Source organism: Prosopis cineraria, unplaced genomic scaffold (genome assembly GCF_029017545.1).
Source record: "Prosopis cineraria cultivar Desert tree isolate PC_DT_omini unplaced genomic scaffold, ASM2901754v1 PC8, whole genome shotgun sequence".
NCBI classification, from domain to species: Eukaryota; Viridiplantae; Streptophyta; class Magnoliopsida; order Fabales; family Fabaceae; genus Prosopis; species Prosopis cineraria.
Window position 1 is genome coordinate 22,077,892 of NW_026555339.1, and position 60,948 is coordinate 22,138,839.

The 60,948-nt window shown below is 29.8% G+C and overlaps 4 protein-coding genes across 4 annotated transcripts; 3 read left to right on the top strand and 1 right to left on the bottom strand.

Moving 5' to 3' along the window:
- Positions 1-23,880: 23,880 nt before the first annotated feature.
- On the bottom strand, positions 23,881-30,511 carry LOC129317695 (triacylglycerol lipase 2-like). Its single transcript, XM_054962046.1, has 9 exons — positions 30,347-30,511; positions 29,054-29,161; positions 28,783-28,923; positions 27,655-27,765; positions 26,627-26,770; positions 26,458-26,498; positions 25,637-25,716; positions 24,956-25,051; positions 23,881-24,200 (listed from the first exon to the last, which is right to left on the bottom strand). Exons 1-9 carry the CDS (start codon positions 30,509-30,511, stop codon positions 23,881-23,883), a joined length of 1,206 nt encoding a protein of 401 aa, XP_054818021.1.
- An 8,209-nt stretch (positions 30,512-38,720) lies between these two features.
- LOC129317749 (glycine-rich protein-like) lies at positions 38,721-39,701 on the top strand. Its single transcript, XM_054962117.1, has 2 exons — positions 38,721-38,834; positions 39,219-39,701. Exons 1-2 carry the CDS (start codon positions 38,732-38,734, stop codon positions 39,458-39,460), a joined length of 345 nt encoding a protein of 114 aa, XP_054818092.1. The 5' UTR covers positions 38,721-38,731; the 3' UTR covers positions 39,461-39,701.
- Positions 39,702-52,636: 12,935 nt separating this feature from the next.
- LOC129317050 (glycine-rich cell wall structural protein-like) lies at positions 52,637-54,225 on the top strand. Its single transcript, XM_054961376.1, has 2 exons — positions 52,637-52,773; positions 53,655-54,225. Exons 1-2 carry the CDS (start codon positions 52,665-52,667, stop codon positions 53,957-53,959), a joined length of 414 nt encoding a protein of 137 aa, XP_054817351.1. The 5' UTR covers positions 52,637-52,664; the 3' UTR covers positions 53,960-54,225.
- Positions 54,226-58,878: 4,653 nt separating this feature from the next.
- On the top strand, positions 58,879-60,698 carry LOC129317829 (glycine-rich protein 3 short isoform-like). The gene is made up of 2 exons (XM_054962219.1): positions 58,879-59,005; positions 59,974-60,698. The coding sequence occupies exons 1-2, from the start codon at positions 58,897-58,899 to the stop codon at positions 60,246-60,248; spliced, it is 384 nt and encodes a 127-aa protein (XP_054818194.1). The 5' UTR covers positions 58,879-58,896; the 3' UTR covers positions 60,249-60,698.
- Positions 60,699-60,948: the final 250 nt, after the last annotated feature.

Below are 60,948 nucleotides of genomic sequence, written 5' to 3' on the forward strand. Positions count from 1 at the left end.
GTAAATTCACAAGTCACTTTTGTATCTTTATATGTGATCTTAGAATGTTTTAAAAGTAATTTTCTTTCATACTAGGAAACAATTTATTCCTAAGTGAGGTTCTTTATTTCCCAACTAACAATAATAATATTGTCATGCCATGATAGTGATTTCAATAGTGTGACATTATCAAAGCATATATACTAGCACATATTTAAACCTAAAATAAATATCAGCATTATACTACACTAGTTTCAGAACATATACACTATATTTGCATTCATTTTTACACAAAAAAAAATCCCACCTACCTAAATGTTAGTTGTGCAGTCAGCTTCTCAAAAAAATACTTAAATTGTAGACCTATCTACATAACTTGTCACCACCATAAGTAAAAAAAAAATAAAATATGGTGTGAGTGTCTATACAAAAAGTCATCAACAACAAAGAACACTAAATAAATAAAAACCAAATATATTTTAATTTCAAACTAATTAATTATATGCATCTTGTATTCACCCCTTTTCAATCCCTATATTAGATTGGGATTTCTACATCTATTCTTGATATGTTCAGCCTGATTATATCTTGAGCAATGATACTCCTACTAGCAATGATACCATTCTCGACAAACTCTTCATGATTTTTGCCTTGTCTAATAAATTTAGAAATTGATCTCCCACCTTTATAGATTATCCTCCCTTGTGAATCTTTTACAAAATATCCTTGAATGTGAAAATAACAAAATATTTTTGCTATTGAAATACTTGCCATATTGGAAAGAAACCTGAAACAACCAAAAGCAATATACAAATTTATTACGTCATAGCAATCCTTCTAGTAATTCCAACTATAACTTCAACAATTTAACATCCATACTACATCTTTCAACATTTGCGTACTTTTTATTACAAAAAAGAAAAAATTTATGGCATTTATCCTATACACCACAAACAATCACAATGATATGATAACAAAGATAGAGAAGAGAGAAAAATGTAAAAGTCAAGAAAAAAAAGCAATGCCTATACTTATAGATCACTAAGAGAGGAGGAGATGATGACCAAAATGACGATCCATTCCATTGAAGACTAGGAATGAAGGCGACGAGAGTAGCGAGTAAGGTATGGGAGAAGATTTTTTGCATTTAGTAGCAAGTAGAGTACAATCCACTCCACTAAAGATTTTTCCCATATGCAATTAATTTTTAATATTTAATAGAGGGCAATTTTGTAAAGTTATTTATGTTTTTTCTTCCAAGTAAGGACAATGGTCCTTTATTGGGATTTTAATATTTTATGATCCTCAATTGAAATTAATAACCTTAGAGGTCCTCAATTGTCATTTTACCAAAAGAAAATATGGCAATGAAAGGTGACAGAAGAGGCAATATATGGACAATAGAATTTGATAAGTAGATGTGGGAGGATACGACAGAACCACAAAAAAGGCTTTTCAAGTCACTTTTTTAGGTCATTTCACGTCCCTATTATTGGGGACATAGGTCAGGGCAACTTGGAAAGTTGACTCATCCACTTCACTTTTATGAGAGATATAGATAATATAAACCATGTTGCTTTTAATAAGGAGAGACGTGATTTCTTCATAAATCACATCTCTTTTGGATAAAAAGAGCATGATTTCTTCAAAAACCAAGTCACTTTTATTTGTAAAAATTACATGGTTAATATAAACTCTATCCTTTTTCATAAAAGTAGTGTTGTTTTTTTTGGTAAATAGCTAATTAGTATTTTTCTTTACATCCAATTGAACCTACAAATTTTCATAACAGCAACGGCCTAACATATACAACCTAAGTGTCCAACAAATAATAGCAACAACAACATAAGCATATAGCTTATCTATTCAAGTGTTAAATATTTACAATAAAAGTCCAAAAAACTACAACAATATACTAAGTAGAGGTTTTAATCATATAACTTTTCTAATAAATCCAGCCAATATAATGAACAAACTATAAAATATGGACTATATAAATAGCTCTTGAAGAAGTTGACATGTCAAACTATTTTAAATGTCATTTATTTCTTCACTAGTGTAGGGGTACTCATTATCAAAAAGTTGCAAATTTTTATAAGATTTTCATTAGATTTGGCAAAATTGCAAACCCTCTATACTCCCTCTCTAAATTTTTGTTGGGATTAAACTACATACCCGTTGTAAATTATCATTAGTATCAGATTGAATAAGCTCGTACATATGACGAACAATATAGTATTTGTGCTCTATACTCCCTATTTGTTGATAGCACTAGACAAATCAAAATCAAATGATAAGTATTAAAAAAAGCATATATGGAATAATTGTGGATGATGGGCCTTTTTTGGTTTGATTTTTTGGTGGGCGGCAGCTTCCCCCCATTATTTGATATATCCTTAATGAACTGTAATGAAAATTTAAATAAAAAATAAGATATTAAAATAATTTAAATATATATTTAGTTTTAGTCAGATTCTTGCCCATAGAATAAAACTAATATATCTCGTGCAAATACAGGCAGACAACACAAAAGGACTAATGGTACCTACAACATATAAGAAATATAATCAATATATGAAAACAAGAAAAGTATTACTAAACTAAATATATATACATAAATATAAACAACATTCCCTTCAAGTATTAAGGCCAAATAACATGGTAATTTTTTTTAATAGTATTGCCTACATATCTCATCCTATCATAGATATTGTTGTGAGTCAGCATCACAAAGGCTAGATGAAGAAACCTATTAGTGGAAGGAGATAAAAAATTTATAAAATATAAATTAAAATGAAAGAAAATGAGATAAAACATAAATAATAAATTTACAAGACTGATAACATGGCTCAGGACATATCTAGCTCCCTCATCAATAGGAATTTTAAGATATCTTTCTTATCAATTACAAAGGGATATGATCTATCTGCACCCATAATTCCTTTATGCATCGTGAATTCAATTGACTTTGTCATTGCTTTGAAAAATTTATATAATTATGGCAAATAAGGGTAGTCCCTAGGATCCTAATGACACAATAAATAAGTACAAGTTAAATAAGTTAACTAAAATAAAAAATTAAAGAATAATAGGTGGCTTTTTACCATTGAAATTGTTATCTCCATGTCAACAAGTCTTTTAGGCCATAGAATGAAGTAACTTAGGGCTTGGCTTAAATTTACAACCTCATCAGTGAGGAATGACATTGTCACATGAGGCTCAAGAATAACCTTAACCGTCACATGACTTGGTCATCTAAAATATTTAGATGATGGATTGTTTCCCCGAGCATGTATACCCATGCTATAGCAACAACTTGTATTTTAGGTTTATCTGAATAAGGAAAACAAGGACTTTTATCATCTATTTAGGGACTAAAGGCATTCATTGTCATCTTTAGTGGATTATGGCTATCTTTCATGCTTTAAAGCATGAGAGAAGTTTGAAGAAATAAATGAAGAAGTTAACCACAATAAAGGAAAAATAGACAAGATCAAATATTTAACTAAATAAAAATAATTGAAACCCTGGGGTCCCTGCTACTTGATTCCTTGCTTAGTTCTTTGCATAGTTCCCATGTTGGAGACTATGGATCGAAACTCTTCAAGAAGCTACTCATAGAACAACACATGATCATACTTGTACTTTTGAACAACTTCCTCCCTAACCCTTTCTAGAAGCTCATCAAGCTTGACTCTAAATACAACTTCTAAGCCTCATGGTGTTGGTATGAAGTATTGCTTAAGACTGACTCCTTTTCTTATCCTTTTAACATGATGTCACACCCCAAAAATAGAGGGTGATTGACATAGGTGTGAACTACATCATATATCCCTGTAAACCTTAATTTGAACGTTCAATCCATTTCCTTGTAAAAACTTTAACAGTTTTATGAAAATTTTGGTAGAACCTCCCTTATAAATAGGATCTCTCAAAAATTTAACAGTACGAGAATGTTCACAAATTATCATATATATCAGAAGCTTAGCTCCTTCTAATCAGCAAATAGCATATATATGTGTGTGTGTTTGTGTGTGTGTGTGAATATAAAATCTTACCTATAGTCTATGTGGAGCATCTAACCATACTTTTCAACATAAGTATATAGGCATTTATAATTACATAAAAGAGAGGGATTTTAATCAATTCTCCACCTAGCACATCTAAAGATCCTCAGGGTTGGCAGGATAATTAGCGTCAACTAAGGTATCTGAGACCAATAATAATTTTTCAGTGAACAATGTCCCAACAATAAACAATAAAACATAAATAAAATGAAAAGTTTGAAATAGTTATGAATGTTAAAAAGGCAACAATTAATGTAAAAGTTTAATAAACTTCATAATAAAATGAATCTATAAATTTCAAATAAAATCTCAAATCATTGAACTATCATAGAAAATGATAATATCATTTATAAACAAATTACTAAATAAAAACTAATGGAATATAAATTATTAAATAATTGAAATCATAATTATAGGGACTTATCAGAAAAATTAACAAATGTGGACACACAGTTTACGAGGGTAAATAACCAAACGCGGCTTATACCTTGAAACAAATATGGATACACAGTCTACGAGGGTAAGTAACCAAACGCAGCCGAAGCCACGAAACAAACGTGGGCGCACAGTTCATGAGGGTAATGCTAATCAAACATGACTCGAAGCCATGAACACAAACGCAGGTACGAGATCCACGGATAACAAACGTGAGAATAAAGCTCATGAAAATCAAATTAACTAGTCATTGACCATGGCGCGCCAAGGGCTAACGGAACTGCTATTAGCAACCAGTGTTCTGCATAAAGTTTCCTTCAAATTCATTTTCAAACATTCGAGAAATCATCACTTTCAAAATAAAATTTTCATTTTCAATGTCAAACTCGCATGAATCATTTTTACATAGCAATTCAATAATTTTCAGAATGAAATCCCATAATTAGAATCCAAACTTGTATTCACTGATTAACTAAAATTATCAAATTTGATAAAAATAATTCCATGAAATAAAGTAATTTAATCTAAAATATATATAATAATCACATTGTTCTTGTGAAAAGAATTTTCATAAAAATGTAATGTTTTAATAAAGGAATTTTATTGAAATATTAGTTGGGACGCTATCGACTTACCTGAAATTTCTAGAATTCAATAATTTGCATCTCTATGACAATTAAAGTTCTCATCCTGCGAATCTCCTATAAATTAATTTAAGATGTTTAAATAAACTATCTATAATTTCAATTACTTCCTCCCAATGTCTCTACTATCAAAATTTGCTATAGTAAATTTGAAATTTTAAGAGTAAACTTTACACATAAAGATCTCTCAAAAGCCCTAGCTCAATACTTTATCAAAATACCATCTTCCCTTAATCTTTTTGTCAAACACCAACCATGCATCATTTCCAACCTACTCATGAGGTCTTTTTTAAAATTCTAATCTCTTATCACAAATTTCATCCACAATCATTTCTTACCAAGTATTCAAATAGTTTGATACACTCAAATGTCCTTTGAAATCTTCAACTTAATTTTATAGAGCAACAATACTCAGTTTGAACATACCAAAAACCTTACATACACTAATTTAATTTTTAATTTTTTTCAAGCTCAATTTAATTCTTCCTCTTTGATTCCATCTTCCAAAATTCTTTAATATAGAAATAAATATGTAAATCAGTTTCTTAAGTTCAATTTCTTCATTGAATAAATCAATCTTAACTTTAGAAAATTAAATCATCATCGTCCCCATTTCACATAGCAACACTAAATTAGAAGATTTAGCTCCAATCTTAACTTCTTTCCTTCCCACATAATCACAATAACAGCCCCAAAGGGAGAAATTTCAATTTCAATCATCCATATTTAAAACAACTCAGCTTTCCAAATTGTAGTGCTCCAACATAGTTAAATCTTTCTATACCCAAAAACAATTCCTAACTCTACCTGGTTCACGACCAGCAGAAGAAAGAAGTAATCTTTTTCCACTTTATTTCACCATTCTGACCCAAAACTACACGCATATAGCAAAGAAAAGAGAGTGAAGCTTCTCACCTTAGGCAACCGATGGCACACGCAAAGGGAAGAGGAAAAATAGAACCTTCATCCGAATAAGGGAGGAAGAAAATAGCATTAAATTGTTCTCCAACTCACGAATCTATTCTTCTACAATATCAAGTCAGCTCTACACTTACTCAACAATCATGAACAGAAATAATGGAGGTAGAATGATGTTCATCCATAAGAAATGAAGCAAAAAGGAGGTAAAAGCATACTGACCAACACTAATAACACGAACAATGGCTTGGCTTCCTCATCGGCAACAGGAAAGAATGAAGAAGGAAGAGAAGAAATCAAAGATGGTAGAGGGAGACGGAGGTCAAATTGCAAATCGATTCTAAAAATTTCTCTCCTTTCCCTACTGTTAAAGCCTCGTCTGAAATAAGAAAGAGAAGAAACAAAAATAAATCTAATAAGAGAGGGGTATATTAGTAGTTTCTTAAAGCTGAAATGAAAAAAAAATCAACTCCCTTTTTATGTTTTAGCATATTCAAACTTTGGACCTAAGGGAGGAATTATGCATGCACTTCTACTACGCTAACACTCATTATTGTCATAATTGTTCTAAACCTAAATAAAATACACCCTAAAAAATTTATTATGTGTTTATTTTTATTTTATTTATCTAACCAGGATAATTTGACTTTCCAATTGCTATCTCCAAGATATCCATTCTTTCACTAGATTGAAATGAACCTTAGAAAGCTTGTTCCTTAAGTGAATCTTGCAACATACAATTAATAGAAAGCATGAAATCTAAAATTTAATTTAATTTGTTTAGTATAATTACTTATAGTCTTTGCAGCAACTTTAGCTGTCTCTGGATTGATATACTAGCCTTTCTTGATCCTTACCTCCTTCCATTCTCTTTGATGAGTTGGAAGAGGCGGGGAATTAACAGCAATGTTGGGATTTGATCTTGCAACTTCCTCTAATTCCTTTAAATCAACTTCCATAAGCTTCTTATTCAACTTCCAATATCCCCCTGAGGACAAGTAATGTTGATATTTATTCTTAGATTGTCTCTCTTTGTTCAATGCACTTAATTTCTATGATTAAATGAATATAAATTCAAATGTAGATTTAAAAAAATAAACTGAGTCAGTGATTGATTCTATCAAAATTTATCTAAAATTCAAGATCTTCTTGTGACCTCACAAATTATGTCCAAGTCTCTTGATCAATAAAATTGTATTCCTAACATGGATCCTCATTCTTCCTTTCTCCTTGAATGTATTCCCTACTATGTGTTGACTTAAAATCTTTCCATCGATCACGTATTTGTTGAAGCCAATAATTCTTTATCTCAAGGGTAGAAGGGAAATCATATGTAAGCTGTAAGGTATAATATTTATAAATTAAGTTGGTAACATCTAACATAACTAAAATGATAGAATAAAAATAAAAATTTGTATACCAAAATGTCATTCCAAATCATGTCCTTCATAACTTGTAGTACTTCCTTCCATTTATAGTACTAGATGCCAACCTTGGATCAGGCCATAAGGCCTATATAACTTATGAACTTATCTACTTCTGGACCAAGTAGTCTTCTGTCATCATGAAAATCCAAATGTACCCTCTCTATAGTACTTTGACATAAAGCTAGCTCCTTCAACTTTGTACCACCTTTACCCCTTCTATTTTCAGATACGTTGGATGTAACATCCCAAAAATTTTAAGACTCGGATTTATTTTAAAAATAAAATAAAATATTTATAATTAAATTAAAATTTAGAATAATTTAATAGAGGTCTAGAGTTTGAATTTTTCTAAGTAAAAGTTAGATTTTATTTTATTTTTAATTATGGAAAAAATTACCAAAGTTGACCTAGGCTTTTGTGCTATAATAAAAAATGTGGGGCCCTTTCTTGTAATTTTCTCCAAAATATTTTAAGATCAATTTTAAGAGGAAACAATACGCAGAAATGCAGAAATAGAACAAAGAAACAAACACACAAGAGAGAGAGAGAGAGGAAGAAGAGAGGAGAAAGAGAGGGAGTTAGGCTTAGATCTAAGAGGTTTTATGATCGTTGCGAGCTCAGCTACACGATAGCTAAACTTTTTACTTTAATCATCTTCCCTCCCTCTTGATTTTCTTTAATTGTTGGAAGAGAGAATTTTTGGATTTTGATCTCAAAGGCTTTATTCTTGTAAGCTTTTATTTTTTTGGATTCTAAGAAGGATGTTTTGAGTTTCTATATAGTGATCTAATATTTTGAGTAGATAATTGGATGAAAAGAGGTGTTTTGGGCACAAATTAAACCCTAAGAGATTAGGTTTTACTCCTCAATGGTTTAAGCTTATTGATTTAGTTATAATTTTGCTATTTGAGCCTAATAAGATTTAAATTAAGATTTGGTTTTCATTATAAGGGCTAATGGTGAAAGTTGGTGACACTAAGTGAAGGTTTTTAATTGATTAAAAATTATAAAAATTGGAAATTAGCCTAGTGATGGGTAATAAATGGTTTTGCTGGTTAAGTGATACTATGTGAATGGTTGGTTTAATATATGACCATTAAGATGGATTATGACTCATTAACTTAAGTTATGTGGTATGAGTTATAGTCTTCATTAATGCTATTTGTCATGATAAGTGATGTGGATCACTTATATGTTGTAGGGAGTTATTGGTGGAACTTATTGAGAAGTTAAAGAATAAGCCAAGTCCTATTTTGTATAAAAGGAACCCTTTTGGTATCAAAGGGTTAAGGTAACAAGGAAATTTATATTTCTTATTACTTTATTTTAGCTATTTTTGAATAAATATTACTAGCTATCATGCATTACATGTTTTAAAAGATTAAATGTGCTTTATAAGGGATTATGGGGTACTACTTTGATTATAGTGCAAATATATTTTTCTAATTATTTAACAATAATGTTTTTATGGAAAAGAGATTTGTGTGCATGTATTGTAATCATAAAGAATAAAAGTTGCATTTAAGGAAGTGTAATTAAGTAAGGTACCTTAGATAGGCTAAGGAACTGTTTAAGGGAAATTTATAAATGTTATACTACTTTAGAGTGTTGAAGTGGTCAATACTTAGGAAAGGTGGACACGAATAAAAGGCATGATCTCAGTGGGAGTTCAATAATGAGAAGGTGTAGACTTTTGATATTCTATGGCATACTACCAGTACTCAGTATTGCCTTACGTATTATGGGCTTAGTGTACTAAAGTGATTAGTGTATTGAGTATTCGACACCTCTCAGTGGGAGAGGGAATCTAACATATGAAGTGTGAGGTTGAGTGCCTAGGCCAAGGTAGCCCTCATATAGGGAGTAAGTCGGGCTGGCTCTGGGAGGGAGTTAGCTTTGACTGCTCAAGATTCATGTCAAAGGGGCATAGACAGTTTAGTGGATTAGATCATGCCTTAGATTATGTTTTATGCCTGTGGAGGTACAAGTGGGTATAAGGTTTATCTGCAAGTTAAAGAGTGCCAAGGGCATTCTGTTGGTCATGAAAGGCTGTACCGGCCTATGTCATACATTCATGCATTTTAAATGGTTAAATTAAATACTATGTTGAATTTATTATTCATTCATTCGATTATGACTTACTTTATAATAATCAATATAGATTTCTATGTTACTGAGATTGTGGTTGTCTCACCCCTTTCTTTTCAATATTCCCAGGTCCAGGCAAAGGAACCAGTGGAGGACGAGGAAAGGAGTAGAGCTAGGTATTGTTTGTGAATTGTAAATAACTGTAACCCCTTTCTTTTAAGCAAATCTATTTGTAATGTATTTAGGATTAGAGTGCCAGTAGGATATGATTATGTATATGTGTGTGAGTATATGTGGATTGTATGGCTTGTGTATGAATTTTTGTTTGCTTGTAGACTTGTGGCTAGGAAACTTGGCTATGGTGTGTGGTTTTGATAGATTTTTATTTAGTAAACCAAGTTTTCACTACAAGTAAATATTTATTTTGGTATATATGTGATTCCACAAGCAAATGCAAAGTGGTTGCATTACAAATGGTGTACTATAAACAAACATACACCTTAGATAGAGAGAGTGGGTGTGTGGGCCCCACAGAGATCTCTAAGCCAAGTGAAAATGTTTAGCGTGTGTATTCATATATGTATATGATATTTGGAATAATTTTTAGCTACTCTTGTGTGATTTGTGCATTTTGGGAGTTTAGGGTCCATTTTGAGAAATGGCACCCGGGTGGTCAAATTTTGGTATAAAAGATTTTTATATTATTTAAATATTCTATCAGGTATTTTTAGTCCTATTTGATGTGTCGAAAGTATTCCCACAAATTTGTGACCATTAAGATGAGATTTGGACAATTTTGAAAATGATTTTTACCAAAAAACAATACTTTTGCATCTGGACATCCAAATCTTAATCCGACCATTAGATTTCTCTAAAATTTGGGTCACAAGTAAAAACTTTTATAAGCTTCATGTGGGATTTGGAATTACATTGATTGGATACCGGACAGAGAAATAGCACACTTTGGAATTTGGTCCAAAGGAGTTGTCATGACAGCAACATTGATGATGTTGCAACATGCACGAAATTCAATTTGTCCGTTGGATCTTTTCAGAATTTGGTATGCTAATAATACTATTTAAAAGTAACATGTGAGGTTTGGAATCGCTGCAATCAGAGGTTAGATGATGAAATGGTGCACCTCGGAAGTTAGTCCGTTAGTGCTATCATGATAGCAAAAATGACCAAACTTTTAACATGTCTAATTTTTAATCTGACCGTTGGATGTTTTTGAAATTTAGTACACTTATAGGACCCTTTGAATGTGACATGCGAGCTTTAAATTTTCTTCGATTGGGGACAGGATGATAAAACGGTGCCTCCCGAAAGTTGGCCCGGGAGGGCTGTCATGACAACAATATAATGCTATCATGACATCATCTTTTTACCTCACTTTCACCTAGCTTGCTTTCGTGCTCTATAGGAAAAACCTTCACAATGATCATCTCTAACTGCATATTCATCATTGACCAAATCTACTTCAATTGATCTAGGTGGAATTATAGTCAAAGGCATAGTTTCATCAAGATTGAAACTTGTGTCATCATCCTCCACTTCAACAATCTGTGTTTTACCTTACAATACAGTGGAGTACTATTTATTTACTAGATTAGTGACATAAAACACTTTTTTTTCCTAACTTGTTAAAATGAAGGGCTTGTTTTTGAAACCAACCCTATCAAGATCAACTAAAATAAATCCAAATTCTTTAACTATTTCAATAGCATTAAAGTAAGCTTACTTACATTTGAAAATAGGTACTTTGAATTTGGTGTAGTTCACTTCTTATATCTCTTCAATCACTCTGTAACTAAAAAAATGTATCGCTTCTACTTCTGCCATTATTCCACTATTTTGCATAACACCTTTATCATCTTGAGCTTTTATGTAGAAGGAATATCCCTTTATATTATATCCGCCTCAACACACAACCTTAAAATGAGGTCCCTCAACTAACCATGTTATTATATCAGACATACTAGTCTCGTTTATAACTATTTCCTTTAACCACCTTTTAAAAGTTTTATTGTACTTATTGGTCAATTACATCTCATTTTTTATTAGGTACTTATTTTTCAACAACTTTTTATGCACGTCTAAATAAGGTTAGGCTTCTTTCATGTTATTCAAGATGTACAAATGTGCTTGCAATGCTTTTTCACAAGACATACAATTCATTTGACTCCAATAGCCTTTAACCCTTTTAGATATGCAATACAAAATTCAATAGCCTCTTCACCCACATATTGTTCAATAATTAATGTTTTAAGTTGGTATGGGTTCTTGGAATACCCTTTCAAAATTTTTATATATCACTCAAACAAGTACATCCACCTTAGATAAATAGAATTGTAAAGCCTTACTTCCCCAATCAAACAAATTGTTAAATATATCATGATGTCAAAAATGTTAGAGAAAAGTGCATCTCTAATTGGCACAAAATAATATAAGCCTCATTTTCTAATTGATCCAACTTATCAATATCAATTACTTTACTACAAATAGCATTGAAGAACATACACAATCTAGTTATAATACGTCTCACATTGTAAAGCCTTAAAATATATATATTAAAAAAATTATATTAATATTAATATTAATTATAACATTTTTATGTATTTATTTCAAAATTTTATAGATCTTAAAAAAAAAGTGTAGCCTAGTGATATATGTGGCAGCAAATCATTTATTAGGTTCTTGTAATTACTCAAAAAAAATTTAAGTAAAATTAAAATATGTAATAGTACCTTTTTAACAGTATTGTATTTGTTTCGTGGACATATTCAATAAGAAAAAAGGGTCGGTTTAGTAGAAATTAGATTAAGCAGATACTTATTTAGGTGGTCCCCTGATCGAACTTTCTAGATATTAAAAGTGATTTTTTTAACCTCAAATTCCATTTTTGTCCTTTTGCAATAAAAAAGTAATGAATAAATAAGAGGAGGTGAGGAATTTCAGAACACACGCACGCACCACCGGCCATTTCTTTCTTCGCTTCCTTCTGAAATTTCGAACATTCAAGAGCCAGGAAGAATTACCTCCTCTCCCTCCATTTTTCGGTGCTAATCCCAGCTACCGTCGCCGGCGTGGTTCTTTGTTGCCGCCGTTGGAGAGTTGTACTAGTTAGGATCTCCCTTCTGTGAGTTCTTCTTCCCCATCTCGGTTCTATTTTCTCTAGTTAGTGTTGCCATCGATCACTGCTGTGGAGGCTGCGGGTGGTCTGGAACTTCCTCCTTACTCTTTCTCGATCCGTATATCACTGTAGGTACTGCTCTTGCAGCATAGCTTCTTCTTCCTCTGCTTTTCGTTGATTTCTCCTTCCCCTCCATTTTTGTCAGTGCTGCACATTCATGGCTGGAACTTCCAACTATTCTTTCAGTTAAGTTTGTGCGTGTGAATATGTTGTGAAATTTGCCTTCACTGCTGTGCGCGCGCACGCGCGTTTAATTAGTGTAGCTTGTGGTTGGTTTCTTTTCTCAGTTTGCTGCCATGTGAAATGTGAGGAGATGAGAATCTGGATTCTCTTGAGCTAATACTGATTTATTCAAAGAAGAATATGGAACTTAGGGAGCTGAATTATTTATTTATCCATATTAGAGAATTTCGAGAAATGGAACAAATGGGAAGAAATTTGGATTAAGCTTGAAAAATTTATGCATATAAGGTGTTTGACATAATGGCCATTAGAAGCTTTGTTTTTTTTAAAAAATAATAAAAATAAAAATAGTGATTCTTGTGAGGGATATGTCTAAATTGAGTGTTGTTGCTCTATGAATTTAATTTGAAAATTCCAAAGGTAAGTTGAGTATGAAAGTAAGATCAAATTACTTGAATTCTTAAGAAATATATGATTGTTGACAAATAATGTGATAATAGCTTTCAATGCTACAAAGCTCTTTTGAATGAATTGAAAAATTTGTTACGTCAATAAAGAAATGTTCGTGTACATTATGGATTCTAATGTTTTAAATTTATAATCGTTGTGTGTGTGCGTGTGCGTGTGCGTGTGTTAATGTTGGAAGAAGGTTTTTAGCATTGTTATAAGTATATTAAGTCCCTAATACACTCTATATTCAGGGAGTTGGGAAGAAAGATAAAAATCAATTAATGTGGTAAGAGGAGAACCTTGTACTTTGAGAACATTTCAGGTAAGTGGATAGCATCCCAACTGATTTTTTTAATCAAAATTTCATTTACTAAAATATTATATTTTTCTAAAAATTATTTTTATAGCATTAATGGGATTGTTGAATATTTGTTGATTAACATTACTTTATTTTGAGAAATTAGCTTTATCAAATTTAAAATGTTATTTGATCAATTAAGTCAAGTTTGAACTTTGATTATGAGATTTTTATTTTATCAAATATTGGATTGATACAGAGAATGATTCATGCGAGTTTGATGTTGAAAATTTTCTTTATCCAATAAATGCAAGTATGAGTATCAGATATGAAATTTGATTCTGGAAAGTTTTAATGCTTAAAAGTATTCATGCGAGTTTGATTTTGAGAATGAGAACTGTATCTTGAAAGTGATGATTTTCTCGCATGTTTGAAAATGGTTTTAAAAAAGGGATTTTATACAGAACACTGGTTGCTAACGGCAGTTCTGTTAGCCTTTGGCACGCCATGGTACACCTAGCTAGCAGAGTGTTTATAGGAGGTGCTAGCCCTGTGCGATGGCCAACGCATGTGGAACGAAGGGATGGTTATTCGTGAGCATAGTACTCACGTTCGTTTCATGGCTTCACGCTGCGTTTGGTTAGCGATACCCTCGTGGACTGTGTGTCCACGTTTGTTTCGTGGCTTCGGCTACGTTTGGTTACTTACCCTCGTGGATTGTGTGTCCACATTTGTATTCATGGCATAAGCCGCGTTCGGTTATTTATCTTCATGGACTGTGTGTCCACGTTTGTTTATTATTCTAATAAGTCCCTAAAAATTTGTGAATTTGACTATTTGGTGATTTTATATTTCATTAGTTTTATCTAGTAAATTATTTATAACCATTTATTTCATTTATGTGTTTTCTGAAAATCAAGTGATAAAAACATTTGTTATGATATTTCGATGGTTTAAGATTTTATTTAAAAATTTTATAGAGTCATTTTATTTTGAAGTTTATTAAATTTTTATGAAAATTGTTGTCTGTTTAACTTACATGATTATTTCAAACTTTTCTTTTTATTCATGTTAAATTATTTATTGTTGGGACGTTATTCACTAGAAAATTATTTTGGTCTCAGACACCTGAGCTGACGTGGATCTTTCTGCTGATCCTCGAGCGCTTATAGACATGTGGAGGGTTGATTGAAATTTTTCTTTTGATGTAATTATAAATTTTTATATATCTGATTTTTATTTTATTTTGAAAAGTACGATTAGGTGCTCCACATAAGCTATAACTAGGAACTTTTATTTTTATATATATGCTGTCTGTCGGCTAGAAGGAGCCAAGTTCTTGATTTATTTGATATTTTGACTGCATCAATATACTGTAGAAATTTTGAGAGATTTTATTTACAGGAGGGGTTTTGTTGAAATTTTTATGAACATGTTGAAACTTTATTATAATTATTAGTGTCAAAAGTGTTATAATTTCAATATAAATCTGAATTAATTTTAGAAATAGAGTGAATTTATGATTTAAGGCTTACAAGGATATGTGAAACGGTTCACATCCCGTGTCGGTCACTCTCCAAATTTTGGGGCGTGTCACACATCATCTTTCATAGTGCCTCGAGTAGCCACTAGTAAAAGTTATTGCATCAACATATGATAATCATTAGACTTCAAGCCTATTAATTTCAAATGTACCATTGAGACAAATCTACTAACATTTGAAGAATACTTTTGTGGCACCTTAATACAGTGCAAACATTCACATACTTTTCTCGTCTTTGGATAATATGTACATTGTTGATGGCAAATATCCTCTCTTCCTTTCTTCTCTTTGTGTATATAAGCCTTTTCTTATTTCTATTTTAGCTAAGTCCATTCTAGCATTTATTCCATCCTTAGTCTTACCACTTATGCGCAAGAGCATACCAACAAGACTATCACATACATTTTTCTCCACATAAATCACACCATGACTATACCTTACACCTAGACTCCACCAATATGGAAGATAAAAAATCTGGACTACTTTTTCCACAAATTCTTCTCACTTGCATGTTTTTATACTCACTAAAGATAACATTTATTCTTTCCACATGTTGATAAACTTTCTCTCTAGTCAAGGCCTTGGGAGCCATTTCATACTCCTGTGAGCCATTAAAAGGCTTCTTTATTTTATGGTAAGGGTGAAACCGATCAAGAAATCTTGGGTGACCAAGGTAAACTATTTTTCTTCTATACTTAATTTGGTAGTAGTGTGTGCCTTCTTGACATATAGGACATGTAATGTTCCCTTTGACACTACATCTTAACAAGTTTTCATATGCAGGAAATTCATTTATTATGGTGAAAATCATGATATACAACTTGAAGTGCTCTTACTTATAAGCATCAAATATATCTATACCTTCCTCCTATGCACTTTTTAGTCATCAATCAAAGGTGCCAACTAGATATCAATATCATTTTCAAGCTGTTTTGGTCCCAAAATCATTAAAGACAATATTATGTACTTGCGCTTCATACACAGCCAAGGAAGTAGGTTGTAAATAGCCAATAAAACTGGCCATGCACTATGTGTGCAACTAAGATTACCATATGGGTTGATTCCATCGATATAGAGTCCAACCTTAAGGTTTCTTGGATCACTACCAAATTCAAGAAACATGTGATCTATTATCTTCCATTGAGGAGAATTAGCTGTATATCATATGTAACAGTCACACCCCCCGAGCCCACTGCTGCGAGTGGTGGACTGGGCCGTAACCACCTCACGGCAACCCAGCCGGCTTTCCTCCTGGTAGTTCAGGAGTTATTCCCCGCACCCACTGCGCTAAGGGAGCCTTCTCAGGTTCGATCCTCCAACCTCTCCTACATAGCGAAGTTGAGGCTGAACCTGGTACCATTGAGTCAACTGACTCAATGGTACCAGGTTCAGCCTCAACTTCGCTATGTAGGAGAGGTTGGAGGATCGAACCTGAGAAGGCTCCCTTAGCGCAGTGGGTGCGGGGAATAACTCCTGAACTACCAGGAGGAAAGCCGGCTGGGTTGCCGTGAGGTGGTTACGGCCCAGTCCACCACTCGCAGCAGTGGGCTCGGGGGGTGTGATTGTTACATCATAGTTTCCTATCAAATATCTTATCATCAAAATATCATATGGAATTCTTTGCTTCTGTTGGATTAGGAAACAACATTGAAATTGTGGCATCATAGGAAGATACCATAATATCTTCGCAAGAGCAACTTTAGTTATGATCTTATTACTATTAGCGCCATCATCTATCTTCACTTTGTAGCATGAGGTCTTATATTTCAAACACTTATGTAGCTCTTCATACTAATTTTATGCATAGTATGTAGTCATTAAGACAAACATGTATTCTTTTATAATCCATACTTATTGGGCACAAGATTTTCTTGGCCTCTTACATACATTTCAAAAGAAAATTGTAGGTTAGAAGATTTTACTCAAAAATTCAAGTCACTCTATGAAGCTCAAATCAGTCTACCTATTTCTTGATTTTAAGTTAACCAATCCCAACATAGCTATTAAGAGTGTAAAATTAGTACACTTTAGGTATAAGGATTTCTCTGCATCACTACTCAAGTTGTCATATACATGTGATTGTGTAAATGATGCCATCCCAATATCACAAATCATATATCATATATTCTATCATCTCAATAATTTACAATTGGCTCATTCTGGGGCATAAAAGTTGTTTTTGCTTCCCCATACCATATCCATATTGTATACCTCAAATTTATTCCATCAAAATTAAATGCTCTTTTATTTCATTAATATCCAATTCAATCTTATTCATGTAGCTGATACAAGGACAACAATACTTTCTATTTTTATTAAAAATATTTCTTCTAGCAAATTCAAGGAACTGGTCCACACCTTTGATATTCCTCACTCGTTCTCTTAGCATACATTCAACTACGATCCATTCTATTTTTGCATAATCAATCATCATAAAATCCATCAAATTAGTAATTCTCTAACTTGCATGAACATATTAACATTAGAAAAAATTCGACCGAGTTTCCCTTAAAAATGAGATATCTCCAAATTTCAACAACAATAAATTGAATACTTCAACAAGTTCAATTAATCAAATATCAAATTTAAACCTAACTAGAAACAATATAGAATAAAAAAATTCAGTAGAGTTTCCCCTTAAAAATGAGACTTCTCAAAATTTCAACAACATTAAATTAAGCATTTCAACTAGTCCAAATCATCAAATATCAAATTAGAGCATAAATGGATCAATATTAAATTATCCTTGCATTAGAGATATAACATTTTTCCAAAGCTAAGCAACATTAATTTTCTCAAAATGGTATAAATAAATTCATAATAATTTTTTTAAAGCTAAGCAAACATGTACAAATATTTAGAAAGGACTTGGTCCACCAAATAAAGTAATAATATACTAATTGTTATATTTCAACGACTTAATCAATAATTGGAGAAAAAAGATTAGGGACTTAAAATTGTATTATCTCTTTACTAATTACTATATTGGAGAAATAGTATGGGGGAACTGCTAGATTAATTATATATATAATGCAGGTTTATCATATCATTTGCAAAAATAATCCGAATATCAATTCAACCTAGGATAGCAATTATTTGAAGGGTTCCAGCAAAGAAGTGCTTCAATATTACTCAGTATGTAGGCAGAAGAAATCAAAATGAAGAGGGCAGAATTGCACACCATTCAATTAGGAGTAAAAGACAGGGAATACTTATTTAAAAAATGAAGAGTACACAAGTAAAAGATAGGAAATAGTTTCTGTTAACAGAAAAAGATAAAAAGATCATTCTTGCTTTACATATTACCAAATAAAAAATAAGAAAATAAATTTTCTACAGCTAAAACACACCGTAAAGGCATCGTGTGCCCAATAAAACCTTTCAACACCATATAAACATGAAAGTTCATATATTGAACAAACCTAAAAAACTAAGTTTTGTCACATGCATTTTTGTCAATCTTTTAATCGCACAGAGACATGAGAAATTGTAATAATGAAACCAATATCTGGATTTTAAAGCTAAAAATTTGAAAGAATTAGTTGAGAGAGGAAAGGTAAAGACTTCACTATTAGAAACTGATATTTGAGATCACATCATTCCAAATCCCTAATAATAGTAAAAAAAAATATACATATTGGATTAATAACATTACCCACAAGGTGATAAGCTTCTGTGATCAAACGATAAACAAATTTCCTAGTAAGAAATAAATTCCACCTCATGATATGATGGATGTATAAATTTCTCTATAATTCAAGAAGAAGTCAACTATGCAAGAAGGGGTGTGTTGGAGATATTCATAAAATAAATCTTGGCAATAATACTCAAATAACAAAGAGCCATGCCAATAGAAATCAACAAAAAAGAAAATAAGTCACAAGCTCATAGGTTAAAAATTGAAATTCCCCTTAAATAACTCACCCAAATGCAAGTTCTTCAAAGAAAGATAATCTCCACAACCAAATGATTGGTACTAGGGCACTAGCCTTGCCGAGACAAGGAGGAGATGTAAAAAGAGGAGACGATCTCTCAGCGTTAACTTTTGGTGGTCGAGAAGAGGAGGAGAGGAGAAAAGAGGTCCTTCAAGGAGGAGAGATCTTGCCATCAATCTTTGGCTGCCAAGAAGAAGAGGAAGAGAGGAGAGGAGCTTCCGGTGAGCTCTGGCCGAGAAGAAGAGCAAACGCTGGCGGAAGGGGAAAACCTAAAAGTGGGGTTTTTGATTGTCGAGTGAAAGTAAAATCTGATCTGGGTTGACTTGTGACGTGAATATCCATGTCATTTTTGCAATATAAGCGATGTGGAATAAAGAATATTCATGTCGCTGTTACTTTTCTTTTCTTTTCTTTTTTTTTTGTTTGGATGACGTGGATTATAGTTAATAAATTAATTATAGTAATTTTTTCAGCTTGCATATCCGCACCTCTTTTTTCCTTTTGAGCAACGTGTAATTCATACATTAATTGTAGTAATTTTTTTTTCCTTCAATATCCATGTCTCTTTTTTCCGCTAGTGGATTATAATTAATAAATTAATTATAGTAATTTATTTGCTTCAATAACCACATCGCTTTTTTCTTTTTGAGTGACATGGATTATAATTAATAAATTATTTATAGTAATTTTTTTAGCTTGAATATCCACGTCTCTTTTTACCGTACAAGCGACATTGATTATAATTAATAAATTAATTATAGTAGTTTTTGTGCTTGAATATCCAGGTCGTTTTTTTCCTTTTGAGTGACATGGATTATGGTTAATAAATTAATTATAGTGATTTTAAGCTTGAATATCCACATCGATTTTACTGTTTAAACGATGTGGATAATTTTCCATGTCATTCATACTAAAATCGACGTGGAATATACTTAGTAAATTAATTGTTTTAATTATTTTTTAGATGAAATTAATATCTACGTCACTTTAAATGAAAGTGAAGTCTATATCTTTTCCTATTTTATATTTAATTGCAAAATTGCCGCTATGACTATTTTTTACTTCACTTTTCTAAAAAGTGACATTCATTGGGAGTAGTAAAAGTATTTTCTGTAGCAGTGAGGGAGTTTGGAACATTATTGGTTGTTGGTTTATAATTGAATGGATATATATATATATATATACCGATTATTAATTGTTGGTTTATTGTATTGATTTTAATATAGGGCATTAGTAATTAATTCATGGCTCTCAAAATAGATTAGTTAAAACTTTAACTTTTTAAAAGAAATTATATCCTTCCAATTTTATCCTCATTAAATACTTTATATAAGTACTTTGATAGTGATAATTAAAATTTTAATGCATTATTTTTTTAAAAAGAGTAACAAATGAAAAAGGAGTATAATTAAAAAAATAATTATAAAAGTTACTCCCTATATTTTGGACCAAATAAAGCTTTTAGAAGATGCTCTATATGATGATCTGGAGAGAGTATTTGTGCAAGATTTTATAACATAATTGAAATTTACCTCCAAATCGAGCGAAAATTCACTATATTTAGCTTTCAAAATAAATCTAAACAATATTTTGTTCAATTTTATAAGTTATTGTCCATATATATGAAATATCTCATTTTATAAGTTTTACTACATGCGTATTAAAACTCAAATAGCTATTTTGTTTATGATCTTATTACTCTATATACTATTGATAGTATAATTCATCTAAAAAATTAAAGTTAATTTAAAAAGTATAGGAGTAAAAAATACTCCCTCCGATTCAAAATATAAGCAATTTTTAGGAAAAAGTCACATACCAATAAAATCTGTATTCCAATATAAATATATATTATTTTTCATTTTTATCCCTAGTTCAAATTACTAAAGCACTTTATGATGAGTGAAAAATACACTTACACAAATATCTATGTTAATAAATATAAGGGATAAAATGGTAAGAAAAATTTACATATACTAGATTGCTTATATTTTGAACCAAAGTTAGCTAAGGAAAAATACTTATATTTTGAACCAGAAGAAGTATGTTATAAAATGATAGCATAAGAATATTACGTAACTTCTCATTTTATTCTTATAAAAATTATTTAATAATGAAAAAATATTTATATAATTAATGTTATATATTTTTGTTTTCAATAAATAAAGACATGAATTTTTACATATTATTTATTATTATCTAACATTATCTTATTATATTATATTTTGTAGCTGCCCATGCTACTTTATCCCCTTGACTTGTGGCTTCAAGGTGGATTCCTTTGATAAGCTCCACCATGGATGGCTCTGTAGCACCTGTTATCTGGTCCGAATTCCACAATCTGTTCGAGATAAATGCTGCCACTGGTAACTCTACATTAATTACCGCATCCGCTTGGCTTTGAGTAGATACTTATCAGCCCCTGGAACCCATGAATCCTTCCATACTTGAATAAAACTGCCATTTCCCACCTGCCAGTAGAGGTGGTCCTGCCAAAATTCCCTGCCAGCTAATAAACTTTCCCACACCCATGAGGCTTTGGGTCCTTTCTTGGCATTCAGAAAAGAAGTATTGGGGAAGTAAATGCTCTTTAAAAGGGGGATTGGTTTCAGTGCTTAGCACACTGATGAGCACAATGTTGCTTAGCGCTGCACTGAAATCTGGACCATTCAGATTTTAATCTAAATGGTCCAGGTTTAAAATACTATTATATTTTATATTTATTAAAATAAAAATTAAAAAAATTATAAAATAATTCTAATAATTTTTTAATTTTTAATATGGTCTAAATTTAATTTAAAAGGCCCAATTTAATATTAAGAGTTTTATAATTGATATACATTGACTATCTAGATGTACTTTGCACCGTCCAAATTAATACCAGATTAGATCTAGACGGTGTAGAGTACATCCGGATAGTTAATGTATATCAATTATAAAACTCTTAATATTAAATTGAGCCCTCCAAAATAAATCTAGATTATATTAAAAATAAAAAATTATTTTATAATTTTTATTTTAATAAATTTAAAATATAATAGTACTTTAAATCTAAACCAAAAATCTGAATGTTCCAAAATTTAGTGCAGTGCTGAGCACTATCGTGCTCATCAGTTCACTGAACACTGAAACTAATTCCCTTTAAAAAGCAGACGCAAAGACAATCAGGGTATTTAAGCACTCTCCATGCAGTTTTTGCAAGTAATGCATCATTGAAACCCATAAAATCCTCAAATCCTATAGGCCTCCTTCATCTTTTGATTTAATCATGCCCTTCCATGCCTTCCAATGTTTTTTTCCCGAATCCCCGAATTACCCCAAAAGAAATTAGATAACGGACGATCTAGTGCTATACAAGTTTTCTTAATTTGGAAATTTAAAGCAGGACGTTGGGAAAATATCCCCTTCCTTCTCAACCATATCATCTTCCTTCTTAACCCATCCCCCCTCTTCATTCCTTAATTTCACCATCATATTTCGTTGCCTGCGGATAGCCGTAGTCCTATGAAAAAACTTCGTGTTCATATCCCCTACTTTTAGCTAGTTAGTCCGTGACCTCTGCCACCAACATATTTCTTCTTGTTTCCAAAGCCTCCCCAGCTCATCTGTCAAAGATTCAATATTTCGTTTGCTTTCACTCGTGTACACCCCAGCCTTAAGGGTCTCGATCTTATTATTGATGATTTCAGAGATCAAACAGCGATTATTTGGGAAAGTTCTCTTGCTCCGTTCAACTAGCTTTTGTCTGCACTCATTCAACCAATTAATAGAATCTTGGACTTCGTGAAGGGCACGATTGAAGATATACTGATAGCTGCGAATGACCTCCATTTACTCAGGATGTGTAACCCAATTGGCTTCAAACTTGACAATACGAGGCGTTTTACTGTCTTGATAACACAGATTCACCACCAACAAATGGTGAACCGAAGCTAAAGGCTCCACGTGGAAGACAAGGGCTTTCGGGAAAGTTTCTTTGATTTCAAGATTTACCAATGCTCGATCAAACTTTTCTTTAGTATGGTCAGAACCAATCCGCTGATTACACCATGTAAATCTCTAGCCCTTTACCTCCAATTCCATCAAGTGACAATCTGAAACAAACTGCTGAAGATTAATACCTCCTAGTTTATCATTTTGTGAAAGCAACTCGTTGGAATCTCCTACGCATAACCATGGGGTAGTAATCGAGCGCGCCATGTCCCTGGTTTGATTCCGCACTCGTAACCTTTTAGATTCTCTTGGTGGCCGATAAATGAACGAAATGAATTCTAGAACTTCCCACATAGTCGAAAAACATCATGTCACGTTCTTAGAGCTGCTTATACAGGTAGACGTGATTGAAGAACGCCACCATAGATCCAACCCGCCTGAGCGTCCCACTGGATCCACATACCAGCCCTCCTCAAATTCACATTGCCGACAAATTCGCTCCAGGTACGTACTGCCTTTTGTTCATTGTCTCCATGAGGAAACTTCATGTATAAATTAAAAATATTAAGATAATTCGTAACTTCATGGTGGGTGATTCCCGCATAAATTAAAATTTAAATCAAGTACTAGTTACTTGTTCCTCACAAACACAAACAATTTTTTAACTTTATTATGAATGTATGTACATACATTGTAATTTATAAAGAAAAAAAATTAACTTTAAACTACGTCGGCATAAAATAAGCTTTGAAAGTTCATTTAAATAATCGTAGCAGTAAAATACTGATCAGTTTTGATTGAAAAACGTCATCAGAGGCTCATAAACGACTTCTTTTGCATTGTTAGCCAAAATGAAATCAGCATGAGCATAGTCTTCGTTAAAAACCACCATAAGCTTATCTTGATCATGGTTTTTGAGTTCGTCCAGCAAAACCTGCACGCCTCCGACATCTGATAGAATGTCGTTTTTCCCGTAGCTGAGGAAGAGAGGCAAGTCGTTTGGAATGCTGGTCATGTCATACACAGGAGGCCTGGATTGTCCATAATGTTGATTGTTTTGTATTGGATTTCCATAGTCATACTTCGCTATCCTTCCTGTTCTGACCACTGTTTATATACAATCCAAACACAAACAAGTGAAACGACATAGAAATGATTGTTGTGTTAGGTAGGAAAAACTTATGTAGTGTGAAAATTCACATGCATAATCATGCTATTAATTTTGGTTTTTTAATTTGCTTTTTTAAAAATAAGTTTCCCTAATTAAGAGGCCATTAGCATTTAGAATTGAATTAATAAAAAATGATATAATTGAGAAAGAGATATCTAATAAAAACATAACATTCAAATGGCATTAAATATAACTTGATTCTTTTATTAGATATCAAGAATGGCCTCTTATAAAAATATAAGAAATTAAATAAGTATTCTATTATAAAAATAAAGTCATTAAAACTAATGATACATAATACTTTATTTGATTGAATTGATATAATTCCATTAGATGGAGCATTGATGACGTGGTGCACTGAGCCTACCTAAGAATTTCTCATATTTTTATTCAATAAAAAAGAAATGATAATACCTGATTGTGATGATAAAAAATATTATTAAAAAAGTTCAATTAAATAAAGCATTGTCATCACAAACATATAGATAGCACATATTGAACCCAAAAAAAAAAAACAAGAAGACGGAAAATAAAGAAAGAAAAAGGAAAAAAAAAATTATCACATCTTGTCCAAGAAGTTATGAATTGAAATTCTGAACTAATAATTCCATTGGCAACATACTTAATTAGCATTAGGAACATGCAATGATATAGTGATTCTATTTGCATTTATAAAATGAACAAGGCTTACTTTGAGAATAATGGATCAAGTTCATGGTTGCCGTTGGCTGAAGGTCACGGAATAACAAGACTTCTAGAGTTGTAGAATTAAAGCAACAGTTTGGGCCTAAAATTTGAGAGTAATTGGTATCAAAATAATAATAGGAAAAATTGCATTGAAGTTCCACATAAAGAAATATAAATGCAATTTAATTCAATTATTAATGAACCTTATAGTAATTAATTTTTTTATATGAAACTTGGTTGTAATTTTTCCCAAATAATATAATGCATTTACACACGAGCAGAAACTTACCAAAAGAAAAAAAATATTTGGCCGGTTTGATTTTGTTTATAAAACATGTTTTTCTATTTTTTCCCTTAAAATTTATTTGGGTAAATGTTTTGAATTTAAATATTTTCAAAATTATTTTATTTTGAATTTAAAAAATAAAAACAACTTATAGTTATCTTCACTTTATTAAAAGTTATTATTAATCATTAGCGACCACATCTTTCGACTAATTTTTTTAACTCTAAAATTATTTTCAATTTAATATAATCAAACAAATTTTCCTTCTGAAAAACAATTCCAAAAATGTATTACAAAATAGCATTAAAAAAATAAAAAAATGGGAACACGATCAAATATAGGCTCATTATACATTCTGTGTTTGACAACTTGGTAGTATTTTATATAGTTATACTGTACCTGTTAAAAGAGTCAATATGTTAGAGCAATCGATGCCTGTAACAGTGCAGAAAACCTCTAGAAGTTGGGCTGCTTCTTGACTGTAGATATCAGTGTTGAAAGTCATTACAAAATATTCTAGATGTAATATGCATTACTTTGGTCAAATAGGTGTCATGCAAATAATTAAGAAAGTTGGACATGTGTGTAGATAGGGTTAAAAGACAATTATACCCTTAAATTATAGTTACAGGAGTTAGAATCCTGAACTTATTTTTTGTGTAATATTTTCTTTTAATATTTAAAAATGGTAACTAATGGGATTGGGTTTAACCGGAAAAACTAGTCCATCACATGATGGAGAACTAAAGTTTGAATTCTTGTTGAGAAAGATGCTCACATTTAATGCCCTAGCATTGCTCAAGTAGGATTGTCCCCAATAGAAAAATATCTATGAGCAATAAAACAAAAGGGTACATTAATGTTGCACGGCCTTACTATTAACAAAACCTAATTTTTACTCTAAATTGACTAGAAAATTTTGAAAAGTAATTTTAAAAATTACAGAAAAGGATCCAAAAATAAAAATACATATAAAAAATTTATACTCCTTTTTTAAATTGTTATATTCATTTTTTATGATTTTTTAGTCAAGTAACAATCAAATATAATATTTGTTAATAATAAGGATGATATTGTACCGTTTTCAAATATTGAAAGGAAATATTATGTTAAAAATAAATTTAGGATCACAGAAGCTCCTAAATATATAGTTTAAGGACAAAATCACTAATCTTATATATATATATATATATAATTTTTATGTATTTAGTTTTGACTACCTTCTTGGAAGGAACTCGCGAAGGTTGAGCCAATATAGAGCCTACAAATATTGAAAAAAAGAAAAAAAAAAGCACATGTCAAGTTAATTGTTTATAATGTAATGATGAAATCTATATCTTGAGATAGAGAAAAAATAAGGAGCATTATACATGAAGAAGAGTGAGTTACATTAGCTAGAAAGGCATTTGCAGCAAATTGTAGTAATGGCGAAGGGATATGATTGAGATGAGCAATGGGACTAAGTAAAGCCGCAGATCTGATTATGTTTACCAATTCCTTTTGTGAGAATGCAGCCAAGGCTATCACTGTCCCCTGAAATTTACTTAATAATAATTATTATTCCAACTTATATTCATAAAGAAAAAATGCTGGAATAATGAAACTTTTAAGTTTCTCAAATTTGACTTAGCTATCGATATTTAGTCTCTCAAGTTTAATTTTAATCTATTTGGTCAATTAAGTTTGTTTCAATTATCAATTTGATCTATTAAATTTGTTTTAATTATAAATTTGGTCTTTATTGTTTAAAGAGGAGGTTATAAAGTTATATTTTACTAACAAGGATAACATAATATTGATGGAAGCCATGTAGACTAATGAAAAGAGCATAGTTGTTTAGGTAATTTAAATTTTAGGAAACAAATTGATAAAAATTAAACTTGAAGGATCAAATTAATAATTGAGACAAATTTAAAAGAATAAAAGCTTCATAATCCTTGGAAAAAAAGCTGAAAAATAAAATAACAAAATGAAATAACAAAAACATTGTAAGGGATGAGATTGACAAAAATTAAACTAATTTAAGGACTAATTTATTCTTATTTGGTTGTATATGCATGTCAAGATATCAATGTACTTTGTATATTAGATTAATTTGCAAGTCAATTTGTATTTTACAATTTAAAAAACTAACATGATAATTTCAGAAAAATGTAAAGGACCTGCTTAATCAAAATTAAACTTAAGGGATCAAATAGATGATTGATACAAATTATAGGGTCTGAGTTTTATTATAAAAAATGTTTGGTAAAAACTATGTATTTAGGATTCTTGTACGGTCTATGTAAATATCTACTAAAACAAATACATCTCTCACAGTTCAATGTTCCAACACATAAAAATATGTGTGTCTGAACTTTATTTATTGTGACAAAATTTGAATAATTGAAATGGGGAAAAATAATTAAGATACTAACCTGGGAATGCCCTGTATAATATATTTTTTGCCCAGTGTGGTTGTACACGTAATGAACTAAAGCATGAAGATCATAAGAGGACAATTCTTCCCATGACCACTCCCAATAGGCCTAAATATTTTAGGAGAACATAAATAAACAAGTAGTATATCAATAAAACATGATACCTAATTACAAAGCTTAAATTTATTGTGTTTGAATCTGAGATTTGAATTTAAATTTGCATTTGAAACAAATATCTTATTTAGATGTAAAAAGTATATGGATATCAATTGTTATAATTTTTTAATTTTAAATTCCCTCATATCTTATTTATTTAAAATTTCAATTATTTTAATTCTCTCATTTTTTCTTCTTGTACGTTTTTACTATTGATGTGGATTTATTATTTTCGTCTCATTTCCTACCAGTTAAAAAAAAAAATAGATACGATCATCACTTTTAATTTTTTATTGTGCTTCGAATATCAACTCATTTGATTTCTTCTTCCTTTGAAATTTTTTACATTATCTAAAAAAAATATTTTAAATATATAGGTATTTTAAGTATGATATTCTAAATTTAAAATTCAAATTTAAATCTATCGATCCAAGTGCTACATAAATTATCTTAGGGAAAAAGTATTTGTGTGATCATACTTTGCATTAATACTTTCTATTCCTTTATAATAAGGGTAGAATGACAATAAAGTTTGAAGGGAACCAATTAATTCTGCTTAAATCCTAACTAATTTCAGAATATTAACAAACTTCCATGTATTGTTTTGACAAATCTGATTGTAAAGAAGTTGACTTAAATACCCTTAAGTTAAACATATAATTAAAATTTAAAAAATAAGTTACAAATTTATTAATTCAAAATTGTAAAATTGGGAGTCAAAGTTGCAAATCATGTTCCTTGTTAAAGTTGAGATAACAAGTTGCAAATGCATGAGAGAATGAAATTGCAAAATGTTACCAAGGGTATTTTAGATTTTTCCCAATATATCAAAATGTTACTTAAGGATCAAATTGATATTCTAAAATTGATTGGGACTTTGATTAAATAAATTAATCCCTTGGAACTTATCTATCATTCTCCCTATATTTATTGAATTTTATTATATATATATATATAAAAGAAAATTACCCTATCAATTGGAGAAAGAGATGTGTGGGCACTGCTATATCTGGTGCCACGTGTATTGCCAAGCCACACATCAAACCCATTGTCGGATAAGATAAATGCCAATGATTCATCAGGAGAGCTGAGAAGCCATGATACTGCATCCTAAAGCGCCACAAAACACAGCATAATTTTTAATTAAAGTAATTAATAAAGATGATGATAGATATGCACATTAATAAATTAAAATAAGAAAATAAAAAATATTTTGCATCGAATAATTAATTAAGCTTACAACAAAGAGGCCATGTTGTAATAGAACAGGTGGCTTATCTGCTTTTTTACCAGATCGTCCTTCTGGAATCCTCTGTAAGCTCAAGATGTAACCATCCTTTGTGGTCACCTGAATCAGCAGATATATTTGAACGTATGACTTTGTAAGTAAAGTTGATAAGTATACTGGACACTCAACAAGGTTCTTATATTGACAATGAAATTTATACCCATAACTTTATAGGTTAGTATTTATTAGCTAACAAGTCATGGTTTAGCTAGCTTATAGTGTTATGCAAAAGTTTGTTATACAAATCAACATGGTGATTTTCAAAGGGAAAATTAATCTACAGGTTCTACTTTTCACCAATTTTGAATTAGGTTCTTATAGCTTATTTTATTTTAATTAAAAATTGATTTGATACTTTTATCTGAAAATTTTAAAAGAAAATTTGATTTGATACAATAATGTTTACATTTTCTTAATTTTTTCATGAAAATTCTAATATATATATATATATATATAAAAGTTATTTAGAAAATATAATTTAATTATATAAATTTGGAGTTACAAAAATTATGCAATTAATTCCAAAGTTATATAATCTTTTAATAAGAATATAAAAGTGCATAATTTTATTTTTTAAAAGAAAAAATTCAAATATTTTAAATTGTAGGATTAATATATTTAATTGACAAAACTATGAGGATTTAATTAAAATAAAATAAACTATAAGGATATAATTCAAAATTAAAAAAAACTATAATGACTACCAAATTAATTTTTCCCTTTTTTAAAACATATGTAATGGATGATGACTAGAGCTTGAAAAATAACTTTTTTTTAACATATTTATAGTAAAAACTTCACTGAACTATAATTGAAAATTAATTATTTAGGATGTGTTAAAAATAAAATAACACTTTAAACAAGGAAGTTAATTAAGATTATGAATGGCTTTGAATTTCTTTTCAGGTTTCTCACAATATATCTGTAATCACCCATTGCTGCTGTTATATATTAATTAATTATGGGCCTAGGACCACCACCAGATTACCAATCCATCTCCCCCCCCCCCCCTCCAAATGTCAAATTTTATATCAAGTATATTTGATTATTGTCAAATTTATCAAAATAACTTAATCGAATTAGTCAAATATATCCAAAACTTTATATATTTCTCCTAATCTATTTTCTAATTACTAGGCGTAAGATTTTTTTTCTGATCTAATATGCGCAACATGACTAAAATCCCATGCATTAATAGAAGAATAAAGGGAACACTAATTATAATAATAAAATAATAAATTAAACCTTGTGTTCTTCGCATGTGTAGCCTTGTGTCTCTACCATTGATTTGCAAATACCATCACTAGAACTTGAGGCAAATGCAGGAAGTGATTCAATTCCTTGTGCAGCTGAAATGTAGAACATGAATATTATCAAAAGCAAAGTTAATAATATATTACTATTAGCCATATTTACTAAATGTATGGCGATATATGCTTCATGAAATGCACAAAAAATGAAACATTTTATAGTACTCAAATTGTAGCATGCACCATATGTAAGGACATCAGTAATAATAATGCTGATGTTGTTTCAACCAACAATAAGTTATTGGGAACGTTTAACGATGAAGCGTTATTAGATGATTAATTAATCTGGTTTACTAACTGAAACACAAATATTTAACGAACAATTTATTCAAAATTTAATATAACGCATATTTATCAACCAGCAGTGGCACTTAAATTTGTGTAAAACTGCACGTGGTTGTATAAATTTTATTTAAGAATGCCTGCTTATTTACTTTTTTTCCTTCTAATAATTCTTTTGAAATATTATATGAATTTATAATTTTGTTCTTTTTGTTTTTGACCGGCAAGGAAACTTCATATCATTTAAGAGACAAAACGTAAAGCATGCACCATAAGGACATTAATGTTGATGTTTCAGTCAACAATAAGTTATTGAAACGTTTAAGGATGAGGCGTTGATTATTAGATGATTAATTAAGTTGATTTCATAAATGAGCCACTTATTTAATGAAAAATTTATTCAAAATTAAAATAACGCATACTCCTGTATGAACCCCACACTTTGTGAAAAACTGCATGTGGTGGTATGAATTTTATGGGATAAAATGCATAAAACTTCTCTAAATTTTAGGGCAGTTGAATATAACCTCATTCACTTTTAAGTATTTAAAATTAACTCTCAAAGCATTTAATTTTATTTTTCAAAACCCCTACTGTTAATTAATTATGTTATATTATTTATAAAGTTTGCCATGTTTGATTAAGAAAAGCCACATAGAAACTTATGTGGCATTTTATGTAAGCAAATAATAAATTTATAAAATTTATATTATTTTTTAAATATTTAATTTTGTATTAATTTTATCCATGTTTTTTATTATCAACAATACATAATTTTTCTGTATTAAAGGATAAACTTTTATTTATATAATTCTTATCAATGATAACTTTTAGATTTTTTATTTGTTGAATATAAAAACCTATTTTAATTGATAAAGAATAATAAAATTATATTTTTCTATTAAATTATATTAATAATTAATAATGAGAACAAAGCCGCTCAACTAAAAAAAAAAATGAAAGCATTACCTTGGATGTTAAAAGTAAAAATTATAAGTTTGCCCCTCTTTAAAATTGTGGTAACAAATAAACAAAAATATTTTCTATACCATGTGGCATGTGTATTTTATTAATATGACTTGACAAACTTTTTTAATAACAAAGTTAACTAATGATAGGAGCTTTGTAAAATAAAGTTGAAGGTTAGGTGAGTTAATTTTAAATGTTTAAAAGTGAGAGGGTCATTTAGTTAACAATGCCCCTTATTTATTTATTTTTCTTTTTATACTTTTGGAATATTATATAAATTTATAATTTTATGCTATAAATAAATAATACTCTCTCCATTAAAAAATATAAGACATTTTTAACTGAATCTCACCCCTAATAAAGTAGTTATTTACTTTCAAACTAACTATATCTTTTTATATTTACCCCTATTAAACACTCCATAATAAATATAAATTCATTATCAATAGGGGCACTTTAAAAAAAATAATTGTTATACCTCGAAAGACTAAAAATACTTTATATTTTTTAACATCGAACTTCTTAAAAAATGTCTTACATTTTTAAACGAAAGGAGTAATATTTTCTTTCCCAGATGATGTGGATCCTCTATCAAGTCTCAAAATCAAGATTCACTTCTTTTTGTCAAATTGTGTTAGCTCCTTCACCATATGGCATTTTTGGTAAAATATTTTATTGTTTGTAGTATTTTTTTGTCAACAAATCTCATCTATTCTACATATTCCAATTTGGGCTTTGGGGCCACAATATTGATATCTGTCCACCTCTATTCCAATTTTTGGTGAATTTCCTTTTCCTAACCCAGTCACATTCTAGAAATTTTTTTGCACGGATTTGGCGTATTAGATCATCCAAATATTATCTAATAAAAATATGTCATATTACATCAATTCAATCAAATAAAATATTATACATTATTAACATTTTTGATGAATTTATTTTTAAAATAGAGTGCTTGTTTAATTTTTTATCTTTTCTCTTTCTATCATTATCAATGACGAAATCAATTTATATTCACAACAATCTAATATGACATATTTTTATTAAATAGATTATATGAATGATGTGGTACAACAAATGCATGTAGAAATTTTTTGACAAAACATGAATGACATGGTGCACCAATTTGTCCATGCAAAAATTTCTCGCCCGTAGAAAATAATCTCAATTCATACTATATTTGGTAAAGTGTCTGTCTAGCTAGAAATATCAGTATATCACATTGAGGCTTGAGCAATCTCAAATGATGATTAAGACGATTGCATTGTAATAGTGGTTTATATCGAATTCATTCATACATTATCTTCAACAGTCATTTAATGCCCATTTATTTTGGTTCTGCCACTTGCTGTAATCTGCATATTCAGAAACCGTACGTATTAACGAAGCATGGTACGTAGCATGATTGATTGTCGAGATTGACTTTAATTTAGGGATGGACTAGAATATTTTGGAATTTGTTTTATTTTAACATAATTATAGGTGTAAATTTTTATATTTGTATTCAACATAACTGCAAGAAGATTTTTAGAGAAAATGACAAATAAATCTCTTCAAAATAAGCAGATGATAAATCAGTGTAAGGAAATGGGGTAATTATATATTTTGAAGTTGCTAAGGACTTACCTGACATAGTCCCTAAGAAGAGAGAATAATTTTTTTTTTGGTTACATTTATAAGTCACCCATTAAATATTAGTTAGAGAAAGTATGCTATTAAATTATGTTAGGTAGAAAAAGAAAATTTTTAGATCCTTAGTTCTATTAAAATATTTTGAAAGGAGTATATGAGATTAGAAGAGTAATTTTCTGGGAAATTACATTATTGAACATCAGCAAAATATTAAAAGGCGTCTCTATTAAAATCTAAAATGAATTTGTTAATTATAAAGGTGAAATTGTTAATATAGAAAGCACAACTATTAGTTTAGTTATACAATAATAAGTACTATGTTCTTATATTAACAACTTCAATTTCATGATTAAGAACTTTAATTTATGGACTAACAACAAACGCTAACCATAGTTTCAGTTTAGTCATGCAATAATAACTATCATTCCTATATTAACAACTATACATTTGTTATTAACAATTTTAGTTTACATTTTAACAATTATGTTTTCCATTATGTTTTTCATATGCATGTATTTGTTTTAAATCTTTCTCTTGTAAAGTAATGTACAAATTTAAAATTATTTTTTTTTAGAAACTATGTAGTGTGTGTATATAATTTCTTTTGCCAATTATATATACGCACATACTCCTAAGGCCTTATTGTGTTCTTCATACTCTAACTTATATTTAATCGTCATCATTCTATTTTTTTTTTCCATTCCCTATCATTCTATTTCTTTTCATTATTTATTTTTCCACAAACCAAACGACTCCTTATTGATTGAAAACCAGGATTGCATAAATAATACTTTCATTAGGGAAATTTTAGTTGCATTTTAGAAAACTAATCAAAATCAATTGCCTTTCTGTTTATTCACACTCTTATAATGATTCTAAATCAATTGAAATCCAATCCACTAAGGGATTCAACCTAAGTTGCACCATATACTATATTATGATAGACACTTAGTTTAATTTACTGCATATACAACTAGTTCATTTAAATTAACAAAGAAAGTTGATGTGTAAGCTTGAAAGTTGCCTAAAAATGAAATCTTGAACTGGCTTCGATGATGTGTTAAGAGAAATTGTTAACGCATTAAAATGGAAGCAGAGAATAATGGTAGTTCAAGGGTATTTTAACATGATAGCACACTTATGTTAACAGGTTAATCTGGCCAAGGCTATGGAGAAAGTTTTCAAAATAGACATTTTAACGTTTTAGCAAGAATAGGTTCACTAGTGCTAAATATAATTTTAATAACATAACTTTTGCAATAATTGTATAAAGAATTCGTAAATATGGTGTAAAAAGAGAGTGTCATTTTGACATGATAAAGGGTTATGTTAATACGTTAAAATTCTTCCAAAGCCAAAATAACTTAAGAATGAGGCATCTCAACATGTTAAAAAAAAAAAAGATAACGAGTTTGTAAAACAATTAAGTTTTAAAATCATTTTATACCCAACTTAATTACTAAAACACTTTATGAGAATGATTTTTAATATGCAAATGAAAATTTTTCTAATAATCTTTTACAAGAGATACTAAATAAAAAATATTCTGAAAGACCTAAGTCTTCAATATTGTAAGCTTTTTTATCTCTTAATCTTAGGGTTTTGTCATAAGATAGTGAATTTTTTTTTTTTTTTGGTTACTCAAGGTATCCACTGTCGGTAGCAGTAACTAATCGCTTCGTCACGGGATCTCTCACAAGAAAACAAACGGCTGGCTATAAAGTGTTCTCCATTCACATGAGTGAAGAATCAAACCCCTCACCACATGCTTAAGGGACAAAGTGAGATAGCCACTATGCTACACTCACATAGTTATAAGATAGTGAATATGATCCTTCATAGAAACAACACTTTCTCATATTTTATTATTATTAAAATAAGGATACTCAACAGACGCCTCATCTTCATGGGCCATGCATGCCTCTTTTCTTATTGGGCCTTGCTCATATTTTAAGCTACGTTTTCTTCCCCAGAATATTTTAAGCTAACTTCAAACACCTTTATTATATCAGTACTCTCAATTTTACAAAGATACTCCCTCCTATATATATATATATATATATATATATTCCTTTCCTACAACAAGGTAACTAATTCATGTTTTATAAAAATGTTAGCTGAAACCTTATTTTTCTAAAAATGTCTATATCTTTACATTTTTACTTGAGTTTCCTAATAATGCATTGATGTCAACTAGGGCAGGGCCTAAGGCCTAAACTAGCTAGCTCTATTAAGCCCAATTATATTTCAGGGCTCCATTTTGTTCATTTTGGCTCCGGCCCTTAGGATCTTGGCCTTATATTTTTTTTCTCATTTTCCAATTTAAAAATCTAAAAAAAACATATTTAAAGTATCAAAAAAGTTATTACACATAACATTAAATTTAAAAAAACAAGTTTGAGTCAATATACATGACAACAAATTTAAATCTAAAAAAATAACATAAAAAGAATCATCGACAACAACAAGACTTTGCTAGCATCTTTAATTAAATATTGGTAATTTTTATTATCATTAATATTAATATAATTTCATCCTTCTCCTCGTAAAAGCCTCATCAATGACAAAGATATTAAGCTTTTCATATATTCCTTCTTCATCCTTATGAAATAAGGCTAGGGTTTTAAAATTAATGTATTATTTAATTTTTTCAATAATAAAATTAAAAAAAGGCCCCTTTAAGCATGAATTAATGTATTTTCTTGGGCTATGGGCCAACCCTAATTGATGACTCTAGTAATGCATGCATAATCTTTAAATATAGAGCATTTAAAGGCAAGATTTTTTTTTTAAGCAAGGGTTATGAAAAAAAAAATTTATCCAATGCCTTTTATTTTAGACCAAGGGGTGTTTTCTAGAAAGTGACTTATATTGTAGTTCTGAAGGAATAGGATGCTTTCTAGAAGTTTGTTTTGTCCCTAAATATAAGGGGTGTCTTGATAATTTTGAACGATTGGAAAATTTTACCCTTAATGTCTTAAAAAGGAAAAGATATATTAATTATGTACTCACCTACTAGCATGATATTAATTGTGACATTATTAAAGGAAAAAATGAATCATTATTGTAGTTTTATGTGCTGTCAACTAAAGAACACATTTTTATTGACAACTAGGATTTAGTTAAAAACATTTAACATATAGAGAGGAGAGAGTAAATTAATTGCTACTTTTCAACAAGGCTATATTCAAAAGTAAGTTAGAAATTTAGCACATTAATTACTTCTGTTAATTATTGTGCAAAAACGTATTGTGGAGGGACTGATCTTGATTTGAGAGTTGATACAGAGACGGATTCACCGGGGCAAGCAAGTTTCAAACAAAAAAAAAAAAGGTTAAATTTACATGCTTTTTATCTGTTAAAAATATTAAATAATTTTAGGCCCCAATATAATGTAATTTTGCATTTGGCCCTCATAAAGTTGGTTCTACTCTCTTTGATCCTATTTATTAGTTACTTCTAACATTTTTATTGGAATTCAAAAAAAAAACGTTAATGTCTAAAATTAAATAAGTTTTCAACTTTATCTCTATTAAATATATATACTTTAAAATAAAATACTTTAATATTTAATGAATTTTTCAATATTTAATAGGGATAAAATGATAAAGATATATCATTATAATTGAGATATTTTTTAAATAGGACCAAATCAAACAATCTATTTACCTTACGAACAGGAGGAGATCCGTCTTGATACAACTTCACATTTCATGTAATATACTCCCTCCATCCTTATATATATAAAAAAAATATTTTAAAATGTTTTTATTACTAAATATAAGGAATTATTAATATATTTTTTAATGAATGAATCATTATATCTTTATTAAATTGAAAAGAAAAGAAGATAAATATTCTTATTAATTTACTTTGAAAAAGTATATTTATTTTTATTTACAATAATTAAGAAATTTTTATTAAAATATTAATATACTTTTAATTAAATAATTAAATTTTATTAATTTATGTGATTTGATTAAAAATATTTTATATATAGTGATAGAAACAGTAATTTTTTTATGTGCTTCGGGCAAAACAAAGTTGTTTATATTGCATTCGCATCGGTCATCCCTATCTTTTCATTTGTTAGTCATTAAATACTCCATAATGTTGGTTCTGCCACTTGGAAGCAGATAATATTCTGTTATTCAGAAGCATTAATAGCGAAGCATGGGACAATTTTATTGATTGATCTCAAAATAGACTTTGGGGATCGCCTAGAATATTTTGGATTTTGTCAAATCCCTTCTTACGTTGCCTTTTCGAGATGCAGCTCATCGAACAATTTGCCTGCCTACTCATTGCTAATAGTCTTTTAAAGGACAATTTTATTTTTGAAAATTTTAATTTTCATATATTTTTAATCATTTAATTATATTCTTATTAAATTATTTAATATAATTTAGAATTAAATTTAATTTTTTAAACTGCCAAATGTTAATTTTAGGAGAGATTTTTGTATAATGCGGCCTCCAAAAATCTTACTTTTGGTCAAAAGTGAAAATTTTGACCATTAATTTTAATAGTCATTACTGAAATTATTTTTTCTTTTTGTAGTGATGTTTGATACCAATATTAATTCTTCCGTAACTATACATGTGTTCATGGGTGTTAAATATACTTATTCAATAACTATCACAATTATAGTTACTGAATTTTATTAATACTTAAAAATTATCAAAATATATTTTCCTTCAAAATTTAAAACAGTCAACATGATTAGAACACTCTTTACTTATGATATCCACTCTAAAAATTTTGAGATTTGATACTTTTTTAGTATTGTATGACAAAATCTTTGACAGCCTTTCGGTTAAATCAAGACATTGTTATCATGCTATGTGAACTCACTAAATGAGTGTACTTAAGTTACTCACTAGATCTAAAATCATATGTGTATGTTATACTATGGAGTAAGCTGGTACTAAATGGAAGGACATTCATCTTGCAAGCCATATTTATACAGCTATCTGGTAATTAATTTGTTACTATTGCTAATTACTAATTTAAATTCAAGCAATGTCTGCCCAAAAGAATTTAAATGTAACTCTCCTAATGTAATTTTTTAAAATTCATAAAATTAGAGCATTCGATCTTATTTAAGAGAGATTGCATTTTTTGTAACTTGATCAAAACAATGCCTGATCAACCAAGCCATTTGATACAAACATTAATTTTTTTTTAATTTCATTAGCAATCTTTTCAACATTGTCACCCAAAATAAGGGGCAAAAAAGGTATGATGAAGATCAAGTGTAGCATAGATAAGTTTTATAATTAATTAGATAAGGTTTAAAATTAACGGAAAACCTACTATTCTTAACTCCCAACTACATGTAGGCCCTTCCTGTGTGTGTGTATATATAGAGTATACCTTATAGTTCTTTCAACAACCATATCATATCCTTTCTTTAATTTGCAAGAAACTGATTCAAATGGCTTCCAAGGCCTTTCTTCTTCTTGCTCTCTTGGCTCTCTCACTACTTATCTCCTCGGGGGTGTTAGCTAGGGACTTGTCCGAGTCATCCTCTAACCATGGTGAGTTCGAGAGCTTTCTTGATTCTCTAGCATAAAATGTTGTTTTTTTAAAAAATTTCATTTGTATAAATTTTATATTTAATTTCAATTTTTATATTCTATCGTCACTTTTATATATTCATAGTGAAAATTGATATTTTTCTAATTCTTGACTCTATATAGCACCATAGCTTTGGGGGATTTCAATCCCTCCTCATTGCAATTTTTATTAACAAATAAAAGTTATTTTGGGATGATAATTTTATAATCCAAAAGTTTTGGGCAAAAATAGAAAATTGATAATTTCTTTTAAAAATTTTTACATGTTTTAACGTTATATAAGAATGAACTCTTGCGATATTATTACTAACCATTCAAGCATTTCTTCATTGTATACATTTATAGCTGAGGTAAAGACAAAAAATCATGGAGAGGTGGATGATGCCAAATATGGTTATGGAGGTTACCCAGGCCATGGTGGCTATGGCGGTGGTTACCCAGGCCGTGGCGGTTATGGAGGCGGATATCGAGGAGGATATTGCCGCTATGGATGCTGTGGTGGAAGGTATGGAGGAGGATGTAGAAGATGCTGTTCTTATGCTGGTGAAGCTGTGGATGCACAACCAAAGACTGAAGCTCATAACTAAGACACTTCACTTACATGTATTATTGGAACTATGTGATGCTTTTTGTTGTACTAGTAAAGTGTGTTTTTATTATGTTTGTTGTGAGAGCATTAGGTACGTGCTTTGTCTTCACTCTCTCGTCTGGGAATAATGGAGTTTCATGCCTCACATCAAAGTGTAATGTGTGTCACTTACGTTTAAGTATTTCTTGTGTAATAAAGTGTCTCAGAGATTGCTTTCAGCAATTAAAATGGAAGATGCCATATTTGATAGAAATATATTTACTCGGTTAACATGTTATCTTTTTTTTTTGTTATTGCATTTTCTTTGATTTATATAATAATATTTGTGGTTCGAGTTACGTCTGTCGATAATCGACATGCCAGTGTAAACCATGCTTGTGAGCAGACATGGCACAACATGCCAAGTTTGTGTTGCTAGAGGCGACAGAACTTTGTCAATGTCCATGTGTGAATGTCGCACAACGTGTCATGTCTGCGAAGCCGATATTGACAAAGAACTCAGGCTTGGCATCTATTCGTAATTTTGGGATAGGGTTAATGAACATCAAGACCCTAAATTATTGTGTGATGCTAAATCCTGAACTCTTGAAATGCATAAAACTTCTCATTAACTTTTAAATTTCAAGTATCCAAAATTCCAATGTTAAATTAGAGAAAAACAGCCATTACTTTCAAGAGTCAAAATGAATACCACATCAGTATGAGATTAGGTCCCCCAACTATAAAAGTAATGATCATTTTTTCTGACTTATCAATAGTGTGGTTTGTGGCAATCGGAATTTAGAACTTAAGATGCTCATTGGCAATAAATTGTATTAATTTTATTATTTGATATTTATTTTGTAATTTTCTGAGGCATTTTCTATAATTTTTCAGCCAACTAACAAAGGAGTGATAATAAATTTTGATGTATAGTACTTCCTCTATCTCAAATTATAAGATACTTTTTAGAAAAAAATCTTATATATCAATAAATCTCATTAAATACACCTAATAACCTTATCTTTTTAAAATAAAAATATAAACTTTCAAAAATATCCATAATTTAATTTATTGAAAAGAGAAGGGACAAAAATTAATTATAAAAAGAGAAAGGATAATATTAAAATTGGCGCATTTAATGAAACCTTAATCTACCCAAAGTGTCTTATATTTTGTGACAGAGAAACTCCTTCAAAAGTGTCATATTATTTAGAATGGAGGAAGTAATATTCTCAGTTAAGAATGGTAGTGTGACCATATAAACAAATAGCCACGATTGGAAAACATGTGATATTTAGCATATTATAAATATTTTTTCTTAATTATTATGATAACATTTTTTTATTTTTATTTAAAATAGTAACAAATAATTTTAATTTATACACATATATTTATATTTCATGTAATATATTTCACTTGCATTTGTTTTTCTTAAATTGGAAAATCAAATAAAAATTACTCAGATTTATTTTGCAATCAATTTAGATAATTAAAAAAGTCCATCATAAACAAGTTCATTGAGGATTCGATCTTGTTTGCCACTGACTACACTAATAAAACTTAGTATTGTAATAATTTGAGGCTTAAACGACTAGGCTTATCAATCAACAACATAATTTCACCCAAAAGTTCTTATAACTCACGTTCTCTACAAATCAATAAAATTGAGTTAAGAGTCTACAACATCATAGTAACCTAAAAATACTTGTAATCTACACCTGTAAATTTAGGGCCTGTTTGGCTTCTATTCTCATTTATTGTTTTTAAAAACTATTTTGTAATATAGTTTTTAAATTATTTTTCAAAACAAAATGAAATGAGAATCTGTTTGATTATATCAATTAAAAAGCAGTTTTAGAATTAAAAAATGGACTAATAATGATGGTTATAAGCAGTTAATGGTGGTGATTAATAATAAAAATTAGTCAAAGTAATTGTACTTTTCAATAATTAAATGTATTTTAATTTAAAAAAATAAAAATGAAAATAACTTGAAGTTGTTTCTATTTTTTTGTTTTTAAAAATAAAAAATGAAAACAATTTCAAAAACACTTATTTAAATAAGTTTTTTAATTTCTCTGTTTTCAAAAATAAAAAACAATTTTTAAAAACAGAACACAAACAAGCTCAAAAAATTTCTGGTTTCCCGCTACATTACTCAAGATCAACCCCCCCCCCCACACACACACGCACATTTGATTCGTCCGACATGTACCTTTAATCTGGAATCCCCAACTACTAGACAGTACAAGTGTTCTAAAAGCTACAGTTTTGGGATGTTCCTAATCAATCTATCGTTTCCTCAATCGGCACTAACGAACATAATAAATAATATACTAAACCAAAATCATGCCTCAATTCAGATTTTAATCATAAAAAACTAGTTACATGTGAGCTCATTTGCATCAACCCTTTGGAAACACTTGTAGAGTTGAAAATCTATGATATAATGGCCTTATCACCTTATGACTTGGAAACTTAAATTCATTACCCAAAGTTTAAAACTATCATGCGCTAATATATAGAAGAAGGTCAAGGTAACAAATTTGAATGAGTTAAAAGCTAAAAATTTTCTGTTTAGAATCGTATTCAGAAGTGTTAATTCGAGTTATGTCTGTCAGTAATCGTCACAGTTCAAGTAATATCAGTGAGTAAACATGGCATAATGCGCCAAATCCACGAGAGGACATAGACAAAGAGCTTATACATGGCATTAATTTGTAATTTTTTGGGGACATAATTTGTATTAAATTTCATATTCTGTATTTATTTGTCATTTTCTGTAATTTTTTGGATAAAGGAGTATTTTTGCATTTGAAGTAGTCTCCAAGAGAAATATAACATCACAAACTATTTAATATATAGCATTGATTTTTTCCTAAAATAATTAAAATATAGTATTTTCTACTCCAATGTTAAATAATAAATGTTAATTTTTAATTTAATGTGAAAGAAGATAGTTTAATTATTTAATAGATATCTGTGAGCATTTAATATCATGATAGAGAATACTATAATTTAATTACTTTAAGAATAAAATAGTATATTAAAAAATTTAAAGTGTTGGGTGTTCCTTAAAAAATATTTTAAAAGAAAAAAAACACTTTTTATCCAAATTTTTTTAGGTAACTAACAGAAAAGCACTATCATTATATTGCACTCTTTTTAGTACTTTAAGGTGTGACAATGCTTCACCGTTGACTTTGAAGTTGATTTCGACATGACAGGTGCACCTATAAAAAAATTAAGAGTAAAAATATATACCCTCTTCGTTAAAAAATATAAAATTTTTTTAATAAGTTAGATGTTAAAAAATGTAAGGTAATTTTAATCTTTCGAGATGTAATCATTATTTTTTTTTAAATTACTCCTATTAATGAATAACTTTATATTTATTATAGAGTATTTAACAAGAATAAATATAAAAAGATAAGGTTAATTTAAAAGTAAATAATTACTTTATTGAGGAGAGAGATTCGATTAAAAATGCCTTATATTTTTTAAGAGAGAGAGTATAACACAATTCAAAACTAAATATAATTTTATTATAAAATATCATTATACAATACACATAGTTTCTTAAAATAATGGGGTGGGAGAAAATGGGTGGAATATAGCCGGACCCAGTAAAGTATAGTTAGGAAAGTTGGGTTTTTTCTTTATTTGACTTCCCCCTTAATAATGATTAAAAATCTAATTGGCAAAAAACAGGGTCTACCTCTCATCACCCCTTTTCTCTGTCCCCCCCCCCCCCCCAAAATCCCATCTTCGCCTTCAAACAATAAAATGAATGATACGGTCTAGATTTATTTATTTTATAAATTAATTATCATAATAATAAATTTAAACTCTTAAAATTTGACCTGCACAATTCATAATTTATATTGTTATTAAAATTTTTTATAAATTAAAATTTTTTTATTTTATTGCATTTAATTATAAACTATGTAGGTTAAATTTTAACAATTTAAAATTATTTATTTATTTTTAAATATAATATTATGCTAATTGTTTTATAAAACAATTGAATCTCAATCATTTATTTTATCCAAGGATAGAGATTGGATGAGGAGAAGAAAATGAGAAAGAAGGATGAGGAGAGGATCTCCTCCCCTTAAAAAATCATCATCATCATCATCTTCTTTTTCTTTTTTTTTTTTTAACTGGAGGTAGTCAATTCTCTCTGATGAATCAATATTCACTTCTTTTGACAAATTTTCTGAGTTCCTCTACCATATGGCATTTTTGGTAAAATATTTGGTTGTTTGGAATATTTTGCTCAACAAATTTCCTCTGTCCTACACTCTAATTTGGGCTTTAGGGCCAGGCACCATGTTAGTAGAGAAATAGATTTGATATACCATGTTATCAATTCGTTGTCCAATAAAAATTTGGCCATGACATATGACTATAAATATAAATTAATTTTGCCATTAATAATAATAGAGAAATAAAATATTCCCTCCATTTAAAAATATAAGTTTTTTTAAAAAAGTTGGATATTAAAAATGTAAAGTATTTTTAATCTTTCAAGGTATAATTCATTGTCTTTTTTCCAAAAGTGTCCCTATTGATAATGACTTTATATTTATTGTAAACTATTTAATAGGAGTAAATATGAAAAGATAGTGTCAGTTGAAAAGTAAGTAACTACTTTATTGGGAGATGAGAATTAATTAAAAATGTCTTATATTTTTAAACGGAGGGAGTATAAGAAATTAAAGAGACACTCTATTTTAAAAATAATAATACATTAGATTATACTTAATTGAATTAGTACAACATGGCATGCTTTTATTAAATAGAGCATAGATGACGTGATGCACTATATTCATAAAAGAATTTATCTATGTTAATATCTTTACCTCCTAGACTCCAATATTTGGCAAAAGGTCTTTTCCTAATGCAGTCACAATCTATTGAGAATCATCTCAATTCATACTATATTTGGAAAAACGTCTAGGTAGTAATGTCCCATTGAGCAATGTCAAATGATGATTGAGGAGGTTGCATTGTAATCTTTGAGTTTGACAGGTTTTGTGTCCACCAAAGTTGCAAGTAGTTCATATTGAATTCATTCTTCATACATATCTTCAACAGTCATTATTAAATGCCCATTTATTTTGGTTCTGCCACTTTCAAACCAATAATTAGTCTGCATATTCAGAAACAGTAATGAAGCATGGTACGTACATGATTGGTTGTCGACATAGACTTTAGTTTAGGGATGGACTGGAATATTTTGGAATCTTATTTTTTTTAACGTAATTATGAATTTAAATTTCTATTCAAAATAACCGGAGGAAGTTTTTAGAAAAAATAGCAAATAAATTCTATCCATGAATAGGTTAATGATAAATAAGTACCCTGAAATGGGGTAATTGCTTTGAAGCTGTTAGGGACTTACATAGCATATTGTTTGCGAAATGAGAGAAATAATAAAAAACATCATTGTTAAAACTTAAAATAAAGTTGTCAATAATGAATGTAAGATTGTTGATATAGGAAGCATAATTTTAGTTTATATATATATATATATATAATAACAATTACACGCTCTTCTTACATTAATAGTTTCAGTTTTGTGATTAACAACTTCAATTTAGATATTAACAATACAAGCTGACGACAATTAATTTCAATTTAGTCATGCAATAATAATATATTTACTATATTAACAACTTTGCAATAATTTTATTTTAGGTTTTATCAACAAGATTTTCTATTATCTTTTAGAAATTCATAAACGTAATTTCACAAAAAATTAGACGGTGAAGTCCGTAGGGATTTCAAAGTGATTACTTTGTTTTGTGGTATTATTTTGTTATTTGCCTATTTCAAAGGGATTTAATTATTATTTTCCCAAAATTTTACCTTTTTGGTTTAACAACATATTTTTTCTATTATCTCATTGTGAAAATTGTTATAAAAAAATAATAATGAAACATGATACATTCTTTTATAAATGCAAGTTAACTAAAATTTAGTTCACTTAATAAAATTACCTTCTAATTAATTTCAATTCAAATCCGAATCCTTTTCAATTCCAAAGCCTCAAATATCATTTTTGAGCATAAAACTTTTAATTAGCAACAAAATTGCAATTCGCATCCCTAATTTTTTTAAATTCAATAATTTTTAAATTCAATTCCTAATGAATTAATGATTTTGTTTTTATTGATGAACTTATTTTGTCACTAACCCAAATTTTTTTGCAGTGTTAAGTTACTTGCTAACTCTATACTAGATAAGTGAATAAGCTAGAAAGTAATGTAAGGAAATGAATGAGTAAGGTTAAGGAATTAACAAATTTTTTCAAGGAGTGATTCACAGGCTAGCCACAATCTACCAGAGGAATGATATTTTGATCATTTTGTTATAGAATTTTACTTCAATTCATATCCAAGAATATCCTAAAGTAGTATTTTATATTATTATATTGGGCGTAATTTATAAATATGTCACACCGATGGTTTTTAGGTGAAATTCTCCCTAAACTAAATCATAGCTAAGTCAACCAAAGCCATTTAATACAAACATTAATTCTATTTAAATTTCATGTCCTCTGATCCTTTCATTGTCACCCAAAATAGGAAAAAAAAAATCAGATGAAGATCGTGCAACTTGGAATTTTAAGATGTATCTTTTTTTATATACAAGGCCACGGATAAACCGTGCAAAGAATGATTTAGGTCAAATCAAGACCCATGAGTTGACGATATCCTAAAGGTGGAAGGTCATAAATTAAAGTGTCTGTATTTTCTCTCATAGCTTGTCGAGCAAGTCAATCCGTATATTTATTACATTCTCTAAATGCTTGGTTGAAAAAGGCTAACCATTAATGAAAAAGCTACTTACTAACTGCCTACTGGTTGTAGGCCCTTCCTCTCTCAGACTAGGGACTGCTTATCGTGATTACACCCTTACATGTACATAGTTCAGTTAATAAAAAAAAAAAAAAAACCCTCACACATTCATATGTATGTTTATTTTAAAAAACCATATATTAATATATATCCTCGGCATCTCATCAATGGCTTCCAAGTTAGCTATTCTTCTTGAGCTCTCTTGCTTTGACCTTTTCATTTTTTATTTTTATCGGATAAGGAGTTAGTAGGCTCTACTAATAGTAAAGATTATCTCTTTAAGTTATTAAGGACAAAAGGATAAATCTCTTTCAATAAAGTTGCTATATATATATATATATAAGAATTAAAATTCAAACTTCCAACCATTTGCTCTATCACCTTTTCTCCTTAGAGGTAATAGCTAAAAACTTGCCCAAGTCTCCCTCTAATTACAAGCATAATCGAACTCGCAATCCAATGCAAATGGGGATGAGCAGTATTAGGTCACGAAGCTATTGCCAAATATTTTTCATTTCATTAACAGTAGCAAAAATTTTTGTTGCCTCATTTGTGAAAATTGTTAAAAAAATTATAATGAGATCTTAGTTATATTTTTATGTCAAAACAATTTAAATTAAAACATTTTTATTTATAAAAAATATAACTTAGCTATAATAAAATCTCTTGCATGTAGCACTCTCTGTTCGTATGTATGTAATAACATGAAACTTCCAATGAAATTATTTATTATTGACCTGAAAAAATAAATTATTTATTTAGTTCTAAATTGTTTATTAGAGACCCGGGCCTCCTAGAGTCCAAACAAAACTAATAACCTCCATCTTTATTAATAAACAAATGATGCTTTTCCATATACATCAAGTGATGTAATATAGATAATAGCAGTCTAGACCTCTTAAGTACCATTTCAGAATTTTATTTTTGGATATGTGTATGAAAAAATATTACTTGAAAGAAAATAACCCCTTAAATAGCCCTTAGATTTCTGGAGGCATTAGTCTCAATGCCTCTAGCTATGGAGATACCTTGGATAAAAATTATTAAAAAAAGAAACAAAGGAAAGTTGGCTAAGAATCACGGAACCCAGTTGAACAGTTAAAGGAATTATAATCTATACGATCAATCAATATCAATATTAATATTATTAATGTTATATATAATATATCAAATCTATATAGATGCTCCACCATTCGTTAGGTATATATCAACGGTGTAGTTTATTTTAAAGCATATATAAAAATAGGTCTTGTTAAAATTATATCAAGTGTTGGAAATCTTATATTTAAAGGGTACACAAAAAATATGATAAAAATTCCAAATCCTGCTGCACACATATTTTGAGAATCCCTTCCTATTCGCAGCAACGATGATTGATACCGACACTAATTCTCCGGTAACTAATATAGCATGTGGTAATGTGATGTCACCAAGTAACATGAATTCTTTGGGAACTCTCTTATCTTGATCTTTTTTTAATTTATAAAATTTGAATGCTTGACTTTATTTAACACTAATGTACAACAAATTAGTGTTAACTAATAAACAAAGCCATTTGACCAATTAAAGTTAATATGAGTAGTAAACGCTATTGTTACTTAAGCTAGTAGTTGGGAGCTCGAAGTCTAATCCATGTATGTGTAACAATTTAGTTAAAAGATGTCAATATATTGTTATCAATACATAGGAGGAGATATTCTTTGTTGTCAACGGAACTTACTCTTTATGCCTACCAAAAAATTAAACTAAGCCATTTGACACAAACATTATTAATTAAGCCATTTGACACAAACATTATTAATTCTGTTTGAATTACACGGACTGTTGATCTTTTTCAACGATGTCAGCGAGGATAAGGAAAAATAGAAGTCAGATGAAGATCAAGTTGAGATTGAACAGCGAAGCTTAGATAAGGTCTATAATTATTGAAACCTACTTATGTGCTAGCATTAGTTTCTTATAAGGTACTAGTTGACAAAATAAAATCAGACCTAAAGTTATTTGTCAACTTGGATAAGACAAAATAAAGTCAAACATCAAGTTGGGATTGTACAGTGTAGCTTAGAAGTAGAGCCACTAATTCAGATCAAACACAATGGGACCAGCCTGAAAAAAGCTATGGCTTAGCTTGATTATATAAGCTTTTTTAAAAATGTATGATACTTTAAATCGATCCAAATAATTTTAACCCAAATTGAGCATTGCCCGAATAAGCCTGGCTATATGAATTACCAGCCTTATATGTATATATAGTTAGTAATTTTGGCCATGTCCAATAGGTCAGTCGAATCCATCCAAAAAAGTTAGGGCTAAGGCTAGCTATATGGTTTTTCTTTTTTTTAAGAATATGATACTTTAAGCTTAATCTGAATAAGTTTGGCCTGTCCAAATTACTGACCCTACTTAGAGGTCTATAATTAATTGAACCTACTCCTAACTCACAGCCACATATAGGCCTTCCTGGCTCCTTTTTGCGAGGAACTGTATGTATGTGTGTGTACATAGTACGTACGCATAGTTCTATATTATCAACCATCTCATTTCCTTTCTTAGCAAGCAACTCATCAAATATGGCTTTCAAGTTGACCTTTCTTCTTCTTGCCTTCTTCGCTCTTTGTATTAATTTTGAGACATAATTTGTAAATCTGAGACATACTTTGTAGTGATTTTCTTATTCTATATTTATTTGTAATTTTTGAAGTATTTTCTGTAATTTATGAATCAACTAACAGAAGAATAACATTATTGCACTCTTAAGGTGACCGCCCGTGCCCCTCAAAAACAGTTTAGAAGTAAACATGTACCATTACCCTAAAATTATTATTATTATAATATGTCATACCATTCTACATAGTTTCTTGAAAGAACGGGGTGGGTGGGGGCATAATTTTTTTTTTTTTTTGGATGACACAGATCAGGAGCAAGATGGGAGGAATATCCCAAGGCAGTAAATTAAACTGAAATTAGGAAAGTTGAATCTTTTCGATTTGACTTCCCCCTTTAATATTAATTAAAATATAAATAATCAAAAGTAATCTAACTGGCTAAAAATGCGTCCTTCTTTTTCCCCCCTAGAGGAAGTCAATTCTCTCAAAATCAAGATTCACTTTCGCCAAATTGTCTGCGTTCCCCCCCACAAGGCACTTTTTTTTGGGGGGGGTGTGTGTGTGTGTGTGTGTGTTTATCCTAACGCACTCAGTACTTAACATTCCATTGAGAATCGTTTCAATTCATCATACTACGTACATTCAGAAAAGTGTCTTGCTAGAAATACCACACTTCAAATGATGAATGATACGATTGCATTGTAATATTTAAGGATAAATTCTTGTATGAAATTGGTACATCACATCATCTATATTTTGTTAATAAAAACATGTAATGTTTAATAATTATAAATATAAATTAATTATGACATGATGTTGATAAAGAGAGAATATAAGAGATTAAAGATGTACTATATTCCAAAAAATAAAATCAATAAAAATAATGACACATTAAATTTTATTTAATTAAATTGATGCAACATGACATATTTTTATTAGATAGAGTATGAATGACGTGGTGTAGTAGTTGAAAAGTAGGGTAATCGTCATTGATCATTTTATTTAATGGCTAGGAACAGTGACAAAGCTAGGACCCATGGTCGGGGGACAATTTTTAAAAAAAATTAATAATTTTATAAATAATTCAATAATTAAAAAATCAATTATATATACTTATTATATTACTAGAATTTAAGTTTTAAAAATAAAAAAATTGGATTTTAAGACTAGAGGAAAAATATATGGATTTAATATTCATAATATTAAAAAGATGGAGTGCAAAATATAAAAAGGACGGGGGAGAAAATTTAAAATTTCATATCCACTAGGTGTAATTTTTTCAAGTGAGGGGAGATGCGTTCACTCTCACTTGTATGTGGCTCTGCCGTTGGCTGGGAAGATAGATCTGTATAAAAAAGACTTCTCATCTAGACGGTGAGAATTGTCCACTTCCTTATTACTATGCTATTTTTACTGCATGGGATCCGAGTTACGCAAGAAATTCTCATATTTGAGTTTGACCAGTTTTTCAACCAAGCTTACAAGTTGTGCACTTTGAATTCATTCATACATATCCTTTAACAGATCACATTAAATGCCCATTCATGCATATTTATTTTGGTTCTGCCACTTGTAAGCCGATAATCTGGATATTCAGACACAGTATTGATGAAACTCGGTACGTACATGATTGATTGTCGAGATAGACTTTAATTTAGGGATCGACTAAAATATATTGAATTTTTTTATTAACGTAATTATATAGATTTAAATTTTTATTCGAAATAACTGAAGGAAGATTTTACCTTTTTCTCAACAATTGATATATTTTTATTATTTCATTGTCAAAATTGTTAAAAATATTTATAATGAAACATGGTACATTCTTTTATATAAACACAAGTTAACAAAAACTTATTCAGTTCATTTTGTAAAATTACTTTCTGATAAATATAAATTCAAATCCAAATTGTAATATCATTTTTTAGCATAAAAAGAAGCTTGGGAAGGTTGAAAAACATAAAAACTTATGGGAAGTTTTGTTTAATTTTAAAAAATATTATAGTTTACCATTTATCCATTTTACAAAATTCTAAATCCTAATTTCTAAGAAACTATACTTTAATACTTTATTTAATAATTCAACAAAGTTCTCTCTTCTTCTTTTCCTAAACATTACAATAGCAATATTTCTTTGCAAGAATAGGTAGCTAGTTGAAATTTAATATTCATGATTTATAAAGTTATTATTAAACTTTAATTAAATCTCATGCTAACTTTTTATTTTTTCATTATCATCAAAACATATTCTATAAAATATGTAAGAAATTTATTATTCGTGCAATACACTTTTTTTTGTTTTTCATATACTATTCTCAATATGCATGAAGCCACTTATATATATATATATATATATATAGAAGTAACAGACTAATTCAGACTTGAGCGTTATATACTTTCGTCCCTTCCTCTCTTAGACTAGGGACTATCTATAATATTGGGTACAGATTGTTGGATTACTTTTTTTTTTAATGATAACAAACTCTTTAGAAATTAAAGGTTGTTCTGCAGCATGACAAATTGAAAGATTATATGACAAATCAATCAACCTAGAGAGAGTCGAGAAAAAGACTTAGAACAAAAGGATTTTATCCCCCCCCCCCGGGGGAATCTCTTGTAAAAAGTAATTGAAAGTTTCTTTTCAAAAAGAAAATAGTTCTGAAATGTTCTTAGAAGGATAAAACTCCAACACAAATGTTTTACACATGTTTTAGAAAACATAAAATCTTTTTCCTTGCATTAACTTCCAATTAACACGATATCCAACTAACACGTTATCCACTTTGAAAGTAACTTAGTTTTTGCTTTGAGTTCATAGTTAGTGTGCTAGGTCCTTCACTTAGCATGCTATTCAGAAATTATAAATATAGCATCATTTAAGTTGGTTGGTAATGAATTAAGTGCTTACAACTATTTTACATTCAGTTTTATTGAATCATGCATTGAAAAGCTCTTAAACACTGTTTCAGGACTCCATAATAATATCTTCTCTTTGAGAGAGATTTACTGTTCTTCATTGTTTCTGTTGGTTTTTGACATATAGCTAGCCCGCCCTTGGTGGATCAATGTTGTTGGCCCAAGTCCACATTGTATATTGGGAGGTCAAATTAACAAGGAAAAAACATGAGGGTCCTTAATTGTAATATACCCAAAATTTATTTTAAGTAAATATGGCATGCACGTTGCCTTTATCTTCATGCGTATGTAGAAGTTATTTGACAAGTGTTTGTAAACGATATCTCTTGTGAGGGGAGATTCAAGAAATGGACTAAGAAACCTTCTGTGCTCTCTTCTCTCTTCCACTCTCCTACATTTACTGTGAACCGAGAATCGGATTCGAGTAACTCCTTTCGTCCACATAGAGATATCACCCGGTACAACTCACAGGTTTGTTTTTCCATAAACTTAATAGTTTCTATCCACTCTTTGATAGAGTATATATCAGAAATACCTTTTTCATACATTAGTCAACTAAGCCATTGGATACAAACATTATTAATTCTGTTTGACTTTGACGGGCAGTTTATCTTTTCAACAATGTCAGCAAGGATAAGAAAAAAATCGAAGTCAGATGAAGATCAAGTTGAGATTGAACAACGTATAGCTTAGGTAAGGTCTATAATTAATGAAACCTACTTCCTAACTCCCAACTACATGTAGGTCCGTACTGTATGTATATATAGAGTACGTACGCATAGTTCTATTATCATCCATCTCATATCATTTCTTTGCAAGCAATTCATCAAATATGGCTTCCAAGTTGGCCTTTCTTCTTCTTGGTCTCTTTGCTCTTTCACTCCTTATCTGCTCGCTTGTAACAGCTAGGGACTTACCTCATCAGTCTTCCTCTAATCATGGTGAGTGCAAAGCCGTTTTGAGTTTCGATTCTCTACACTTGAAAATTGTTGCCTATTCTACTTTAGGAAACAGTTTTCAAATGTTACTAAATACTTGCTGCCTAAAGTGGGGGATAAATATCAAACATATGAAAATTGTTGTTTATGCTTGCATTAGGCAACATTTTTACAACTGTTGTAAAGAAAATATTTGCCTAAACTAAAAATTGTTACAGTGCCTTTTCAAACAGCTCCTACATACTTCTGAGATTCGTTAATTTGCAACCCTCAAAACAAAAGTTTGCAACTGAGATTTGTTAATTTACAAATTGAAAAACTTGTCAAAACTTGAAAATCGTTTTCTATTACAAATTAACGAATCTTGAAAATTCTTGTTTAAGGATTGCAAACAAGGATAATACGGTAGCAACTAACTAGAAATGGTATTATGTTTGAGAAGTTTTACCTTTACAAATTTGCAAGTTTCACTCACAAATTCTTGTTTTGATGGTGGCAAAATCTTTGATCATTATTTTAATTTTCCCATCCTTTTGGTTCTCATTTAAATTTTATTTAATATTTTAGTCTTTTAATGTCATCCATCCTTTTTCTTATTCTATACTACACACACACACACACACTGTTACAACAGACTAGCTTTGGGGGATCTATATCAATCTTCACTGCATCGCAATAAAAAACATACTAAACATTATATGTAAAAGGAACATTTATCATGCGTAAGTTTTTTTTCCCCTTATTTGCCCAAATTTGGTGCTAGTTTTATTAAAGAAATAGAATAATGTTGGGATGATATTTTTATCCAAAAGTTTTACTATCATGAAAAAACTGCTATATTATCACTAACCATTCTAGCGTTTCTTCATTTTACTTATTTGAAGCTGAAGTAGTGGAGACAAAAAATCATGGAGAGGTGGATGATGCCAAATATGGTTATGGAGGTTACCCAGGTCGTGGTGGCTATGGTGGTGGTTATCCTGGCCATGGTGGCTATGGCGGTGGCTATCCAGGCCGTGGTGGATATGGAGGTGGTTACCCGGGCCGTGGTGGTTATGGAGGCGGATATCGAGGAGGATATTGCCGCTATGGATGCTGTGGTGGAAGGTATGGAGGAGGCTGTAGAAGATGCTGTTCTTATGCTGGTGAAGCTGTGGATGCACAGCCAAAGACTGAAGCTCATAACTAAGACAAACCTCACCTACGTATTAGAACTATAATATGTACTGCTTTTGGTTTTGCAAATAAAGTGTGAATCACGTCAAAGTGTAATGTGTGTCATCTGCGTTAAGTATTTCTAATATTTGTATAATAAAATACCTCAGAGATTGCTATAAGCAATCAAAAATGGAAGATGCCAAAGTTATTATGAAGTTTTCCTCCCGTCGCTATGTATCATTTTCTCACCATGAGTGAGAGCTGAATATTTATATTAACTATAATGATGTCTTATTAGGTATTGCATTATCTATGGTAATATTTGTGGTTAAGAATGGTAGTACCATTGTGGGAGAAATGGCCACTATACGAAACTATGATATTTATCATATTATCAATATTTTTCATAATTAATTATGATTACACGTTTTATTTTTTAAGTTAAGATAAAAAATAATTTTAATTTATTAAACTATATTTATATTTCATGTTATTATATTTCACTTGCATTTGTTTTCTTGAAATTGGAAAATCAAATAAACATACAATCTTGGCTGCCGCTAGCGACACTATTGAAACCTAGTATTAATTTGAGGTTTAATTGACTAGGCTTATCTCATTCAACAATGCAATTCAATCCAAAGTTCTTATAACTCATGTTCTCTACAAAGGATTGAGATCATCAATTAAGGTCGACAACATCAAAGTAACCTAAAAATGCTTCTAATCTACACATGTAAATTAAAAACTTCCATTTTCCACTACCTTAGTCTAAATTAACCAATATTAACATTTAATTTGTCCAATATAATATTTACCTTTAAAAAAATCACCAAACACTAATGTTCTAAAAGCTACAATTTTGAGATGTACCTAATCAATCTATCGTTTCCTCAATTGGCACTTAATATAATAATATACTAAACATAAATCATGCCTCAACTCATATTTTAATCAGAAGAAATTAGCTAGGCGTGAGTTCATTTGCATAAACCCTTCCCAAACACTCTTAGAGTGGAAAATCTATGACCTAATGGCATAAAAGCCTATATAGCACATACCTTAGAGGCTTGGAAAATCAAATTCATTTCCCAAGGTTTCAAACCATATCATGTCCTAGCAGAGGAAAGTCAAGGTAGCTAGTTTGAATGAGTTAAAGTTAAAAAATTTCTGTTTAGAATCGTATTTATAAGTGTTAATTCGACTATGTCTATTGGTAATTGTGCCCGTATAAATATTATCTATGAGCAGCTATGAAGCACCGATATTTCAAATTGTCTCACGTATCTGTATTGATGTCGTATGCGATGTTGATGCTCATATCCGTAATGTAGTAAAATAATTTTTTAATTTAAAAAATTAATTTTCAATATGTATCGCATATTGTACTCTTTTTATTACTTAAGGGGTAACATTGTCTTGCCTTTGACTTTAAGATAAACCACCTGCATGGTAAAAAAAGTTTAGAAATAAAAGTATACCATAATAATAATAATAATAATAATAATAATAATAATAATAATGTTGTTGTTGTTGTTGTTGTTATATTATCATATCATTATGCATAGTTTTTTAAAGAGAAAATTACATTCAGGTCTCACAAAAGAAAGTTTATTACTGAGAGGTTCCATAAATTTTACAAAATACTCCCAAGTCTCAAATCCTATGCATTGACAACTTGATTAAGGGTATTGACAACTGATCAACGGCCTTTTACAACTTGCTATTATAAGTTATTATTTTTTTTTATAAGTTGTAAATGGTATTTACTCAGTTGTTAATGCCCTTAGTTAAGGTGTTAACACACAGGATTTAGAACTTGAGAGTATTTTGTGAAATTTATTGAACCTCTCAATAATAAACTTCCTTTTTTGTAGAACTTGAATGCTATTTTTGCTTTGTAAAAATAATGGGGTGGGTGGGGGTAGAATTTTTTTGGGGTCACGGATCAGGAGAAAAACGGAAGGAGTATAGCTCAACGCAGTTAATTAAAGTAAAATTTGGAAAGTTAAGTCTTTTGGATTTGACTTCCCACTTAATAATAATTAAAATATAAAATATCAAAAGTAATCTAATTGGCTAAAAACGTCTCCTTGATTTATTATTTTTTTTTTCTAGAGGAAGTCACGATCCTCTCAGGAACCAATATTCATTTCTATTGTCAAATTGTTCCACCCACCATATGGCATTTTTTGGTAAAAAGGAAAAAAAAATTGGAGAATTATATCTAAGGAGCTGACAAAAAACTTATTTACAGATAAGGACTAATAACAAATTTCATTTGAAAAAATAAATTCATATTCTTATTTTAACAATATTTCATTATGTATTAGTCTTTGTCTATGAATAATTTTTTTATCATATCTTTGGATATGATTTTCCAAAAAAAATTATCCTAATGCAGTCAGTAACAATTCATTAAGAATTGTTTCAATTCATCATGCTACAATTAGAAAAGTGTCTAGCTAGAAATATCACACTTCAAATGATGATTGTATTGAGACCATTGCCATGTAATATTTGAGGACAAATTCTTGTCTACACTCAATGCACCACATCATCTATATTTTATTATCCAATAAAAACATGCCATGCATCACATTATAAATATAAATTGATTCTGGCGTTGATAATGATAGGGAAAGAATATAAAAAATCAAGAAAGCACTAGATCTAATCCAAAAACAAAATCAATATAAATAATGACATATTACATTTTATTTAATTAATTGGTGCAACATAACATGTTTTCATTATATAAAATATGGATGACGTCGTGCAACAGCCGGGTCAATGCAAGAATTTAACATATCTGAGCTTGACAATTAGTTTTGTCAACCAAACTTGCAAGTGGTTCATATTGAATTCATTCATACATATCTTAACAGACATTAAATGCCCCCATTCAAACATATTTATTTTGGTTCTGCCACATGCAAACCAATAAACTGCATATTCAGAAACAGTCTTGATGAAACTCGGTACGTACATGATTGGTTGGCGAGCTAGACTTAACTCAGGGATTGACTAAAATATACTAAATTTTTTTTTCTTAACGTAATTATATTAGATTTAAATAACTGAACGAAGATTTTACCCTTTTTCTTAACAGCTGAAATATTTTTATTATCTCATTTTCAAAATTGTTAAAATATTTATAATGAAACAATGTTACATTCTTTTATAAATACAAGTTAACTAAATTTTTTTAGTTCATTCAGTAAAATTACCATCTGATTAATTTCAATTCAAATCCAAATAATTTTCAATTTCGAAACTTCAAATATTTATTTCTTCTCTACCTTTACCTGAATTTTACTACGTACTTAGCGTACTATCTATGCACTGGATAACACGTTAACCACGATTTCGACACACATTTAGTTTTTTACTTCGGCAATAACGTGTTTTTTTCCCTCACTAAATGACTCGTGTGTTCTAAAATTTCTGACTGCTATAATCTCACTTCTAATAGCTAAACTTTTTCAGAAATTATAAATATAACATCATTTAAGATGGTTAGTAATGAATTGAGTGCTCACAACTACTCCCTCTGTTTTTATTTATAAGAAAAACTAAAAATTATATTTTTTCAATAGGCATTTACTACAAATGTCTTCAATTATTGCTCATAATTTCACTATTCGCAGTCATAAGAAATAATAATGAAAGGTATTTAGTCTAATTTTTTTATGTTCAAATACAATTAATATAGTCAACTGATTTTTAAAAAAATTGTGTATGTGATACAGTTTTTTTTTCTATAAATAGAAATGGAGGGAGTACTTTACATTCATTTTTATTGAATCATGCATTGAAAAGCTCTTAAATACTGTTTTAGAACTTCACAGTAACATCTTCTCTAAGAGAGATTTACTCTAGGTCTTCATTGTTTCTATTGATCGCCCTTTGAGAGAGTATATACCAAAAAGTACCTTTTTTATAAATTAGTCAACTAAGTCATTTGATACAAACATTATTAATTCTGTTTGAATTTCACGGACTGTTGATATTTTCAACAATGTCAGCTAGGATAAGAAAAAATAGAAGTCAGATGAAGATCAAGTTGAGATTGAACAGCGTAGCTTAGATAAGGTCCATAATTATTGAAACCTACTTATCTGTTGGCATTAATGTTCTTATGAGCTACTCCAAGTTGACAAAATAAAGTCAGACATCAAGTTATTTGTCAACTTGGATAAGACAAAATAACTTGGATAAGACAAAATAAAGTCAGACATCAAGTTGGAATCGTATAATGTAGCTTATGTTGGATATTATAAAATATTCATGGGTATTTTAAAAGGAATTGTTATATTTTAATAATATTGATTTCTATAGCCCCTACTTAAATCTTATTTTCATCAACTTGGAGTTATAGCTTTGAAGGATTTTAATCACCTTTTATTTAATTTAATGACATTTAAAGGTTTTAATACTTATTTAAAAAACTTCTTTAATGTTTAAAACTACCCAAGTTATGAGGCTTAATTTGTTTTAATTATTTTAAAATTGATGTTTGATGGTTTATTAAGGGGACCTTCTGGCTATGACTATGTATAGCTTAAGGAGTGCGGTGTACCTAGGGCCAAGTTCTAAGGTTCTCAAGCTCCTCCTATGTATTGTATTGTTTGAGTATATTTTGTTAGTCTTTGTTGTTTTGTGGCCCTGCTTAATTTGCAGGATGAGTCTGTTTAATCCTAGAGAGCTGTCGCGCGAACAATTTAGTGTGGCAGAATAGCTCTTGAAGATAGTATTATTGGCACGACTTAGACTTTAAATCTACTTGCCGGTTCCAACAATCTCCAACAGCTTAGATGTCTGTAATTAATGGAACCTACTTCCTAACTCCCAACCATGCAAGGTCCTTTGTGTGAGGGACTGAGAGCATATGCATACAGAGTACGTCGGCAAACTTCTATTATCAACCATCTTATGTCCTTTCTTTGCAAACAAAACTCATCAAATATGGCTTCCAAGTTGGCCTTTCTTCTTGTTGCTCTCTTTGCTCTTTCACTCATTATTTGCTCGGTTGTAACAGCTAGGGACTTGCCTAATCAGTCTTCCTCTAATCATGGTGAGTGCGAGCCCTATTGAGTTTTGATTCCCTACACTTGAAAACTGTTGTATGTTATGTTTTAATTTCGGTAACAGTTTTCAAATGTTGTTAAATATTTATTGCCTAAAGTAGTGATCAATAGCAACATATGAAAACTGTTGCTTAATTATGCCCGTATTAGGCAACACTTTTAAAACAGTTGCAAAGAAAACAATTGCCCTAACTAAATTATTATAGTACTTATCGAAACAGGTCCTATACTTTTGAGATTTGTTAATCTGCAATCCTCAAAATAAAGTTTTGCAAGCAAGATTCGTTAATTTGCAAAAAAAAAAATTTTGTTAAATTTATCATTACTTGGAAATCATTTTCGTTATAATTAAATTGACAAATTTGGTAAATTCGTGTCCAAATTCGTGTTTTAAGGATTGCAAGCAAGGATAAAATAGTAGCAAATTACTAGATATGTTGTTATATATGTTTGAGAAGTTTTTCCTTTACATATTATCAAATTTTACTTGCAAATTCTTGTTTAGATGGTTGCAAATCTTTGGTTCTTAATTTAAATTTCTGAATCTTCTGCTTGATATTTGAATTTGATTTAATATTTTAGTCTTTTAATGTCATTCGCCCTTTTTCTTATTTTATACTATATACATACACACTGTTACAACAGCAGAGCTTTGAGGGATCTCAATCAATCTTCACTGCATCGCATTAAAAAACCTACTAAAAATTATATATCTCTTGTAAAAAGGAACGTTGATCAAGTTGTGTATAGTTTTATTTCCCCCTTTTTTGCCCGAATTTGGTGCAGTTTTTATTGAAGAAATAAAAGTAATGTTGGGATTATATTTTTATCAAGTTTTAGTCACATAGAAATTATGGATAATTTCTTTAAAAATTTTAACATGTTTTACTATCATGAATGAACTTTTATATTATCACTAACCATTCTACCGTATCTTCATTTTGTTTATTTGAAGTTGAGGTAATGGAGACAAAATATCATGGAGAGGTGGATGATGCCAAATATGGTTACGAACGTTACCCGGGTCGTGGTGGCTATGGCGGTAGTTATCTTGGCCGTGGTGGATACGGCTGTGGTTACCCAAGCCATGGTGGCTATGGTGGTGGATATCGAGGAGGATATTGCCGCTATGGATGTCGTGGAGGAAGGTATGGAGGAGGCTGTAGAAGATGTTGTTCTTATGCTGGTGAAGCTATGAGTGCACAACCCACGACTGAAGCTCATAACTAAGACACCTTACCTGCGTATTAGAATTATATGTGCTACTTTTGTTGTTCTAGTAAATTGTGTTTTTATCTTGGATTAAGTGTTATTTTTGTGTTTAAACTTTACTTTTAGAGTTTGCAAGTACTCTGAACTTGATTTGAGGTTATTTTTGTCCCTGAATGTTCGAAATGCACTGCCCATTATCCCGCTTTTAAGGCGCCATGTCCGTTTCTAGTGGAGTGAGTCTCACCATTTTTTATTATTTTTTAATAATAAAATATTGGATTAAGAATTACTTTTGCCCTTGAACTTTTTTCTTAAAGTTTTATAGGTACCCTAAACTCAAGAACAAAAGTGACTCTTAACCCAATACTTTATTATTAAAAACATATAAAAAATGTTGCGACCTACTCTACTGGAAACAAACGTTATGGTATCTTAATTGTGGGATGATAAGGTAGCACATTTCACACATTCAAGGACAGAAATGACATAATGCCAAGTTTAGGATACCTGCACATCTTAAGGGAAAAGTTCAAAGATAAAAGTAACCTTTAACTTTTCTATATTTGTTGTTGGGAGCATTTATTAGGTGTGTGCTTTGTTTTCACTCTCTTCTCTAGGAATGGAGTTTCATGCTGCATATTAAAGTGCAGCGTGTATGTCATCTATGTTAAGTATTTGTGATATTTGTATAATAAAGTATCTGAGAGATTGCTTTTAG

Bases quoted from the DNA above. Each gene is read 5' to 3' on its own strand.
- LOC129317695 (XM_054962046.1), bottom strand. From the start codon at position 30,511: ATGGCTAATAGTAATATATTATTAACTTTGCTTTTGATAATATTCATG. The intron at 28,924-29,053 runs GTAAGCTTAATT...GTGGCGCTTTAG, and splicing joins TACAACATGGCCTCTTTGTT to GATGCAGTATCATGGCTTCT. The intron at 26,499-26,626 runs GTAACTCACTCT...CAATATTTGTAG, and splicing joins CAAATGCCTTTCTAGCTAAT to GCTCTATATTGGCTCAACCT.
- LOC129317749 (XM_054962117.1), top strand. From the start codon at position 38,732: ATGGCTTCCAAGGCCTTTCTTCTTCTTGCTCTCTTGGCTCTCTCACTA. The intron at 38,835-39,218 runs GTGAGTTCGAGA...ATACATTTATAG, and splicing joins CGAGTCATCCTCTAACCATG to CTGAGGTAAAGACAAAAAAT.
- LOC129317050 (XM_054961376.1), top strand. From the start codon at position 52,665: ATGGCTTCCAAGTTGGCCTTTCTTCTTCTTGGTCTCTTTGCTCTTTCA. The intron at 52,774-53,654 runs GTGAGTGCAAAG...ACTTATTTGAAG, and splicing joins TCAGTCTTCCTCTAATCATG to CTGAAGTAGTGGAGACAAAA.
- LOC129317829 (XM_054962219.1), top strand. From the start codon at position 58,897: ATGGCTTCCAAGTTGGCCTTTCTTCTTGTTGCTCTCTTTGCTCTTTCA. The intron at 59,006-59,973 runs GTGAGTGCGAGC...GTTTATTTGAAG, and splicing joins TCAGTCTTCCTCTAATCATG to TTGAGGTAATGGAGACAAAA.